The sequence below is a fragment of the Oryctolagus cuniculus genome, chromosome 17, assembly GCF_051225735.1.
Source record: "Oryctolagus cuniculus isolate XC-2025 breed Fujian yellow rabbit chromosome 17, ASM5122573v1, whole genome shotgun sequence".
Classification (NCBI taxonomy): Eukaryota; Metazoa; Chordata; class Mammalia; order Lagomorpha; family Leporidae; genus Oryctolagus; species Oryctolagus cuniculus.
The window spans coordinates 59,111,651-59,183,361 of NC_142883.1; the positions used below are offsets into that span (position 1 = coordinate 59,111,651).

At 45.9% G+C, this 71,711-nt stretch overlaps 1 protein-coding gene across 3 annotated transcripts; it reads right to left on the reverse strand.

The window, feature by feature from the left end:
* Positions 1–8,783: 8,783 nt before the first annotated feature.
* TEKT3 (tektin 3) lies at positions 8,784–52,372 on the reverse strand. 3 transcript variants are annotated; one of them, XM_051825164.3, is made up of 8 exons: positions 52,240–52,372; positions 39,407–40,014; positions 36,256–36,339; positions 28,097–28,167; positions 24,740–24,883; positions 22,916–23,138; positions 19,232–19,386; positions 8,784–9,928 (listed from the first exon to the last, which is right to left on the reverse strand). In XM_051825164.3, exons 2-8 carry the CDS (start codon positions 39,983–39,985, stop codon positions 9,712–9,714), a joined length of 1,473 nt encoding a protein of 490 aa, XP_051681124.3. In that variant the 5' UTR covers positions 39,986–40,014; positions 52,240–52,372; the 3' UTR covers positions 8,784–9,711. The 3 variants fall into 3 exon arrangements, with proteins under 3 accessions (XP_051681124.3, XP_089173978.1, XP_089173979.1); XM_089317852.1 differs by lacking the exon at positions 39,407–40,014 and having other exon boundaries at positions 8,785–9,928; positions 52,240–52,351; XM_089317853.1 differs by lacking the exons at positions 36,256–36,339; positions 39,407–40,014; positions 52,240–52,372 and adding an exon at positions 32,090–33,411 and having other exon boundaries at positions 8,785–9,928.
* Positions 52,373–71,711: the final 19,339 nt, after the last annotated feature.

A 71,711-nucleotide genomic window follows, 5' to 3' on the forward strand; every position in this document is an offset into this window, starting at 1 on the left:
TATGGGTGCAAGTTTGAATCCCGGTTGATCCACTCCCAGTCCGGCTCCATGCTAGTGGCCTGAGAAAGCAGTGGGAGATGGCCCAAATGCTTGGGCCCCTGCACCCACATGGGAGACCTGGAAGGAGCTCCTGGCTCCTTGCTTCGGATTGGCCCAGCTCTGGCCGTTGCGGCCATTTGGGGTCTGAATCAGCAGATGGAAGACTTCTCCCTCTGTAACTCTGCCTCTCAAATAAATAAATCTTAAAAAAAAGGAAAGGAATAAAAAAGATTTATTTATGTATTTATTTGAAAGGCAATGTTGCATAGAGAGAGAGGGTGAGACACAAAAAAAAAGAACAAGACCTTCCATCTGCTTGTTCATTCCCCAAATGACCATAACAGCCAGGGCTGGGCCAGGCTGAAGCCAGGAGCCTAGAATTCCATCTGGGTCTCCCACATGGGTGCAGGGATCCAAGCACTTGGGCCATCCTCCACTGCTTTCCCAGGCGCAGCAGCAGGGAGCTGGATCAGAAGTGGAGAAGCTGAAACGCAAATTGGTGCCCATGTATCTACTCCATTGTGCCACACCAGCCCCACAGTTCTGTACATATCATATCTGGAGAGAATCGCCCTGTACAAACAGGAGAAAGCTGACTGTCAAGAAGAGCAAAGCACAGTTCCAAGTCCAATTCAGTTCCCAGCAGAGCTTCGCTCAGTACCTCTCACCTGGAGAGTGAGCCAGCCACGGAGCTAGAAGACAGAGTACAGACAAGATTCGGATCACTCATTCTTGAACCATCCTGCCTTTTCTGTTGGGGTCCCACGAGTTCTTCCCTCTTGCCACAGGGCTTAGCTGGTTTATATTTTGTTCAGGGAGTTTTTACTGATTTCATAGACTACTTAATTAGCATATTCCTCAAAGTCCTATGGGTTTTTAGCCTCTTCTTTGAAGGGCACAGCCCCAGCTTCTGAAAGGCCAAACAAAGCCGTCCCCACAACCACAAAGATGACAATGCCTCACCCAGCTGGTGACAGTATTTATCCCGAGGACACAGAGACTGGGACCAAGGGTGGAGGTCAAGGGTCAATTCAGCTTCATGTGCAACATTTCCTCATTTTTATAGGATGATAAATTTCTGTCATATTATATAATTTTAAATAAGATTAAAATGTAAAACACAAGTTGTGTGCATCATTGTCTTGGCTATAAAAAATTAAAACTCAAATCATTAAAAGACTAAGATCTTCAGGCCAAAGACAATTTTTTAAAAACACCAAATGGAACATCAAAAAGAAACAGCTGCCTTAATTCTATCCATCACATAACTGCCTTTACTGTCCATCGCTGATGGATTTGCTGACAAGTTTAATTCTCTAGTTGTTTCTGTTAACACAAATCTGGTGTTCAGATCTCTGTTTGATGATTCTTCTACAAATCACACTCTAAACACGCAGCCTGCTGTGGCAACATGCAAAGGGTAAGAGTACCAGGAACGTGTACCACACCAATTTGTACAAACACCTCAACCACCCTGGGTAGCCTTCACCTTCCACTCCCTCGCCTCCTCTCCCTCCAGCTGCCCAAGGCATCTCAAATTTCACATTGGCATATTCCAAGCATCTTTGATTATTTATAAATAGAATCAAACTGCACGATAACACTGGGTGTGTAGACATGGATAGCTGGGTCAGGCCCTCTCCCTTGATTTCTCACAACCATGTACATCTACATTTTCAGATCTCAGTTCACGCTGGAAATAATCCATTTTCCCATTTCCTATTGGACTGCAGAGAAGTGTGGTAAATTAAAACTACATCATGCTACCTGCCCTAACTGACACATTCCTCTTTGTTTTAAAGGGTTTATTTATTGGGGGCAGGCGTTGTGGTGTAGTGGGTAAAGCTGCCACTTGCAATGCCTGCATCCATGTAGGCACCAGTTTAAGTCTCAGCTGCTCCACTTCTGATCCAGCTCTCTGCTATGGCCTGGGAAAGCAGTAGAAGATGGCCCAAGTGCTTGGGTCCCTGCACCCACATGGGAGACCTGGAAGAAGCTCCTGGCTCCTGGCTTCGGATCAGTGTAGCTCCAGCCATTATAGCCACTTGGGGAGTGAACCAGCGGATAGAAGACCTCTCTCTCTCTCTCTCTCTCTGCCTCTCCTTCCCTCTGTGTGTAACTCTTTCAAATAAATAAATAAATCTTTAAAAAAAAATGGTGGCCAGGAGCTCCCATCCTAGTGTCAGGTAAAGGAGCTGAACTCTCAGTCCACCACCGTTCTGTCTGAGTAGCTGCTCCTCCTCGCTGGGGTGCATTCACCACCCCCCAAACTTCCGTTTCCCTGTGCACCACATGACAGGACTAACCATCTCATCAGACCACCGCAGTTTTGAAGGGGAACACAGCAAGCACCTGACAAATGTGAGATGCCCTCCGTCTTTGGGTATCTGATGTTTGAGGAGCCAGGCAAGACTTGCACCAGTTGTCTTCTGTTGTGGCCTAAGACAACTCCCTATTATTTTTTAGGTCAATGTGGTTTTGTGGGTAGTTTGTTCCAATGGTGGCAGCCGGCGCAGTGGGAGGGTGGAGAGATCCCAGATGATCTCACTCACACAGCTACCAGCTGGTGCTGGGCTAGCCAGGGAGCTCATGCAGAGATATGGGCTGTAGACTTAGTTCTTCACGTGAGACTTCCCAGGTGGCTCTCTGGGCTTCCGTGCAGCCTGGGGGCGGAGTGGAGGGGTGTCTGAGGGTCGCCCACTGTTTCTCAGGGCAGCCAGTATCCCAAAGCATCAAAGTAGAAGCTTCCAGTTCTTCTTATGTTGTAGGCCTGGGCTTGGCAACAGCCTTACCTCCGTCACATCCTGTTCCTCCAAGCAGTGACGGATGATCCTCTAGACTAGACCAAAGGGAGTTGTGAGAAGGAAGTGACTATTTAGAGACATGCTCATTTTCCCTCAAGGGGTTAACTGGCATCTACTGAAAGCAACAGGGCACATTGGTGGCCCCATCCAGCTGCTCTGCAAGACGATAATGTCTCAGTCTTTCAGACGGTGGGGTGTGTGGTACCCTTGGGTTTTGTCTGTGGTGCTAGCTCATTGTTTTGCCTGGTCTGCTGTCCTGGGGAGCCTCTGTCTTTGCTGCACCCATGGAAAGAGCTGAAATAAGAAGATGAAGGTAGCCAGCTTGCTGCAAATGCATGGATATTCCCCCCAAACATCTACTGATTTTTGTTGTCTGAAAATGCACGGATTTCTCTAAAATACAGGTTCTCGGGCAAGCGGGCTACCATTTTTTGTGAAGATAGGGAAGCTGTCCTTGTGTGTGATTAGCTGGAGAGCTTAAATGCCAAACGATGAGAAATGACATCGCGCCACTTGGAAGACAATCTTGACCTTCGAAAAAGATGTAAGAAATTAATTGGAAACGAAGAATAACTTTATGGCTTCCACAGTCCTAGTCCCATACAGGGGGATGTGACTTGGAATGCTAGTGAAAATCTTTCCATCACGAGGCCATCTGAGTAGTTCTTTGGGCCACGGTGATGGTCTGAGAGATTTTTTTTTTGCAAAAAGAGGAAAAGCAGACAGCAGCAGGGCCTCTCATTAGTTCCCAGCAACAGGAGCACACGGCTGGGTCCCAGAATCCCGCTGATGTCAAAAGATAAGGTTCTGAGCCGAGAAAGAGCCCGAGCTGTTGCGGCAGCAGGTGTAACAGTGCTGCCTGCCACCTCTCCCTCCTGGACCCCTGCAGATAGTACTATGGATCGGACTGCTGGATTCTTGACTGTCTGAGTGCATGCATGGCCTCAAGAGCCTTCTCTCAACACTCCCAGTAAGGATTCCCAAGGATCCAGCTCTGGTGCCCAAGGTGAAGTTGATGTCCCCTCCCTGGTGAAGAGACTAAATCGTGTTTCTCTGCCCCATCAGTGTGTGAACAGTCGGACCATGCATGCTAACACTAGGTTCAGGAAACACCATGGGAGCACTGTGCACAGAAGACTGGTTGGTCTTGGCAGTGGTTGGTCTTGGGATGGTGCATGTGGATGAAGGTCAGGTTGGACGAAGGGAGACTCACAGGGAAGACGTGGTGCACAGGGTGAGCCTCAGCTGCACCTTCCCCTGTGTGCTCTGGGGTCAGCCCCACATGCAAAGGGGGGAGGAATCCATCCTTGTTTTCAGCACAAAACAAAAATTATAACCTAAAACCAGACCCCACACTCCAGCTATTTACGGCATGAACTCAAGACACAAAAGTGCCAGGTGAGAGGAGTTTATGACAACACTCTCCAGAGACAGAAATGGAAATTACTAAAATTATAGGCGACTCGGCTATTTAGGGCCAATTACACACGTTTCTAAATCTGATCGACGCTTGGGTAAGCGGAAGCCTGTAGCATTCCAGAAGCCCTTGTGAAAGCCACGTAGTCGTGAAGAGGGTTTGGGACTAAACAGATAAAGCCAGAGCGTGCGATGATATTTGTAACCCTGAGGTTCTCAACCAGGGTCTCCCTCTCGCTTTTGGCTCTCACGGCTTAGCTGCAACATGTTGGAAGAGAAACCAAATGTTCATTTGTGGAATTTAATCTTGCACAGTTTTACCAAAATCACAGGAAAATTAGCCTCTTTCTGTGTCTGAACTACATTTTCTTCCCATCACAGTCTTGTGTCTTGTAAGGCTGGGGATATACGCCTAAGGAAAACTAATGTGTAAGTATATATTCCCCCCAAAAAATTACAATTCTTGGAAAAAGATTTCTCCCCAAACACATGGCTATTAAGAGTGATGGAGAATTTACATTTATTCTTGCTGTTGGCAAAAATTATGACTGCCAACCTTTGATTGCTCTAATTGTTAAATGTTCTCATGGCATTCCTATATTGTTGCTGCCACTAGAAGCCAAAGGAGAATGACAAAATCTGCAATTGATTTCTTTTTTTTTTTTTTTTTTTTTTTTTTTTTTTGACAGGCAGAGTAGACAGTGAGAGAGAGAGACAGAGAGAAAGGTCTTCCTTTGCCGTTGGTTCACCCTCCAATGGCCGCCACAGCCGGCGTGCTGCGGCTGGCGCATCGTGCTGATCCGATGGCAGGAGCCAGGTACTTATCCTGGTCTCCCATGGGGTGCAGGGCCCAAGGACTTGGGCCATCCTCCACTGCACTCCCTGGCCACAGCAGAGAGCTGGCCTGGAAGAGGGGCAACCGGGACAGAATCCGGCGCCCCGACCGGGACTAGAACTAGGATTAGCCTAGTGAGCCGCGGCACCGGCCAAAATCTGCAATTGATTTCTAAAATGATATCCTGAGCCCACAGACTCACACGCTTAGCAGCTGTACGTCAAGCCTGCTGGCGTTTTGAGGGGTTTTGTGAGATGGACTTAGCAAAGTCTCAAAACACTTGGGAGCAACAGAGAGAAAGGTGAGGAGGCAGTGCAAGGTGGGAGCGGTGTTTGGGGCTGAAGGACCAGTGGGTAAGGCAGGGCCAGGAGAACACGGGGAAAAGACTCACAGAGCAAGGGTACAAGTAGGGACAGCTATGAGAGGAAAGAGAGAAAATATTTCCTCCTGTAATCTCACCACCTTATTTCAGATTCAAGACCAGCAGACTGTGCCCAGCATCTCACAATGACTTCCATAGAGTTTATGCACTTTAAAAAATTGTAAACAAGGAGCCGGTGCTGTGGCGTAATAGGCTAAGCCTCTTCCTGTGGCACCAGCATCCCATATGGGCACTGTTTTGAGTCCTGGTTGCTGCTCTTCTGATCCAGCTCTCTGCTATGGCCTGGGAAAACAGTAGAAGATGGCCCAAGTCTTTGGGCCCCTGCACACACATGGGAGACCCGGAAAAAGCTCCTGACTCCTGGCTTTGAATTAGCACAGCTCTGGTCATTACGGCCATTTGGGGAGTGAACCAGCAGATGGAAGACCTTTGTCTCTGTCTCTCCCTCTCTCTTTCTGTAACTTTACCTCTCAAATAAATAAATAAAATATTTTTTAAAAAAAGTTCAAATAAGAAAATGTGAAAGAATTAGAAGGCTTCCTAAGTGAAATCTTTAAAAAAAAAAAAAGATTTTAAATGTCATAGAACTTGTCTAGAATCTATCCAAATCCTGTTGTATACTTCAAATCATGTCTAGATGACACATAATACCCAAGAGCTGTATTTTTAAAAAATTATTTATTTATTTAAAAAGTAGAGTTATATAGAGGCAGAGAGAGGGGTCTTCCATCCACTGGTTCACTCCCCAAATGGCTACAACACCTGGAGCTGGGCCAGTCTGAAGCTGGGAGCCAGGACCTCCTTCTAGGTCTCCCATGTGGGTGCAGGAGCCGCTACCTGCAGAGTCAGCATCCCTTATGGGCGCAGGTTCAAGTCCCAGATGATCCACTTCCCATCCAGCTCTCCATTATGGCCTGGAAGACAGTGGAAGATGGCCCAGGTCCTTGGGCCCGTGCACCCACTTGAGAGACTAGGAGGAAGTTCCTGGCTCCCAGTTTTGGATCGGCGCAGCTCCGGCCGTTGCGTCCATTTGGGGAGTGAACCAGCAGATGGAAGACCTCTCTCTCTCTCCCCCCGTCTGCCTCTGTAACTCTGCCTTTCAAAAAAAATATCTTTTTTAAAAAGAAATCTTGCTAACTTAGTAAAATACAGAAGATTTTTATTTTCTTTTGTCTATATTTTTAGAAATTTCCACAATATATGCAATGATCAGCAGTATAATCCCAAATATGTTATTTATGTATGTAAACATAAATATTATATGCTATCTTTGCAAATAAACATTAAAATTGCACATTACTATATAGGGCAATCAATGTTCTACACATAAATATTGTAGTCACAGAAAATGGGCAGGAAGAATATGTAGCAAAATGTTGACAAACCTCAGTGATTATTTTTGGGTGTTGTAGCACCAAATAATTTTCAGAAACATTTTTCCACAGCATTTTTGTGTGTTTTTGTGTGCTTTCTCTATTTTCCAAGCTATGTGTCATGCAAATGTTTTTCACTCACAAGAAAGAAAAACAGTTGTCGTAGGCAGTTTTCTGTGGCTGGAACTGGGTGATTTATCAGGAACAGAGAAGTTAATTTCGCTCACCTTTCTGGAGACCAGGAAATCCAAGAGCACAGCCCCACAGCTGCTCCACATCTGGTGAGCGCCTTCCCGCTGGGTCCTGGAGTGGCAGAGGCTTCCCCAGGCAGGCGGGGTGGAGCAAGTGTGGCAGAGGAGCTGATTGCTACAGCAACCCAAGGATCCACTGATAGGTGAATGGATTCGTCCACTCATGAGGACACAGCCTTCCGGACCCACTCACCTCCCAAAGCCCTCACCTCCAAACCACGGTAACAGATGATACTGGGGATGGAGCTGCCAACACACAAACTCCGGGGCCAACACTCAAGCCACAGCAATTGTGATTGTTTTTAAAATAACATGCGAGACACCATAGGACCTCCTAGGATTTAAGCAGTGCCCTCTTATCAGCTGTCAGAGTTTGAACAAGATTTGGTTCCCCAATTCATGCAGATACTTAATCCTCAAAATCATTTAGTCAATGGTACCTTAAAAGGGTGGAAAGGTCACCCACTTACAGCGTGTAGGAGCTGGGCCAATTGGGACGTCCTTAAGTCATTCGGGGTGGGGGGAGGGGAGTGTGGTGATCTAGGAAGATGGCTCTAGTGAGAGAGTGGGTTATGAAAGCCACACACCAGGGTCCGGTGCTGTGGCCTAGAGGGTAAAGCTGCCACCTGCAGTGCCAGCATCCCATATGGATGCCGGTTCAAGTCCCGGTGGCTCCATTTCCAATCCAGCTCTCTGCTATGGTCTGGGAAAGCAGTGGAAGATGGCCCAACTCTTTGGGCCCCTGCACCACGTGGGAGACCCAGAAGAAGCTCCTGGCTCCTGGCTTCAGATCAGTGCAGCTCCAGCTATTGCGGCCAATGAGAGAGTGAACCAGAGGATGGAAGACCTCTTTCTCTTCTCTATCTCTCTCTCTCTCCCTGCCTTTCCTTCTGTCTCTGTAATAATAAATCTTAAAATAAATAAATAAAAGCCACACACCAGGCCCAGTCGCTCTCCTTGCTTCCTGGTTGGGTGGGTGATCACACATGTTGCCATTCCTCAGCTTCCTTTGATGTCAAGCTGATGGAGCCACCTACTCCTACACTGGGAACCTCTTTGTCTCATCAGCAGCTTCTCTCGGGTATTTTGTTACAATGGCACAAAGCTGATTAAGGCACCCGTCCATCCAGTGTCAAGGCCTCTAAGTCAACCCTGGATCCCTCAGCACCCTGCAGGGGGACAGTTCCTGAGCCCTGTTGGGTTATTATCACAACATGACCACCACGCCTCCTTTCTCTGCCGCCACTGCCGTCTCTGCGGCTCACAATTCGACTGCTCGAGCATTGCGTTCAGAAAGACATGTCCCGGCCGGCGCCGCGGCTCACTAGGCTAATCCTCCACCTTGTGGCGCCGGCACACCAGGTTCTAGTCCCGGTTGGGGCACCGGATTCTGTCCTGGTTACCCCTCTTCCAGGCCAGCTCTCTGCTGTGGCCAGGGAGTGCAGTGGAGGATGGCCCAGGTGTTTGGGCCCTGCACCCCATAGGAGACCAGGAAAAGCACCTGGCTCCTGGCTCCTGCCTTCGGATCAGCGCGGTGCGCTGGCCGCAGCGTGCCGGCCACGGCGGCCATTGGAGGGTGAACCAACGGCAAAGGAAGACCTTTCTCTCTGTCTCTCTCTCTCACTGTCCACTCTGCCTGTAAAAAAAAAAAAAAAAGACATGTCCCTGGTCCCTGCTCAGGGACAGCCACTGGGTCCCCTTACCCCTAAACATGGAGTGGAAAGCCCACCCCACCCCAGTACTTTTCCAGGTGTCTCCTGCATCACTTTCCATCCAGGGAGAGTGAATTTCATTCAAACTGATCTACTTCCTGCTGTCCGAAATGCACTCTGTATTTTGCAACTTTTGTTTCTGCACAAACTATCTCAACTGCCCCACACCCTTCCCCTTCTGGTCCAAGTATTGTTAAAGGCAAAGCTCAAACTTCACACTGCTTGTGACTCCCGCCCCAACTGCCTCGGAGCTGGTACAGCTCTCCTTTTTAGCCCTTTCACATCACATGCAGAATGTGCAGAGCCATACAAGTCATCTTGTCCACTTTCTCTACTAGATTGGGCATAGATTTTTCAAAATATTTATTCATTTATTGAAAGGCAGAGTTACACAGAGAGAGAAGGACAGGCGGAGAGAGAGAAAGATTTTCCATCTGCTGGTTCACTGCCCAGATGACTGTAAACAGTTGGAGCTGCACCAATCTGAAGCCAGGAGCCAGAAGCTTCTTCCAGGTCTCCCACGCGGGTGCAGGGGCCCAAGGACTTGGGCCATCTTCTATTGCTTTCCCAGGCCACAGCAGAGAGCTGGACCGGAAGTGGGAGCAGCCAGGTCTCGAACCGGCGCCCATATGGGATGCCTACACTGCAGGCGGTGGCTTTACCCCCTAAGCCACAGCACCGGCCCCAAGGGTATGTCCTACTCAGAACCCAGAAGTTCTAGAAAGTCGTAGACAATGAAGCTGTGGAAGCAACAAAAGACCTCCCCAAGAGAAGTAATCGGGACATTGCTATCAATTCTTTAATACATGAATATGTTAGCACTCAGACCCTGGCGAGGTTCTGCCTTTAGCAGGGAGCCCCAGAGCCACACTCGGGGGTGGGGGTGGTGGGGGGTCCCCCTAGCAGAAGCCAACCAGCCGCAGCGTGTTGGGGAAGCTGCGGCGCATGCTCATGCATTTCTCCTGGTCGATGTACAGGGAGTTGGCTTTGACCGCCAGGTCGTGCTCCAGAGTGGCCTTGGTGTGGACCAGCGACTGCAGGGTGTCCTCCGCTTCCCTCAGGCGCTGCTGCAGGGTCTGGATGGTGTCGTCCACCTCGTACACTTCATTCACGAGGCTGCGCGAGGGAACAGGCAAGGTGAGGTCAGCAGGGGTTCATGCCTGTGGCTAGAGATGAGCTGAATGAAGCTCACGGGTAGTTCCGGAGTTCCCGTGGGGGACGTGGCTGCTGTGCTGGGTGTCGCATGTGGGGCCCCATCAGCACGAGGGTTATACCAGTGTCAGAACCGCTTCACGTCATAAAGAAAGCAGTACTTTGTTATCAACTACACCCCATAATCCCAAAGAAAAACTAAGCATATTCTAAGGATACCAGCACATTTTCATTCACACACACATATACAGGTATACATATTTATAATTAGGTACACATACATGTAGTAAATATTATATTTCGAAGAAAGAAGGGGAAAAACCATTTGACACTTTTAAATAGTGAAACTAGGAAAAATCAAACCTCAGTTGGACAGATTTTACACTTATTTTTCACTGAAAAGTGTTTTTATAGTTGAAAAGAGAGGAACATGCAACTATTTTCAGGGGCTAAAATTCAGCCACGTCTGTTAACTTATGCTGGATAAGGGACAGTTCCTGGGACACACCCCAAATTCTATAGTCCTCCCCAAGCCAGGTCCCAAGCTAAGTCCCTTCAGGTCCCTGAGTAAGCATTATTGTAATTGTCACAAACTTAACAGGACATAAAACTGATAATGCGTGAAACCAGTGACACAGACAGGATGTGCCAACAAGCTGCAATTCCAATTGTGCTATAATGATGAGAAACATTGTACATTTTTCATTAAGACAAAAAGGGAAACAAGGTAACATTTAACAGCAACATCTGGCATCTGCTTCTGAAAATATTTTAATCACTCTTGCAGTAATTTTTCATTTATTTATGAGTGGCACTTTCAGAAGTGTCCGTTGATCGTTTTGCATTGTTTTCTATGAATTGTCTCTCCCTGTGTTTTGTTTATTTTTCTACCACGGCATTGTCATTGCTTTTGGTTCTTGGCACAGTGCTTTTTAAATACTAGGCATATGGATTTTATTTATTTATTTATTTAATTATTTATTTATTTATTTTTGCCTCTTACACTTGGGATAAATGTTTTCCCTAATTTTAGTTTGTTTTAATGTAGTTTAAGATTTTCAAATTTTAGCAAGTCAAATTTTCTCTTTTCCTTTGTGATTTCTGCTATTGTGTTTATACTGACTTATGGCAGTTCAATTTTTTCTGTCTGTACTATAATGCAAAAGTGATGCACAACTCAGTGGGAAGTGTGCTTCAGAGTGCGAATGTGGATCTTTGCTTGGATAGTGACACACTGTCCGATTGTCTCTTAGGATGCTGGGCACAGCCCTCATCAGCCCCTTGGGCACAGGAGGAACAATGGATTCTCTACAGTGTGCCCTGTTGCCAACATTTCAGATATTGTGATTTGTGTGTTTGCACCCCATCAAGTGTGCAAAATGCCCATCTGCGTGTGTACATGACATAGCCAACAACTGATTGTAAAACATGCTGTGTGTTAGATGATCTTGCCCAACTGTGGGGCCAGTGTTGTGGTGTAGTGGGCTAAGCCTCTGCCTGCAGTGCCAGCATCTCATAGGGGCACCAGTTCAAGTCCCGGCTGCTCCACTTCCGATCCAGCTCTCTGCTATGGCCTGGGAATGCAGTAGAAGATGGCCCAAGTCCTTGGGCCCTTGCACCCGCGTGGGAGACCCAGAGGAAGCTCCTGGCTCCTGGCTTTGGATTGGCGCAGCTCCAGCCGTCACAGCCAACTGGAGAGTGAACCAATGGATGGAAGACCTCTACCTCTCTCTCTCTCTCTCTCTCTATCTCTATCTCTATCTCTCTCTCTCTCCGCCTGTCCTTCTCTCTGTGTGTAACTTTGACCTTCAAATAAATAAATAAATCTTTAAAAAAAAAAAAAAGAAGGAAATACAGAGCCTCGGTGGCCATATTGAGGAACTGGGTGCCACTTCCTGCCCCCTCCCTCTTGGCTCCTTGTGACCAAAGGGCAGAAGCAGAGACCCAGGAAGTCAGCCTCAGCACACTGGGGTCCTCCAGGTGGGACCCATCCCACCATCTGTCTGTTTGCAGGGTTGCCAGACAACCTTTGGGAGGCTCTAGTTTAAATCTGAATTTCAGAGAAATAAGTAACTTCTTTAGCATGGTTTTAAAAGTGGGGAAAAACACACAAAATGTAAAATTTACCACTTTAATCATGCATGTGTGTGGTTTGATGGCATTAAGTAATCTGCGAGGATACTTTGAAAAGTTTGTGGAGGTAGCAGGACACTTGGTGTATCAGTGCCTATGTTCAAGTCCCAGCTCCTCCACTTCCAATCCAGCTTCCTGCTAATGCACACCTTAGGAGGCAACAGATGACGGCTCAAGCACTTGGGTCCCTGACACCGACATGGGAGACTTGAATTGATTTCCAGACTTCTGGCTTTGGTTGGACCCAGCCCCAGCTGTCACATGCATTTGGGGAATGAACTAGTAGAGACAGACCTCTCTCTCTCTCTCTCTCTCTCTCTCTCTCTCTCTCTCAAAGTGAAAATTAATTTTTTTCTAATTTTAAAGCTCATAGAAAAGCAGAATTAAAAATTGGGTTGAATGGCAGGTACTTTGCACAGCTGGAAAGATGGTGCTTAGGACACTTGCAGCCCACATTGGAGGTCCTGGGTTCAAGTTCTGGTTCCAATTCAAGCTTCCTACTATTGCTTACTCTGGGAGGCAGCAGGCACTGACTCAAGCACATGGGTCCCTGTCACCTACCTGGGAGTCCCAGATGGTGTTCCTCGCTCCTGTTTTTGGTAATAATCAATACAGGCATAAATATTTTACTTAGCATAAGTACTCTCAGACCACGATGACGTCATCTCAGCGATGCAATCTCAGACAATGATGGCGTCATCTCAGATAATGGTGACGCCATCTTAGGTGACGATGTCATCTCGGGCAATGGTGATGTCATCTCAGACAACAATGCTATTTCATATAATGATGACGTCATCTCAGACAATGGTGCAATCTCAGACAATGATGATGTCATTAAATAGCCCATGTAATAGTTGGGATACACTTATATGCAAACAAATTTATTTGCAATGAATGGAGATTCAAATTTAACAGACTTCCCAGTGTTATTCTTTGCAACGTTTAGCAACCCTACCACAGAGGCCAGTTTAACAACAGCGCAAGGTAGGTATAGTAAGAGACCTACAGAGCAGAAATTATTCCATTCAAAAGCCCTCATACTGCCCTAAGGGACAAGCTGTTAACCTTTTAAAGTGGAGGTTCAAACCATCAGCAGTTGCTTAAGTTGGGTGGGGGAAGAAGAGGGAATATCATTTTGAACTTTGTATAGATTTGTCTTGTTATATTTTTAAATTGTAATGTATCCCTATCTTACCTATGAATTTTTGTTAAAGATTTATTTCATTTATTTGAGAGGCAGAGTGATACAGAGAGTGGGAGAAACAGAGAGAGATTTTCCACCTGCTGGTTCACTCCCCAAATGCTATCAATGTCCAGGGCTGGGTCAGGCCAAAGCCAGGAGCCTGGAACTCCATCTAGGTCTCCCACAGGAGTGCAGGGGCACAAGCACTTGGGCCATCTTCCACTGCTTTCCCAGGCACAGTAGCAGGGAGCTGGATCAGAAGCACTCAACCGGCACTCTGAGATGAGATGCTGGCATCGCCAAGTGGTTATGCTACAACACCAGCCCCATCTTTCCTAGGAGAATAAGTAACAGAAACAGCAACAACAACAACAAAATTTTTGGAAGAAAGCAACATGGAAAAACTAGTGTAAATATTTAAAGGGAAAATGTCTTTACCTTGTATTGAATAGTGTCATGAGAAAAAAAGAGGAAATACAATTAATGTCTAATAATAATAGCTGCTATATCCAGACAACGGGCTCCTATGCAAGCAATATTTTTTTTAAAAAAATGTATGTTAGACATGGGAAAATAAATTCAGACTATCAGTTGGAAGGTTGGCACGGGCACATTTTTTTTTAATGTGCCTGTTGGCAAGAACAGTAAAATGCTCACTTGGCTCACCTCTAGAGAGCCTGGAGAACTCACGCTTTGATTTTTATTTTTTAATTTCATTTCTGGATTTTCACTTCATCTATCTCATTTTCTGGATTTTTCTACCATGAACAGACACTCCTCTTAAAACCAGAGAGAAGATAAACATATTTCAGAAAGCACACAGTAATTTTCAGAGACGAGACACTCTTTGACCTTTCAGAGGGGCCTGGCAGACCCACGCCACGCTGGGGCCAACATCTCCAGGAGCACAGCAAGCGGAGGAAGGTGGACTGGGAATTCCTCCCGTCCACTCCACGGTGCCCACCTTCTGGTAGACCGACCCAGCAGTGGCCAACCCAGGGCTCTGATGCAGGTATGGGGTGCAGAGGCAGGGGTAGAAAGCAAATGTGGCCTGGCACCTGCTTGGGCAATGATGACATCATCTCAGGCAATGATGCAACCTCAGCCAGTGATGACATCATCTCTGGCAAGGATGCAATCTCAGGCCACGATGACGTCATCTCAGACAGTGCTGCAATCTTACAATGATGGTGTCATTTCAGATAATGGTGACGGTGACGCCGTCTTAGGCGATGATGTCATCTCGGGCAATGGTGTCATCTCAGACAACAATGCTATTTCAGATAATGATGATGTCATCTCAGACAACGATGCAGTCTCAGACAATGATGATGTCATCCTTACAGATGCCAGGACCAGAAACCTGCCCTGCACCTACCTTCTTCTTTCCCCAAGTCCTCACATCCCTCAGTGGTAAAGTCCTGATAGTCTTGTCTCCTGCACCACTGCACCTTCCCCTCAGCCCTGCAGTCATCCTCAAACGTCCCCTTCGCCGAGGTCACTCTCAACCTACTCTTCGTCCCACTGAGGGACACCAACCTCCAATCCCAGGTGGATTGACACTTCTTCAGGACATCCCTCCCTCAACCATGGGCCTAGGCTGCAGCCCAGTGTGGGACATTCCAAGAACACCAACCCTCTCGTAGCCCTCAGGCATTTGTGACTCCCCGCTGCCTACATCTGTGTTGTGCACTGCCTGCTGCGCCAAGGAAGCCATGTCCGCCTGCGGCTGCCTCGCTGTATCCATAGCCTCCCCTGCTATGGACAGCCATGCCACAAATAGGTGTTGCATGAAGATCGATCCCCTGGACCAGGTAATACTGGGAGCTGAAAGCGAGGAGGCAAAGGCAGCAAGGGGCCTGAATGGATCTGTTTGGCCACCTGCAGCCAGCACGGAAAGGGGAAGGCGTGATTAGAGGCCCCCATGCAGGCTCCTGGAAGAAATAACGGGCATGGGAAACAAATCTACTCGGTGCATCTCCTTTCGTCTCCCCGGCTTCAGAAGGAACCCTGAACCCAAACCCAGGAAACACAGCAGGTTCATAAATGCATCTTCACTTCTCACTGACAAACACCGGTCTAGTGGAAAATTTATCTAGGGGGTGGGGGGGATGCTTGACATCTCGTACTTTTAAAATATCATTTTTAAAATAGCATTCAAGATCCACAGAAGGCAGCAGTTAGGATCCCAGCTTTCCACTGCTGTGGAGACACAGGTAAGCCATTAGGAATACAATTTCCAGGGCAGGTTTTGTGGCTCAGCAGGCTAAGCCTGCACTTTGGTTGCCCACATCCTATAGCAAAGTGCCAGTTTGAGTTCCTGCTACTCTGCGTGCAATCCAGCTCCCTGCTAATATATCTTAGGAGACAACGGACGATGGCTCAAGTTGCACGGGTCCCTGCCACCTGCAATGGAGTTCCTGGCTCCTGGCTTTGGCCTGGCCCAGTCCTGGCTATTGCAGGCTTGTGGGGAGTGAACCAGCAGATGGGAGACCTCTCGCTCTGTCTCTCTGTCACTTTGCCTTATAAGTTAATAAAAATAAATTTATATGTTATACAAATACATTCTCCATCATCTTCAAGGACACATTTTATTCCCGGTTTTCTTGTTCTTGGCTGATCACAGAGCTCTGGTCTGCTGAAATCACTCCAAAAAAAATTTTTTTGAACTTCAGAGCTAAAAACATTTTGCATTCAAAAACAAATAAAGCCACCTTCCTTTTCAAAATAAAAGTATCACAATTATTTAAATAAAGCAGAGCCTAGACTGGCTCACAACCAAAAATGCCATGAAGGCTTAGGATCTCTTTTGAAAGAATCCATTTAGAACATTTTAAATGAAAATAAGTCTTGAAGTGAAACACCAGCTTTTCTCCACTCCCCACTTCCTTGAGTTTAGGATCTTTATTTTTTCTCAATCTAGACAGCCAAAAGAATGCTTTTAGAATGATCAGTTTAAGAAGGAAAATAACTCCTTCTCCCAGTAATAATGTTAACCATTTTTGGCAATGATTTTTTTTAAATGTATGTATTTATTTGAAAGGCAGAGTTACAGAGAGAGAAGGAGAGACAGAGAGAGAGATCTATCCACTAGTTCACTCCTCCAAATGGCCACAATGACTGGGGTTGGGCCAGGCCAAAGCCAGGAGCCAGGAGCTTCTTCCGGGTCTCCCACATGGGTGTAGTGGCCCAGGGACTTGGGCCATCCTCTACTGCTTTCCCAGTCACATTAGCAGGGAGCTGGGTCAGAAGCAGAGCAGCTGGGCTCAAACTGGCAGCCATATGGGATGCTGGCACTGCAGGCCATGGCTTCACCCACTGCACCACAGTGCCAGCCCCGGCAATAACATTTTCACAGGAAATCTTGACAGAAATAGAAGTGGGTTTTGTCCTACAGTCAAGTCAAGGTGCAGGAGAAGTAGACACACGAGGAAGTTGGCAGGAAGGAGATTGGAAAAGCCGGGAAAGATCACTCAGCTTCTCCGGAGAGACTGCAAATAACTCAGTGCCAGGTAACTCCAAAGTCTTCCTAGACCGCTCCTCAGAACTGTCTGAAAAAACAACCTTGGAGGCCAGCATCTTGCACAGCTGGTCAAGCCGCCACCTGCAATGCCAGCATCTCACACGAGCGCAGGTCGGAGTTTTAGCTGCTCCACTTCTGATCCAGCTCCCTGCTAATGTGCCTAGGAAAGCTATAGAAGATGGTCCAAATCCCTGGGCCCCTGCACCCATGTGGGGGATTCAGATGGAGCTCCAGGCTCCTGGTTTTACACAGGCCCAGCTCCAGCCATTGCATCCATTTTGTGCAGTGAACCAGCAGATGGAAGATCTCTCTCTCTCTCTCTCTCTCTCTCCCTCTCTCTCTCTTTCTCTCTCTCTCTCTCTCTCCCCCTCCCCTCATCTGTAACTCTGCATTTCAAATAAATAAATATTAAAAAAAGAAAAGAATGAGCAACCCTGTGTTTGTCTAAAGGCAGTCTGAAGAGTTTACTAGTTCCCAGCTTGGCTTTTGAAGACTCTGCAGAAATTTCTGAAGAATGAAACGTCAGCTTAGCTTCCCCTAGTACTCTCTGCATAAAGTCACAGCTCACCTAATCCTGATAGGCCAGCTGGGTACGCTCTCACTCCTGGGTTCTTGGGAAGCAGTGTGGCATTTTGAGCCGGCTGGGTAGGGGCCAGTTTGGAGGGATTAGGGAACGGCTTAGCTTAAAGCATGAGCTGTTCAGGATGAGGGGGTCTGGGAGTCCCGCTCTGAGGAACACAAGGCCTGGGTGAGCTCCCACATGTCTGTGACCTGGAAAACAGCTCTGCTAAGAGAAATGCAGCTCATCTAGGAAGCAAAGGCCATTCGGATGCACATGCAAACTGACCTACAGGGCTTATGTCCTGATAAATTCATCTTAAATTGAAAATACTATAGGACAGGGCTGGCGCTGTGGAGCAGTAGGTTATGTCTCTGCTGTGGCACCAGCATCCCATATGTATGGGCACCAGGTTCTTTCCCAGTTGCCCCTCTTCCAGGCCAGCTCTCTGCTGTGGCCAGGGAATGCAGTGGAGGATGGCCCAAGTGCTTGGGCCCTGCACCCATGGGAGACCAGGAGAAGCACCTGGCTCCTGGCTTCGGATCAGCGCAGTGCGCCGGCCACAGCGCGCCGGCGGCGGCGGCCATTGGAGGGTGAACCAACGGCAAAAGAAAGACCTTTCTCTCTCTCTCTCACTATCCACTCTGCCTGTGAGAAGAAGAAGGAGGAGGAGGAGGAGGAGGAGGAGGAGGAGGAGGAGGAGGAGGAGAAGGAGAAGGAGGAGAAGGCGAAGAAGAAGAAGAAGAAGAAGAAGAGGAAGAAGAGGAAGAAGAGGAAGAAGAGGAAGAAGAGGAAGAAGAGGAAGAAGAGGAAGAGGAAGAAGAAGAAGAAGAAGAAGAAGAAGAAGACGACAAGACTAGTGGTATCCCCCTGGCTGTACCAGAGAGGCTTCTGGAACGCCACGTGTTGCCCCCTTTGCCCCTCAAGTTGCTGTCAAGTGGATTCAGTGATGAAATCCAGAAAGAGAAGGCTGATGGGCAGGTATTGGGAAACTGGGGACAAAGCCAGAATGGGTGGTGGTGTAGGGGGCAGTGATATTGTGGCCAGTGCTATGCAGGTGCCTCCTTGAGGGAATCTGCAAAGTTAAAAGAATGATAAAACTCACTGAGCACAGGCGGTGTGTGCGTTCCTCCTGCCATGAGTAGGCGGGAGCTGTGCTTAAAGAAGAGCGGCTGTTTTCCATCTCTGAGTGCAGAAGACATGGAAATGAGCCTAAACCAGACCTTTGGGGAGGTGGAGGAGGGGGCTGGGGGAGGGTCTCAGGGCATCACGAGGATGGTCTTAATGACAAGAGCAGACAGGAAGCGCCCAACGAAGTCAGTGAGAGCAAATGAGTGCAGAGGAGCTAGAGGAACTGGTACCAAAAGTGCCTTTTCTGAGGAACTCCCCGGGCACCACGAAGTCCCTCACCTCCGCTCCTTATGAGACAGGTGTTCAGGAAACTTCACAGACTCCCGGGAAGCGCCAAGGGACTCAGACACCTCCAGCATGCACTGAGTGAGCTAAATGTTTGACACTGTGTGTGTGTCTGTGTGTGCAGTGTTCATGTCATTTCCTGTTTTTTTTAAAACAATTACGGTAAATAATACTAAAATACATAGCATGAAATCTACCCCGGGAGCCGATGTTGCCTGCACAGTTCCATGACACTAAGCACTTTGACATTGTTGCACAACCCTCCCCGAAATCTCCGAAATTTCCCCATCAGCCCACACTGAGAGTCTTCTGCATTGAACACCTCTCCTTCCCCTGCTCACTCTATGTTGGCAGAAAGCACCTTTGTACCCTGAGCCACAGTGGGGTGGAAGGGTTGTGCCGAGGCGAGCCCCGAGCTCTCCCTCCTGCCCAGCCAGGCCTCCACCTTACCGGAGCTGTGCCATGTCTCGGCAGAGTTCTATGTTGGGTCTCCTCGTGCGCTCGTCCAGTCTGGTCTGGGCCACCTTCAGGAAGGCCGACTTGTCCTTGATGGCCTTCTTGATGGATTCGATGGTCATTTCAGTCTGGAAAATCTCCTGTAGGGTCTGTGGTGAGGAGAAGCCATTGCCTGAGGCGTGGTGCCACCCCCAGGGAACCCTCAGCTTCCCGGCTCCTGGCTGCTCGGCCCATTTGGCGCCTCCTACTCTGGAGTGAGGAAGTCGATTCACTGAGACCCCCCTGGGACTGGCTCTCGTGGCTCCGGAGTGTGGATCTTGAACCCCTCTTCTGAGCTCTGGGTTCACAACCTCGTGTCAGTAGGGGCCAGGGTGGGACTATTTACATCACAGAAATGAGCAAAGGCAACAAATTGGGGGGGACTGTCCCAGACACCCCAGATTGCCAGATTTCAGTTATTTACCAGTGTGTAACTCTGATGACAGCGAGGCCGGGAGCTTTGGGGTGTGGCCCTAACCTCCCTCTTCACATCCATGTGTTTTTGCTTCTCTATCCCTATTCCCTCTCCCTACCGACTTATACATGTGCGGAAGAGCTGCGTGCATTTGGAAAGCTCCTGGGCAGCTAACAGCAGAGGAAACCACAAGTTACGACTGCTGGAGTGGAGGGAGACACGAATGTGCCAGGCAGGGCCACTGCTTGAACAAAGACTTGCAGGCAGCAAGCAGATCCGAGGTTGACATGGGGGTCTGCAAAGAGACCACCACGGCGGTTGGTATGGGTGGTTCATGTGCCTGGAGAGAACCTGAGAAAGGAGGTTGGAGCCAGGCTGGAGAAGACATTGACCAGGAGGTACACAGGGCCAGGGGCCACCTGTGTTTGGACAGTAAGAAGCCTTTCTAAACCTGAGCTGAGGGTTCTCCCGGAAGCTGAACAGGTTTAAGCTGCAGCACGCCTCCCTTGCTAGGGCTCAGCACCGGCAGTTTTGTATTAATGATTTCTGTCTTGACAAGCGTCTTCCAAATTGCCTATTCTGGATTCCTCCTTGGCTCCTCCCCCTGCCCTCCATTGAGCCTGATCTCTGCTCCCCGAGCTCCACAACCTCCCCACGATCGACCCTCAGCCCCTGCTCCTTTCCTGGGTCCTGGAGACACGCCCAAGTTTTCCCCAAATTGCTTTAAAGCCTCATGTGTTTACCACAACTCTTCCTCCTGGGTCTTCTCCATTCCCTCTCCTGGTGTCCACCGCCGAGTATTATTCAACCTTGGCCCCGGGCCTGCTCCCTCCTCTTCCAACCCAGCCAGTCTCCCAGTGTGCCCTATCTGTGGCCTCAGCCTCCCTTAGGAAACGAAAGCCAACCTCAAGGCCAAGGTCAAGGTCTCCCTGATGCCTCCCCCTCCTTGAAACTTGCACCCTACTTGCTTTCTGCAGTCAGCTGCCATCCGAGACCCTGGCCTGTCTCTCTGACACTCTCCTCATTCACCTCTAGGGAAAGGTGCTGTCCTTGGGGAGTTTGCCGCGGCAGCACTCCCCCCACCCACTGCCGCCGCCCCGCCCAACTCCCCCCTACACAGATGTCATGCCATAGCACTGATTTGGCACTGGTGGATTCCAGGAACTCCTAAATCTGTCACTTGGGCTTTGATCTCTCGCCCAAGTTTTCAACAGCTGACTTACAATCTCCAGGGCTGCCTTCAAATGCTCCCAGCTCCCTGAAGCCACGCCCTGCCTCTTACCAGAGGAAACCACTTGCCCCTCCTGCTGAACAACCTAAGTGTTTTCTCTGCGGCTGTTTTCTCTGTGTGTGTGTGTGTGTGTTGTCTCACTGTAACGCGGTGATGCTCCCATGTGAATGTGCCGACAGGCCCAGCACAGCACCCTGAATGAATCTGTTATGGCGTCCACTGTGTCTCCTCCCTCCAAGATCCCTACGTTGAAGCCCTCACCCGCCCAGGACCTCCGACTGTGACCATATTTGGAATCAGGGTTCTGCAGAGGTGATGAAAGCTAAAAAGTAAAATCACAAAGGCGGGCCTGACTCCAACAGGACCAAGTGTCATTATACTTAGAGGACATCTGGACACAAGTGGAAGACAGGGGAGGACCTGGGGACAAGATCCCACCTGACAACCGAGGAGACAGAAGCTCAGGAGCCACCAGGCCTGCCGACATCCAGTCTCAGACCTTGTCCTCCAGAATGGGGGAGAAATCCATGTCCATGGTTTGAGCCACCTGTCTGTGGTGTATGCTGTTCTAAGCAGCCCTAGCAAGCTAACAGTTGTAAATAAAACCCGTTGACCATAGCAACTCCATCAAAGCAGCTTTCTAAAGCAGAAGTGAGAAATGTCCAGCCTGCAAACCATAGGAAGCCCAGGGAGCCTTGGTGTAGCCCTGCCAAGGCAACCACAGGTGAGACTCCATGTTCAATGAATCCCCAGTGGGCTCATTCTCAAGTTGATAACTTTGTGTGGCCTGCGAATGATGCTATCAATATACAAATGGCCCTTGGAGGAAAACAGCTTCCCCACCCCTGCAGGCGCTTTTGAACTGTGTTTTAATGCCCAGTGGGTAACCCCTGACCATCCCCATCAAGGTCTTCCATATCTTGGCTACAACCCACTTTGCCAAGTTTCTGTCCCAAGACACAAACTACCCCTCACCCGGCACCACAGTCTCTCTGGAGACCTGATCAACCTCTGATTTGCTACCCCCAAGTTTAAGAAGTTGCCCCCCTCCCCAGGATATTTGGGTCTCCCTCCATAGCTCAAATACACTTTCGTAACTCGGGACTCTCTGTTGCTACTAATCATGAGCTTTCCACATGCCTGCCTCTCTTCTGCACACACACAAGCTTCCTGCAAGCAAACCCTGCATTTCTGGCTTTTCTCTCTGCCTTTCACAGCAAGAAGCACGTTGTCCGGTTGAACCGATGTTTGTTGCCTAAAGAAGGCACCATGAAAAGGGAAGCTACATGTGCTGCATCCTGGGGGAAACGGGGAGCCCTCCATTGAGTAGTAGCACCTTGAGCCACAAGGCTGACAGTGCAAGGAACTCAGAAAATAGAAATGACAACACCACTACATCCAGCAGAAGCCACAGCCACAGGACTGATGCTAGAGCAAGGAAGAGCTCCTTGTTTATCTGGAAATAAACCCCTTCTGCTCAAATCCTCCACTCAAATCCTCATTGTAAAAGTCTGATTGCTTAGGACACTTGCAGAATTTCAATATCAGAAACACTTGGGCCTACCTAATAGTTGCCTATTTGGTTCCGACTTCTAGAAAGAAGGTCTGAAATAACTGAAAAACGCCTCCCATACGTCCTAATAAAAAAGTCACTTCCTAGTTATATATAAGGATCCATTACATTTGAATAATATTTTTATTTCCAAGAAACACTAAGACCCTTTCACTACACACTGCCTTCTTTGTGTTCCAAATACCAGCGGCTTCTAGTTTCATTTTGACACCTGGCTACCTGGTGGAAATCAATGGTACCCATTGTGCCGTTTTTAATGTTTCTTACTCTGGATGGCCGGGAAGTCGTGTGCCTGCTGCTGTCTTTCTGGGTGTGGTGAGAGATTTGTGGTCCCAGAGGACCCTGCCCTGTCCGGGTTAGCTGGGAGTTGGTGGGAGTGGGAGGTGGGGGTGGGTGGTTTCCCACAAGGGGGTTGCCTACCTTCGCTAAGTGAATCTGAATCTTATTCTTGGCATCCGCAGTCTCAGCGATGCGATTCGTGAAAGCCAAGTTCACTCTGTTGAACTGATTCCACATCTCGTTGGCAGTCACCACCAAGAGGTTCTCAATGTCATCTCTGAGCTTCGCCGAGGCTGTCCGCTCACTCTGGGAGCGCAGGATGTTGTCATCCGTAAATTTCGCCCAGGTTTCAGGCACGGAGATGCTGAGAAAGGCAAACCAGGCAAGGGCCACATGGTCGAATCAGCCTGGACAGTCGGCAGGCGACTGTTTCTCCTGGGACAAAGAAACTCCCCCCAAATCGTGGATACTGCTTTCATCTCAGAAAATGAACACAATAGAGTAAAGCTTATTTTAAAAAAAGAAAACACTTCTCTTGGGGTGGTTGAAGGTGCCTGTATCCCACTTTGGAGGCACTGGGTTTGAGTCCTAACTCTACCTCTGAATTCCAGCTCCCTAACAACAGAGACCCTGGGCAGCAGCAGGTGCTGGCTCAAGTAGTTGGGTCCCTGCCACCCATATGAAGGAGACCTGGATTGAGTTCCTGGCTTCTGGCTCCTGGCTCCAGGTCTCAGATCCAACCCCAGCCCACCCAGCTATTACATGCATTTGGAGAATGAACCAGCAGATGGGAGGTCTCCCTCTGGCTCTCTTTTTCTGTATCTCTCTAGTTCTCTAGTAGATTTTTTAATCACATTTTTTTCTCTTATTTGTGGAACTTAATATATAGACAGTACAAAAATTATGTGGCTATCATATCTCTTGTTATTTAGTTGTAAATGCTGATTTACCGAATCATACCATGGAAAGGACAATGTTCTTTTCTTTTCCCATGCTACAATCATTGTCAGGAATCTCTGAGTCTGTAATATTAGTACCCCTGTTTTCAAGAAAAAATATAGAGGCCAGCATGTTGGAATAGTAGGTTAGGTCCCATATAGGAGCTGGTTGGAGTCCTGACTGCTCCACTTCCCATCCAGCTCCCTGCTAGTTCACCTGGGAAAGCAGTAGAAGATGGCCCAAGTGCTTGGGCCCTTGCATCCACATGGGAGACCCGGATGGAGTTCCTGGATCTGGCTTCTATCTGGCCCAACCCTGGCCTGGTAATTGCAGCCATCTGGGGAGTGAGCCACGGGATGGAAACTCTCTCTCTCTCTCTCTAACTCTGCCTTTCAAATAAATAAATTATTTTTTAAGAAAAAAAGAAAGAGAAATAGTGTTTTTTTAAAGAAGGAAGGGAGGGAGGGAGGGAGGGAAAGATGTGACACAGCCCTTTACAAAGGAATACAGATGGCGACTGTGAAAGTCCGGACCCAGAACACACACACCCGTGAGCACGTGTCCAGAGCTCCACGGGCGTGTCACGCTTGGGCATCCTCCCTCCCTTCCACTTTTTAACCTCTGCCACGGTTTGTTACCCTCCACACACGCAGCTGGACTGCCGTGGAGGCAAGTGTTGGGAGCTGGGTCTCTAAGAGATGGTAGTGAAGAGGGTTGACGGTCTGTGGTTCAGAGTGGGTTACATCCCGAGGGAGTAGTGAGTCAAAGCAAGAGCAAGTGGGTGCAAAAGTCAGTGCACCCCATTTCCTTCCCACCGTGTTAGGACACAGGACAGAAGCTCCCACCGGAAGCCGCCGCCACGCCCTTGGCCAAGAGCCAAATCCACCTCTGCCCTCTCTCAGCACCATGTCCAGGTCCAGCATCAGAAAAGAGATCGGGTCGGTGCTTAAGCTGCACCAGCTCCAAAGGCCAGAGAAGGAACCGAAGGCCAGGGAGTCCACAGGAGAGCGCCCATGCCCGACTCACGTGGCGTCCACCCTCTCCACGCCCCGGAAGTAGCTGACGCCATCGGAGGTGTTGCGCAGGTGGTGGCATTTGTCGTCGATGCGCTGAGCCGCCTGTTTGTCGTTCAGGTCCTTCTCCAGCTCGTGCTGGGCCGCTCTGTCAGAGCTAGGACAGAGCAGGGAGGCGGAGCTTCAGGCTCAGATGGTCATGGTTTTCTGCAAGAGGGTAGGGCGGCCCTTCCCTGGTGGGACCCTCTTGTTCTCGCTCTCCCCATCCCTCCTTCTCCATCCAAAGGAGCCTTCTCTGCACCTGCCTTCATGCACCTGCCGGTCCACACTTCCCCACCCATGGCGTTGGGGTAGAAGTAGGGAGAGGAAATGCAAACAGACGTGGGTTTCTTCCTAACACCCACAAACCATCCCAGACAGGATATTGCTTTAAAGGAATCCATCCATATGTGTGCCTTCCTTCCCCTCTTCCATGTCCTCACCGTTTCTCCTGCAATCCCCGACAAATTATAACAGAGCCTCCCTCACAATTCATGGGTGACCTTGGTTTGTGGCCATGCTGCTGCTAAGAATTTTGCCAGGAGTTGAAAACCAAGGGTCATAATTAACCTCCAGGGTTTAGAGGCTGCTGGAAGAGATGAGGAATTGGCCCACTCAACTCAAGTGCTCCAGCAACCCCCCATGCTGGGAAGGGAGAGAGAGAGGTCTTGGTGACTGTGAGATGCATCGCCCTCCCTGGTGGCCTGGGCAGAGAGGGGACCCACAGCTCTCTCCCAAGGAGACAGACCCAGGGGCAGGGGCATAGGGAACAGGGGAGCCACATCTCTTTATTCTGAAATAGTTCAGTGAAAAAATAATTATTGAGCACCAACTATGTGCCAGGCACTGTTCTACAAGCCTAGCAAGCATCAATGGGCAAAATAAATGTCACTTCTCTAAGAAGCCTATGTTCTGCTGGGAGGAGACAGGCAACTTATCTATAATGAATAGGCCATCGATACAACTAGAAGAACAAAGCAGGGAAAAGGTGGCCAGGAGCAAGAGTTATGACTTTAAATGGGATGGTCGGGGCCGGCGCTGTGGTGTAGCAGGTAAAGCTGCCACCTGCAGTGCCGGCATCCCATATGGGCACCGGTTTGAGTCCTGACTGCTCCACTTCTGATCCGGCTCTCTGCTATGGCCTGGGAAAGCAGTGAAAGATGGTCCAAGCCCTTGGGCCCCTTTATCCACGTGGGAGATCTGGAGGAAGCTCCAGGTTCCTGGATCATCTCAGCTCTGGCCATTGTGGCCATCTGGGGGGTGAACCAGTGGATGGAAGACCTGTCTCTCTCTCTCTTTCTCTCTCTCTCTCTCTCTCGTTCTCTCTGCCTCTGCCTCTCTGTAACTCTGTCTTTCAAATAAATAAATCTTTAAAACAAAAAATGGGATGGTCAAGCTAGGTCTCGCCAGGAGACATTGAGCAAAGACTTGGAAAAGGGGGACTCAGATCCTGCAGGCCCCTGTTGGACACTGGAGTCAGGTTTTTCTCTGGGAGAAACTGGAGACCGTTGAATTGCAAGTCCAGGGCTGAAAACAGACTGTGGGAGACCCACAGAGCTATGACTACAGTGACTCAGGTGCAAGATGATGGTGGCTTGGACCAAGGAGGTCACAATGAAGGAAGTAAGAATTGTTCAGATTCAGGATATGTTTTCAAGACAGGACCAAGATAATCCCTTCTCTATCAAGACAGAGGAGCAACAATAGAATAGAATTCCATCAACCGAGGTGGGGGAGGCTGTAGTTGGGAGGTTAGGGAGAAGAAGGAAATTTAAATGACACACTAAGCTTGAATGTTCATTACACCCTGTAAGTGGTGATACCACACAGGTTGTTGGGATGTAGGAGAGAGGTCTTGGCTAGCAGTAAAAAGTTCAGAGTCATTCACATATAAGATAGCATTTGAAAAAGTGGGACGACTGGATGATCTTAATCAAGTGGTCTTGGCATACAGAAGCTACGTGGTAACAGATTTTTTAATTGAATCAACTAGTTCTGACTGCAGGTTGCCTGAAATTTAGCCTATACCTATGGGCAAGAGCTAATTTTGTTTTATTTGTAGAGATGAGGCAGTAATGTGCCGCTGCTCTGTGTTTTGTGAGTTCTAAAACCTGTACAAAGTTTTTCCTTGCTACTTGTGTGTGAAGTCTCTTGCTTTGGGTTATGATGCTAAAACTCTGGGTAGCACAACTTAACCAAACTCTCCGGGTGTGGCCTGTGGTGCAGATGGGAGTGGAATGGGGACAGATGAGATGTAGCTGTGCCAGGGTGCAACAGTGAAAGCCAGGGAGAGGCAAGGAGACATAAAAGATGGGCAGGACGTTGTAGACTGTGGACAAAGATGAGGATTAGGAACTGGGCCAGAGGAAAACAGAGCAGAAACAGTTCTGCAAGTCCCGCAAATCCTAGAGGGCAGGACCACGACATGAGTATCAGGAGTGCACTGCTTATACTCCCAGTTTACCCATCGAGTTAAAAGCCACCTGTATAGGAAACCAAACCGTACACTGTCAGTCATCCTCAGCCAGTCTTTTGCCTGTCACAGCTCAAAAGACTCAGCATATAACATTCACCACCCTTCCCAGTGCTGGTCCCGGGTGCACAGTGCGTTCACTAAGCAAGCAGCACTGACACTTTTCATTGTCTTAGCCCCTTAGGGGTATCACCCATGACCTCTGACCATGTTCAAGGACATATAGCCATCATTTCTGTTCAGTGGCATGTGCTCAATTGGTATTTGGTAACTGTTGTTATTATCACTAAAGATCTTCCTTTGATTATTATTCTTCCTTCTTCCCACCCTGCTCTCCCATTCTCAGCCTAAATACTAAGCTCCTTTTACTGCCAAGAGAAGAGAGCCAGGCCCTTGAGGAATGTGTGAGCTGGTGAGATGCAGGATGGGTGTAAGAAGTCCCAGTGTAATGCAGGGTTAGCGAATGCAGCAATGGTTTGAGCAGGGAGGGCTGCGTCTTTAAAGAGAGATGGAACATGAGGCTAAGTGAGCCACAGTTTTTTGCTTATCCAGCTGTGAGGGCTGAACACACACAAGCCAATCTCTCAACAAAAATCAGCCTTTTGAGTTCAAAGACTCTTCAGCCCTACTCCAAGGAAGGACAGAAATACCTTCTACAATATCTAAGGGTTATTTAAGTAACAATTTTAAGGTGAGAACTCCACAAAACCTCCTAGTAACCTTTGAATAAAAATGTGTGCACAATATGTGTGTGCGTATGTGTCTATGTGTCCATCCTTCTAAGAAGTTAGGAGGCTAAGAGGAATCTGACCAGGTCAAGGACAGATTCTAAATTGTACCAAGAGGTAAAACTCTTACGCGAGTTGGGCAACAGCCTTATCCAAATGCAGCTTCATTCTTTCTTGACAACACAGAATAACATCAACTTCCTACTCAAGTCAAAAGAAAAAAAAAGGCACATTAATGTTTTCATTATTGGATATAACATCCTCAGTCAGCAACATAGCAAACCACCAACACAAGAAAACTTCATGTCTCAAAAAATTGTGAAGTTATATAATAAAGGATTATCCATTAACTTATGTAAATTGACCAATATGCTCCCCCACCCCAACACTGCAAACTAAATATTAAACCAAGATGCGTTCTTCATAGGGCTATAGCAAAGTTATATTATGGTACCTGATAGAACCCAGTTAAAAAATGTAGGTTTTTTTCCTCTCTTTTCTCTTTTTGTTCTTCATTAAAACCATAAAAAGCGGGAAGACAATAGGCCAACATTCTGGTAATATGCAGGGTTGAATTTAAGTGCATGGCTTCTTCTATAACAGCTGTTCTTGCAAGACAAATTAAGTCAGGGAGGGGGGAGACCTGTTCTCTGTCAGTGCCTTTCACCTGAACAGACCAACTTCCACCCTGTGAGGTCAGCCCTCCATGGCTCCTGTCTGTGCATGGTAGCCCAGCTCCCAACACTTGTACAAACACCAGTGTCAGCCAGGCACTCTACCTGGTTGCCCAGGTGACACTTTGCTACTGCTTAGATGCAAGCACTACTACACAGCATGTGCTGGATCCAAGATTTTTAGAACAAATATTCATTCCTCCTCTAAAATTCAGGCCCATCTTAGAAAGTTTACCCATTCAAAATAGTCCCAAGACCTTAAGGTCTTAATCATGTTCTCCCTTTCTCAAGAAAAAAAAAAAAGATTATCAGGCACTGTCTTTGGTAATTATCTTGAATGTTTTTCCATAAGGTTAAACAGCAGTGCAGGGGCCAGCTTTGTGACGCAGTGGATTATGCCACTGGCACCCCAGTGCTCCGCTTCCTATCCAGTTCCCTGTTGATGCTCCTGGGAAGCAGCCAAAGATGGTCCACGTGCTTGGGCCCCTGCCACTCACATGGGAGACCTGGATGCAGTCCCAGGCTCCTGGCTTCAGCCTGGCCCAGCCCCAGCCAGGCGTTGCTGCCATTTAATGAACTAACAAATGGAAGATTTCCTTCTCTCTGTGTCTCCCTCCCTCCCTCTCTGTCACTCTGCACCACAATGAACTCTTTAATTTGAGAGGGAGAAGGAGAGGGAGAGAGAGAGCCTTCATCAGCAGGTTCACTCCTCAAATGATCACAATGGTTTTGGTGCTCTGAGGCCAAAATCAGAAGCTTGGAACTCAATCCAAGTCTCCCAAGTAGATGACAGGAACCCAATTTCTTGAGCCATCACTGCTGCCTCCCAGGGTCTGCATTAGCAGGAACCTAGATTTGGGAGCCAGAACTGAGTATGAAATCCAGGCACTCCGATTCTGGGACAAGAGCATTGTAACCGGTAGACCAAACACGTGCTCCATACACTTACCTTTTAATTCCATTTCTCCACAAACTTTCATTTCTTTATTAAAACTTTTATTTATTATCTATTAATTTTATTAGTATTTAATACCCTTGTACTGTAAATACGGATTTGTTCATCTCTTGACTTTATTCTTTTGTGAACTGTCTGTTCACATGTATGCCTACATTTTTTGTGGTTCATGTTTTCTTACTAATTTATATAAGATTCTTAACAGATTTAAAATTCAAGCTTTTCCCATCATATTTCTTTCTGTCAGTTTGACTCTTGCCTTTTTATTTGGTGCATGGTGATTTTGATATAGACATTTGTGATGTCATTGATGGCAAGCCTATCCAATACTCCTTTTTGGTTTCCTCCATTGCCATCTTGATTAGAAAGGGCTCCTTCCATGCTAACTGTCACTCACGTATAGAGTCTTCTCTATTCTTTATTCTATTCTCTATTCTTCTCTCTTTTCTATTCTATTCTTTCAGTTTAGCATAAAAATATTGAACAAGTCTAGAGTGATAACCCTAGTCTTTCTTTCTTCCAAACTCTGAATTAACAGAGTAAATGAAGAACTCAACTCCCTCACCTGCAAAGAGCAAAGCTTTGTCACACAGTCCCCAGTGGGTTAGGCACCATTCTCAGCTTTTTGTGCCATTCAGCTTTCATCCACCTCAATGACTCAGGATGCATCTATAGTACATGGGTGTATGCATGTTTCATGTTGGTGAGATGTTGGCAAAGGGTTTAGAATTCCTGCTTAGAAAGCACTCTGTAAACTCCAAATCTTAGTGTGTTTTATATTATGTGCAGGGTGTTTTTACACATACTGCACATAGTGGAAAAATTCCTGGGTCTTTCAGTGGAGAAAAAAATGCATTTAATGAGATTTGGTATGAAAAAGTCTTTGAAGGAGATTTTTAGGTGTGGATTTAAATGTCAGGGGGTGAATGGCAGATAGTTTGGAGCAGAAGGGCTCACGGGAGTATGAAAAGACCAAAGCCATCCATAAAATTCACTCACCTATCAATCCACACTCATACCTGGAGGTGGCCTTGAAACACAGCAGTGGAAGTAAACGCAGGGCAAAGCATTGCCCCAGCCACCCATGAACAGAGAGCCTACAAGAAGGCAGAGGACACATACAGAATGCAGAAGTGTGAGTGGAGCCTGGACCCAACGAGACTTCAGCTGCTACCTTGTACCTGGAGAAACCAGGGTTATGTCCAGAGCATCTGAGAGCTGTGTGTTTAGGAGCCCAGACAGGGGATCCAATACTTGTGAATCCTGGACTTGGGAAGGAAAAAAAAATCCAGACTCCATGAATTATATGATCATGGTGACTTCTCCGAGATTCTCAGAGTCTCAGTGACCAAAGGGATTAAAACAGTCTCGTTTGTGGGGCTTCAGATGGAAATGTCCTATCCAGTTGTCTGAAGGGCCTTGCATTCAGCCCACTCTTTTCACAAGAGTTTACCCCTTAGGAACTGGGGTAGGAGGTGGGGAGGTACAAGGGCGATTTCATGGCCAATGGCTTTCCTTTATCTCTAGGAAGAACCCTTCGTTGTCATACTCCCAAGGTTTTGGGTGGCCAAGTGGTTAAAGACATCTGCACAGCATCAGACAGCCCTGGTTCAAACGCCAATTCTGCCGGTGCCGCGGCTCACTAGGCTAATCCTCTGCCTGCGGCGCTGGCACACCGGGTTCTAGTCCCAGTCGGGGCATCAGAGTCTATCCCGGTTGCCCCTCTTCCAGGCCAGCTCTCTGCTGTGGCCAGGGAGTGCAGTGGAGGATGGCCCAAGTGCTTGGGCCCTGCACCCTCATGGGAGACCAGGAGGAAGCACCTGGCTCCTGGCTTTGGATTGGCACAGCGTGCCAGCCGTAGTGGTCATTTTGGGGGTGAACCAACGGAAGGAAGACCTTTCTCTCTGTCTCTCTCTCTCTCTCTCTCTCACTGTCTAACTCTGCCTGTTAAAAAATAAATAAATAAATAAATAAATAAAGAATTGGCAAGAACCAAACCATGCCCCCTCAATTCATTAACCATTACTCTAACAGCATATGGTTTCTTTTATTTATTTTTGTTTAAAAGGCAAAGAAAGAGATAGAGAGACAGAAAGAGGGAGAGAGCGCAAGCTTCCTTCTATGGGTTCACTCCCTATTGTCTGCAATAGCTAGGGCTGGGCCAGGGCCAAAGCTGGGAGCCCAGAACTCATTCCAGGTGACCCTCATGGGTGGCAGGGACCCATCTACCTGAGTTATCTCTTCTATTTTCCAGAATGCATGTTAGCAGGAAGCCAGAATTGGGAGAAAGAGGTGGGCGTAGAAGTCAGGCCCTCTGGTGTGGGACATGGGCATCTAACCCACTAAGCTAAACTCCTGCTTCCAAACCCACTTTTTTGTTTCTATTTTGTTTGTTTTGAGGTAAGTCCATCTCTGCTATTGATCTCAAAAGCATAAGCCCCTGGAGCGGTGGTTCTTGTTTTTTAAGAAACAGGTTTATTGAGGTATAACTCACCTATTCAAAGAGAACCATGTAGTTGTCTTTTGTATATTCACCAAGCTGTGTAACCATCACTGGAACCAAATTTACAACATTTTCATTACCTCCCCAAGGAAGCATACACTCTTCAACAGTCACTCTCAACTTCTAATCTCCCAGGCCTCCCTCTCTCGGCCAGCCACTCATCTACTAGATTTCCCTACTTTGGAAATTCCATACAAGTGGAATCATACATGGGGCAGTCTTCTGTGACTGGCTGCTTTCACTCTTCACACTGTCCTCAAGCTTCATCCATGTTCAGCTCTCACTGTGGCTGGATAAAGCCTTCTGTTGTGTGGCTACACCACATCTTATCCATTCATCAGTTTGGGTTGTGTCCACCTTTTGGCTGTAATGAATAATATTTCTATAAATATTTCTGTGCAAGTTTTTGTTTGGACACATGTTTTCTCTTGAGTTTGCCTATTTGCCAAAGTGGCTGTATCAGTTTACATTCCCATCAGCAGTGCATGGGGGTTTAGATTCTTCCAAATTCTCACCAACACTTGTCATTTTTGCATTGTTTATTATAGTCATCCAAGCATGGATGAAGGCTGTTTCATTGTGATGTGATCTGCATTTCCCGGGTGATAACTGATGCTGAGCGTCTTTTCATATGCTTGCTGGCCATTGTATACCCACTCCGGAGAACCATCTATCTATTCAGATCATAAGAGTGATTTAGAAATTGTTGATGCAAAGCTCTTATCAGACATCTGATTTGCAAAGATTTTCTTGTCACTTTGTTAATACTGTTCTTTGACATACCAAGTTTTACATTTTCACTGTGTCTAGTCTGTCTAGTTTTTCTTTTGTTGTTGGTGCCTTTGGTGTCATATCTAAGAAGCAGTGCCAACTCCAATGTCACAAATATTTATGCTTGCTTTTATTAAGAGTTTTTACAGCTCTGGCGCTTACAGTTAGGCTTTGATCCATTTTGGCATAATTTTTTATACATTGTGGTGTAAGGATCCAACTTGATTCCTTTGCATGCGCATATTAAATCACTCAAGCACCATTTGTGGAAATTATTCTTTTCCCATTGAGTTATCTTAGAATCCTTCTTGAAAATCAAGTAATGATCAACATGAGGGTTTATTCCTCAAGTCTCAAATTCTGTTCCGTTGATCTATAATCTTCATGCAAGTGCTACACTGTCTTATGTATTGCAACTTCATAGTACATTTTAAAATCAGAAAGTATGAATCTTCCAACTTTATTCTTTCCCAATATGATTTTGATCATTCCATCTCTTGAATTCCCATATGAATTTTAGGATCCACTTGTCAGTTTCTATAAGAAATCACCTGAGATTTTCCTTAGGACTGTTTTAAACCTGTGGATCAAGTTGGGAAATATTTCTATCTTAATACAAATAGATCTCCCAGATATGGGCTTTGTGGGGCAGGGGGTTAAGTGCTACTTGGGACACACACATTTCATGTCAGGATGCCTGGGACCAAGTCCTATCTTCACTTCAACCCAGCTTCCTGTTATTGCATATCTTTGGAGGCAACTGGTAATGGCTCAAATACTTGGGTTCCTGTGACCCACATGAGATTTGGATGGAGTTCCTGGCTCCTGATTTCAACCTGGCCTACCTGGTTGTTGTGGGAATTTAGGGAATGAACCAGAAGATTAAAAAATCTCCCTCTTTCAATCATTCTTCCTTTGAAATAAATAAAATTTAAAACAATCAAATAGCAACTATTTATGAACATGGTATGTCTCTTTATATTTAGATCATCTTTAATTTCTCTCAACAATATTTTATAGTTTTGAGGCACTTATTCTTACCTCTTCCTGTTCATTAAGATTACCTGGGGAATATTTTTTTTAACACAGCAATGCTAATTCCAGATTTAAACGAGAAGTTCTGGAGGTGTGATCCAATCATACTTCTAAAACCTTCACCATGTGACCTGTGTACAGCCAGATGTGAATGCACCTCATTAAATAATAGGAACACAAATAGAAGACATGTTTCAAAAATATTTCTTGGAAATATCACAATGTGCCTGTGAGAAAACTGATGAAGGTAAGCTGGTAGAACAGTCTTATTTATTTCATACCAAATGTCTCAGAATCAGGAAGAAGACGCAACCCCAGGGCAGATGCTGGTAAGTTCCTACCCATTTAGGTTGACAAAGTATATGATGCATTGTTTTTAAGACTTGAGAGAGTACGCAGATGCTGGAAAAGATGAAACAGGAGAGCAGGGACCCATCCTTGTAAAACTGTTTCATTCAGGCTGTCCCATTCTTCATCATTCAAGGATGACAGGAGGGTCAGGGGCTTTTACTTTATATAAAAAAAAAAAGTTATCTGAAAGGCACAGTGACAGGCTCATCAGCAGGGGACTGGATCAGAAGTGGAGCAGCCAGGACTCGAACCAGTGCTCATATGGGGTGCTGGCATTGTAGGTGGCAGCTTAACCCACTAAGCCACAACACCAGCTCTGGGATAGTGGTTTTTACGGAGTAGATTTCATGGCCTTCTGATAGTAGCCACAGCTTTCTTGAATATATTATTTCAACTCAGATTTCTCTCAGAGAGCCAGGAAGCAGAAGAGAACACACAAGGAAAATAAAAAATCTGCTTATTATCCTCAATGTAATGAGTCACTGGAAAATTAAGACAGTGTTTAAAAAATAGTATTTATGACAGTGATGACAATGATGATGTTAATGATAGAGGGACTCTAATGACCAGGTTGCAAGCTCTTTATACTTTCTGAGCAAGGACTCACCTCTCAAATCAAGCAAAAGAAAAGAGGTGGGACCCTGCAGAGATGGAGAAGGTGGATTCCCTGCAGCAGAAATTCTGTGATTCCAAGAGGGAAGTGAGGCTGGGAAACCAGGTGGGAGTCAGACAAGGGCCGGCCTCAGTGAAGCTTCTCCTGGAGGAGTTAGGCAATCAGAGAAGAGTCCACAGTGAAAGGAAGAAGCTGGGGACAGGGTGCAGTAGAGACTCAGTGGAAAGTTATTTAGGAATTTCACATGAACCAGCTATAAAGAGGAGCTGGGAGCTGATTACAGAGGGCCAGGGGACTGGCCAGCAAGCCACGCCGTGGCAGTGGTACCATCAGCAGGATGTGGCACAGAACAGGGGTAGCAGGAATCAAAGGGGTAAAAAAATGTTCATTTCTGGGTTTCATGAATGTGAATCAAAACCAAAAAAAATGAGTTATCAAGTTACTGAAATAGAAAATGTTTGGTAGGCACTTAAGGACACAGAACTATTGCTTAATAAGGTGTCCGGGCTGAAGGAAACCATTGGGAAGGGCCAGCCCCAGGCACCAGATGGCTGGGATTTTAAGAAATGGCAGAGATCTTGTGGTTACCAGTCTAGGAAATGAAGGCTGGAACATTTAGAACTAAATAGAATCTAATTGGTGAAAAACAGAGACTAGTGAGTGAATCAGCGAGTGAGGCGGACCCAACTGTAAGGTTGTCAGTGGCCATTTGGCTCATGTTCAAATATTTCCAAATGCATGTGCCCTTGGCCACACCCATCACATCTCCTGAAATGGAGTCAAAGGAAATAGTCAGATGTACACACAGCTATGAGTAGCTTTTTATGCTATAGTGTTATTAAAAGAAGGGGGGGAAGGTAGTAAGGTAGGAAGACAACCTAACTTTTCAACAAGAGAAGGCTGATTTTAGAAATAAGTATGATAGCATCTTTGCATTGTGAAACTTTGTCCAAACATTTTTTAAATGTCCTTAAAGAACATCTAATAATATGTAAAAATTCCCCCAGTATAATTTTTAATGAATACAGCACCATTCAAATTCATCGATATACTATGATTCTAATCTTGAAGTCAGTCTCTGTGTCACCATGTGGATTAGGCATTGTTTATTCAATCATGATTAGGAAAAGGACGGAAAGACCCCCAAGTTAATGGTAATTTCTTTCTAATAGTTTCACGTGATTTTTGTCTTTCTTGTTTTCTGTATTTTTGATTTTCTCAATGAACATGTATTGCTTTTCTAACCAAGCAAAAGAGCAATATAGAGCTACCTGCTATGAACATCTGATATGATTACCTTTTATTAATAAATCGTTTTTATAAATATATAGTAAACAGACATGCACAATTAAGTGTCTCATTATTGAATACATGTCCCCCTGTTTACCGTCAGAAGCTGTGTTTCGACTTCATCATGAACTAGATCGATTCCCATTCTCTTCTCTCGATGAAACAGGCATTCTCTGGCCACCTACAAATAAATAAATAACAGAATTCCTGCTACAAACTGACTACAACCAATGACCAGCAGTTCTAACAACTGATCTCAAAAAATGAATCAGTAGCGATTCCCAAACTAAATTTTCAAACGATTTTGTGGAGATCTAGCATGAAAAAGACTGTGACAGCTAGATAATTCTTTTGGGTAAGTGGCAAAGAGGTAGCTATTCAAAAGAGTTTGAAAATCTTCCTTAATCTGGAAAGTTGATAAAATGAAACAATGGCATTTACTTTTACTTCATACATTAGCAGCTGAGAACTTGGCATCAGTTTCTTTGAGAGAAATAATGAAATATAATCCTAAAAGTATTATTTTCAACTGAGAAATGTGAGGAATACATAAATGATTTTCTTCTTTAAATACATCAAAATGTTTTGTGCAGTCAAAACCCAAGTAATTATTTTTAGCACTATTTATTGTTTTCTTAATTATAAAAATAATGAGTTTATCCATCATAGTAAAAACATGGAAGAGTAGAAAATATAATTTAACGATTTTCCTATCACTGATTTCTTTGTGTTAACAAAGTGGAGGTTATAATGGCCTAAGAATTTTATATTTTGCTTTTTAGGGTTGACATTAGATGGTAGACTTGAGATAAAGTAGGCTAATGACTCCAATGGAAAGCAGGTCAGATTACTAACAAGAAATTATTTATGAAATAACATTATGTAGCTGTTGAAATGTTTTTTTTTTCAAGGACTATTTCATGGCTTAGGCTCCTATATAATGCTAAATTTTTTAAAAGCACAAAGTAAATACCACGTACACTGCAATCCAGATGCATCTCACCGAACACAGTGTCTGAGTGAACCTCTTTTTTTAAGTGGTAAATTTGCATTTACTAATGAAGAATTAGTGGGTCAAAGGTAACCGTGATCATTTTACCATATATTACTAAATTCCATTCCAGGATATTGCTACCTGTTCCACAGTACCAGCAGTAACATATGAAAGTGGTTATTTTCTGCTCTTTTGCCAACCTCAGATATTCTGTTTTTATAATTTGCAAATTTTAAATGTCAGAGTGTTACCTCATGGACTTTTTTTTTCTTGGACAGGCAGAGTGGACAGTGAGAGACAGAGACAGAAAGAAAGGTCTTCCTTTGCCGTTGGTTCACCCTCCAATGGCCACCACGGCCGGCGCACTGCGGCCGGCGCACCGCGCTGATCCGATGGCAGGAGCCAGGTGCTTCTCCTGGTCTCCCATGGGGTACAGGGCCCACACACTTGGCCATCCTCCACTGCACTCCCTGGCTATAGCAGAGAGCTGGCTTGGAAGAGGGGCAACCGGGACAGAATCCGGCGCCCCGACCGGGACTAGAACCCGGTGTGCCGGCGCCGCAAGGCGGAAGATTAGCCTAGTGAGCCGCGGCACCGGCCTCTATTTGTATTTTAAGCTTTCACATTCACTCTTAGATTATTGAGCATCTTGATTTTCTCTTTTTGAGATGTATCTGTTTGTGTGACTAACTCTAATGTTGGTAGTACATACTCAAACACACAAGAACATACAGACAAAAAAGTTGCAGAAAAATTTCAAATTAGAACCATCTCAATGCAAGTGGCCATCCCCAAAGGAATACCAGGAGAAGAAGCAGACTTCTTTTTGAGAATTAAATAAGAGGGGCATGGCCATCGTATGAAGGATACTCCCAACCCTTGAAGGCAGGGTGGGCTGTGGAGCAAACCCCTAACCCTCAGAATGAGCCAGGGCTCACGGAAGACATGGAGGTCTCTGTTGCTAAGCAATAATGCCCTCAGAATTAATTTCAAAAGGCACCATGAGTGTCCTATCAGCCTTTCTCAGGATTTCTCCAGCTGTGCGTATTTGTGTGTCTAATGGAGAAGGGATGTGACACCAAGTGCCAAGGTCACCAATAAACACAAACCGATCGTTTAGGTCTTCTGGGATCTCTTTAATCCCTTCCTGCACAGATGCTGGGGTAAGGACCCACTGCAAATGCTTTCACCCAGGAACATAAATCACGCAAACGTGAAGCAAATGGGATTGGCTGTAACTGAAATAAACACCTCTAAAATCATGTCTACAATTTGCATGTCTTCAAATATGGAATATTTTCCTCCAGTGGTGGAGAACAGAAAGGACTAGAGAATCCATCACATGGCCCAAGGGTTAGGGGCAACTTGAGCCCACTCCAAAGCCTGGTCAGAATCCAGAAACCAACAGAAGATGCTGCCTCCATTACCATGGCAACCGGCCTAATCAATCCATAGCTCTCTTCAGGTCAAATTCAGTCATCCCTTAATATGGCCTCATCTGATAATTTCACTGTGCCTCGGATGGAATCACAGAATATACAAATTGAGCAAACATTCTTGGTCCAAAAAAATCCAACACCTAAAATGCTAAAAATCCAAAATGTTTGGAGCACTGCCATGACACCACAAGTGAAAAGTTCCATACCCAACCTCATGTGACGGGGTCACAGCCAAAACACCGGCTCATCAAAAATGCTGCACCAAATGACCTTCACTCTATTTGTATCAGGTGCTCATGAAATAGAAATAAATTTTGTGTTTATACCTGAGTCCCCAGTGCATCTCATTATGTATATTCAGGAATTCTAAAGTAAAATATTATATCTCCTAACGCCTGTTGCCCAAGCATTTCAGATTAGGGATACTCAACCTGTATACAGGAGGCATCTCTTGTCACAGAGCGTAACTTTTCCCTCAAATATGGCTATGGTCTATCTTAACTTAGGGACAGCAGTCATCAAATAGCCTATTAAAGAGATAAGAAGAAGGCAATTTTTCCCTTAAAGCATAGTGTACCCCAATGATCTCTCTTTAATTTTCTTTGCTTTACACTCAGAATCCTTTCTAAAAGAGGTGGTTCTGTATCATGTGTAAGAATTTTACCATTACTGAAACCAATTACAGATTTATTGATAGGGGCTTGGCTGCGACAGGTGAAGTGAGACATAATCCAATGTAAGAATAACCTTAGAAATTCAGTCACTGGGTTCTAATAACATAAGGCAATGTCATTATCATAGAGTCTTATCTCTACCTGAAGAGGAGCTTCAGTCTCCATCAGGGCCCTCTCCAGTCTTTTCTTAACATCAGTAAGCGCATTTGTCTCGCCAATCATCTCATCCAACTCATGAGTGATTTCGGATTTCCAAAACCCTATGTCATTGACACGTTCTCCCAGATTTTGGGTGGAGTCTTCCTGGGTTTTTCTTGTCTGCTGGTATTTGTCTTGAATCAAGCGAGACGTATCCACCCTTAGTCTCTCTGAGTTATGTCGAGATGTGTTGGACTCTTGGTAGTTGGTTAAATTAGACCTGTACCAGTCATCGGGGGTGTATCTCGTGAACAGCGTGGTTCTGTTGGAGATGAAGGGCAGCATTGTGCTCTCAGCCACCCTCTGAGATCTGGTGCAGTACGGGGCCAAGGTCGGCGAGTCGGAGGCTACTCTGTAGTATGTACTCGGTCTCCATGGAAGGCTCATGCTATGGGTCAGATTGTAATGGGGGAAGCGGTCCCTATAGCTTGAGGCCATGGTGCTGATGGTGGGTAGAAAGTTGGTTGGGGTTGGTCTGGGGTGAGCATAAGTTGCCGTTAGTGTAGAACCTAAACGCTCCATGATGCTCAAACACAATTTATAAATCTCTCCTGTTTGAAAATAAAGGAAAAAGTAAAAATATGCAATCACATAAGTTACTCCTGCTGAAACATGCAAATAAGAAACTACACCTTAGTATCCCCAACACATTAGATATTTGTTAACCGTGTTTACCAATGAATAACACATTCAAAAAATATTTTTAATTTCTGTATCCCTAGAATAAATTTATGTATTAATATCCTATAAATGTGTACATATATATATATATTTTTTTTTACATTGGCCTTTGGGTTTTGATTCCATTACAAGAGTTGTGTTATTTCTAACAAATTCAAATCAAGACAAGGAACTGGGCATTTTTTCAGACAGGGCTTCAAATCTTGGCCCTGCTGTTTATTGGCTATGTGGCCCCGGGCAAAGGACTTCACCTCTTCTGTCCCTCAGTGGCTTCATCTAACAAGAACCGGGAACACTAACAGCACTGCCTTCTTTGGATTGTTATGGCAATGGAGCAGCAAGGGCTTCTTTGGCAACCCCTCTACTCTCCACCAAGTCCTACTACAGAGAAATACAACCTGGCTAACAATGAGTGGTGCAGTAGCAGGCAAACGCAGCTCAGGGAAACTATGAGCAACTTGTCACCGCTAAGCACCTTCAAAACGCAAGTCTTTGGGCATGCAGAGTTATAAGGATGAAGGCGATGCTAACAACTTGGAGTTCTTGGCACAGTGTCAGGGCTCAATAAAGGGTAACTTTTCAACTTCCTAGTCCAGAGGAGTCTATAAAAGACACACACCCCTTGCAAACTGATGAAGTCCTTACTTAATATATACTTTACTTAATATATACTAAATATATATATACTAATATATACTAAATCTTCTGTATATGAAGATAATTGAAAATGAATCTTGATGTGAATGGAATGGGAGAGGGAGCGGGAGATGGGAGGGGTACGAGTGGGAGGGAAGTTATGGGGTGGGGGGAGCCATTGTAATCCATAAACTGTACTTTGGAAATTTATATTTACTAAATAAAAGTTTAAAAAAATTTAAAAAAAGACACATACCTTTTCTCTCTCTAAAAGTGAATTCCTTCACAAAAGAAGCCACTGGGAATACTTCATTAGTAATTGTTATCTTGCCAGATTTTTCCTATTATATACCAAGATATGTATTTTCATATGAGGGTACTTGAAAAAGTTTCATGGAAAATGGATTTAAAAGATACGATTATTGCTTTGGGAAAAATTGAAATCCACATATATGAGGAAACTTCCAAATGTTCATGAAAAGCTCATATTATGAAAAAACTATGCATGGATTTCAAACCTTTTTTTTAAGATTTATTTTATTTATTTGAAAGGTAGAGTTACAGAGAGAGGGAGAGACAGAGAGAACTACTATCTGATAGCTCACTCCCCCAAATGGCCACATGGGCTAGGCAGGAGGCAGGAGCTCCTTCTGGGTGTCCCACATGGGTGCAGGGGCCCAAGCACTCGGGCCATCCTCCACTGCTTTCTCAGACACATTAGCAGTGGAGCAACTGGGTCTCAAACTGGCTCCCATACGTGAAGCAGCACTGCAGGCAGTGGCTTAACCTGCTACACCACAAAACTTTTTCACATCAAAATAAACTCTTTTTTAATTCCATTGTTCCAGAACTTTTTGAAGTGCCCTTGTAATATATACAAGGATATACAATTTCTATGCATGCAAAACTTTTTAATACGAAAACTGAATAACCGTCCCAGTCATTATAATATGATCCTAGAATAAGTTTTTTGTATTTTTTTTTTATAACTGAAATATATGTTTTGGACCGTTGTCCCTGTAGAATATACCGATCCACGTCATTCTTTCACTGGTTCCTCTGTCTGGAATTTTTAGTCATTTTTATGCCAGAAAACCAAGGATGCCAGACATTTTTAAATATCTATGAACCTGTTTACTAAAAAGGGAAAATTAAGTCAGATCCAATTCTATGCACTATTCAGAAAAAAAAATAAAATTCTTCAATGATTATTTAAACAGCTTTCTCTTGAGGACTTCGGTTCTCAAACCAAAAAATAATCTATTTGTAGAATTGTGTAAAATCCTCAGATGGTGGAGTGAAATAGCTACCCATGGCCAGTGGCAATGACCCACATGGACCCAACTCCCTGATTTTTTCCTAAATTCTTCCCTCTTATAGTCCCCAAACATCTTATGCTGGCCAAGCTTAGAAAATGATGGTGATCACACTGCTAATGCACCTGGGAAAGCAGCAGAAGATGATCCAAGTGTTTGAGACCCTATACCCACATGGGAGACCTGGAAAAGGCTCCTGGCTCCTGGCTCCTGGCTCCAGCCTGGCACAGCCCTGGCTATTGCAGCTATTTGGCAAGTGAACTAGAGAATGGAAGATTTCTCTCTCTCTGCCTCTGTCTCTCCTTCTCTGTAACTCCACTTTTCAAATAAATGAGAAAGAAAGAAAGAAAGAAAGAAAGAAAGAAAGAAAGAAAGAAAGAAAGAAAGAAAGAAAGAAAGAAAGAAAGAAAGGAGGGAGGGAGGGAGGGAGGGAAGGGAAAGAGAAAAAAAGAAAGAAAGGAAATAAATAGAGAGAAAAAGAAAATGACTGCAAATAAGAAAATCTTACTAACCACTCAAAGTTCTTCACTTCAGTTTTGAAACTTGAATATTGCCTTTTGAAAAAGTAAATACAAAGAAACTTGAGGCCTTAATACCCTTATGTCTGTTTTCTCTAATCCCTTCCCCATGTCAAAACTTGACTTAATCTAATATTCTTCATTAAGCTCCAAGTGGGGATGGACCACTCTCAGTGGTGTTGATTCTTGAGAAGAAAGGATCAACTTGGTCTGCAACCATGGGATCCCAAGTGTAGAACACCATGGGAGATTCTGCACCACCTACTGAGTTGGCATGTTGAGACATCTCAACTCCTCTTATCAAATGCTAAACCATGAGTCATCGGCTCCAAAGGGTGATAGGGGAACACGCCAAAGTTCATAAGCCAGGTAAGACACAGGGACCGAAAAAAAATATATATTGAAAGCACCTAATGACTTGCTTTTTAAATAGGGATGAGACATAGTTTAGAATCTGTAATCTGAAACCTGTAGCTCCAGCTGTTTAGAACTCACCAAAGTGGAGCTCCTTGTCCACGTCAGTGAATTTCACACAGAGGCACTATTTTATGATAGCCAGCTGTGAGAATCTAACTCTATCTTCTTGTAAGTCAGTTCAGGCCAACTGAGTAAAAGATAGCACATGGTGATAGCACACCAAAAAGTACCCCACTGTCTTGTTTGGGGTCATTCTCGGTCAAGACAACTGATAGTGTCATGGCCTAAGAAATACGTAAACACTCAAAATAGCTCCTGCTATGATCAATTCATAAAAACCAGACTTAGCCTCACACATACAAAAATCTAGACGAACTATATGAAACAATCATTTTTAGACATCGGAAAACAAATAGCACAGGACCCTGATCCTTGTGAGCAGATAGACAAGGAGGTGAGCCTTTTGATTGTCATGGTAACGTGCCTGGTGGCAATTTCCAGATCACAGGAAAATAAAGAAAAAAGCAGATGGAGACTGACAGAGCCTGGCAGCCTTTGTGGGTTGAAAAAGTGATAAGAACCTGAGGAGGCTGAGACAGCCAGAAGCTCCGCGAAGCAGGACTCTGCAGAAAAGACCTCCAAAAATCTACAAAAGGGATCCATGTGAGTCTTTGCCCACACATCAAAAGACACACCCCAAACCTTGGAAAGAGAGATGGCAGCGATTTCAGCTGAGCTGAACAGAGTCCAGAGTCCACAGAAGGTGGAGACACATCTTGAACTCGGGTTAACTAGATGGGGGAGTCATTGGTGATCATGATGAGCATTCACTGGAGACTCCAGAGCTGTGACACATTAGAAGTAGGACCGGCCTGTCTCTGGAGTAGAGGTACTGAAGAAAAGATATCTCACAAAAGTCAAACAGATCAGCACGTAGCTTAACTGTCTGATACCCAAATATCACAATGTCCAGCAACCAATCAAAAACTACTAGACACAGGAAGAAGCAGGAAAATGTGCCCTGTAATTAAGAAAAAAAAAATAGTCAATAGAAGCAAGCCTAAAAATGACAAAGTTAATGTAACTAGAAACTATGGACAAGTATTTAATAGATTGGAAAACATAATAGATACATGGAAGATTTTTAAAAAGAGTCAAATGGAACTTTAAGGATAAAACACACAGTATACATGTATATGATATATATTTGCACAATTTCACTAAATGGGAATAAAGACAGATCAGATATTGGAGAAGTAATGGTTCTTGAGCTTGAGTATAACTAAATTTTTTAACAGCACCTCAGTAAAAATAGCAGAGGTCTAACATCACTTAATTGGAGTGTCGCAAAGAAAGGGGAGAATGACAAACATGTTTGGAAAATAATGAATAAATATTTCCCAAATTTGTTGAAGAGTATAAACCCCCAGGTCTGAGAGGTTCCACAGCATCTGAGAGGATAAACACACAGACCCATACACAGGTACATACAAACACAACACATGCAAACATACAGATATACACTCCCACTGTCACCAATCACCATCCGAAGGTTCATCACAATTGAACCAGTGATAAACAGAAAAATCTAAAATCATAGGGAAAAGAAGACATGTGATCAGCGATTAGAATTAGTGCAAAACTGTTGTCCAAAACAATCCAAGCCAAAAAGCAACCCAACGAGACCTCTGAAGAACTGGAAGACCCCCTTCATGCCGCTCTGACTGGAGGCCTTTGCTTCTAATAAATACTTTTATATCTCTTTAAAAAAATGAATTGGAAGAAACTGTAAGTCTAGAGTTCGATGGGGGCATCTAATGGCAATCACCCTCCAAAAGGAAGGGAAAATCAGTTCTGTGAGTATCATTAATGGGAACAATCCCCCAAAAGGAAGGAGAGAGAAATTCTATGAGCATATCTATGAGAACAACCCACAAATTGAACAGGAAAGAAATTCTTTTCATATGACCAAAAGTCAAAAGAATTTATCAGCAGCAGACCTGCAGTAAAAGAGCTGTTAAAGGAAATTCTTCAGGCAAAAGGAAATCGTACCAGATGGAAACTTGGATCCACACAAAGCAAGGAAGAATGCTAGAAATGGTAGGCACGTGAGCTAATATTCTTTGCAAAAAGACTGATTTACCTTCCAAAGTCTTTAAAAGATAATTGCTTGAAGATAGTAAAAATTTATGGTGGAGTTTACAAAATACAAGCAAATAATGCGGTAATAATAGCACAAATAATGGAAGGGCTAACATGGAACTGTGGGTCTTGTAACCAAGATGGAATAATGTTCTTTAAATATTCTGTGATGTTAAAAATGCATCTTTCAAGTTCCAGAGTAGCGATTCTCCATATCTGATCTAAGGACTCAGGGGAAGACCTACGACCTTTTCAGGAGTGAAAAATCATCACTTTCTTGCTAACCACTCAGATGCTATTTGCATTTTTCACCTTCATTCTCTCAAAATTCACTGGCAGCGTTCACCATGGACTGAATGAAGAAGACATGAGAACTCAGCTACTAAACTAGAAAGATAGAAACCTTGCCAAAATGTAAAGTGCCACCTCCTTTCTCACTAATTTATTTTTGTTCCAGAAAATGTGTTTTTTTTTTATAAAACTGGGTTTTGGTTAATATATAATGGATTATTATGTTTATTTTTCAAAGAAATCATATTCTTAATTCTAAATTTTATTTTCTAATATAATAAGGATATATGGAAATAGTTTACATGCAGCGAAGTTCTTTCAGGTCCTCGATATTTGGTAAGCTTAAAGTCACACTGTGAACACATTTTTTTAAATTGGTGGCCTAGAGCAATCTCTAAGAAAAAGTTTTAACTAATGAGCCAATAGTCAAGAAAAAGTTGGAGGTTAAAATAAAGGCACAAAATTAATCCCAGAGGAAAGAGGGACAAAAATAAGACAAGAAAAAAAAATCAAATAGCAGCCTGATAGATATGAACCCAGCTATACTGCAAGTTACATTTACAGTAAATGGTCTAAATAATACAATTAAAAGGCACAGATTGTTGTGTAGTCGTTTTTAGAAAGAAATACTAAACTATATGCCATCTAGAAATAAAGTCTCATTTTAACTATATAACATAGATAAGTTAGAATCGAAGTATGGGGGAAAATGCACCATGAAATGTTAATCAAAAGAACACTGGAGTGGCTATATTAATAATCAAACCAAGCAGACTTCAGAACAGGATGTATTATCAGAGCTTGAGAGATAAAGAAATCAATTAAGGAGACATAATCATCTTAGCTATTTCTGTAACCATTAACACAATTGTAAACACATAAAACAAAAACTGACAAAACTGAGGAAGAGATGAGTCCACAATCATAGCTGGATATGGAACACTTCAACCCTCTTCCTGCCAGTAATTAATAAAAAAAGGAAGACACAAAACTGGCCAATTCATAGAACACTAGCTGATCTAACTCACATCTCCAGAACACTCCACCCAAAGCAAAGATTAAATATTATTCCCAACTGTGCAGAGAACATTCACCATGTAGGCCAAAATATGAACCATAAAACAATTCTCAACAAACTTAAAATATTGAAATCATACCTCTCTGAGCATACGAGATTTAACTTAGAAATCAATAACAGAGGCCGGCGCTGCGGCTCACTAGGCTAATCCTCCGCCTAGCGGCACCGGCACACCGGGTTCTAGTCCCAGTCGGGGCGCCGGATTCTGTCCCGGTTGCCCCTCTTCCAGGCCAGCCCTCTGCTGTGGCCAGGGAGTGCAGTGGAGGATGGCCCAGGTGCTTGGGCCGCGGCGGCCATTGGAGGGTGAACCAACGGCAAAAGGAAGACCTTTCTCTCTGTCTCTCTCTCACTGTCCACTCTGCCTGTCAAAAAAAAAAAAAAAAAAGAAAGAAATCAATAACAGAGGGCCAGCATATATGGCATCGTGGGTTAAGCCACACTGGCATCCCCTGTCAGAGTGCCCATTGGAGACTCAACTTCTCCACTTCCAATCCAGCTTCCTGCTGATGTGCCTGTGAAGGCAGTGGAAAATGGTCCAACTGCTTGGGTCCTACCACCCATGGGGAGACTAGGAAGAAGCTCCCAGCTCCTGGGTCTGGCCTGGCCCAAACCTGGCTGTTGTACCTACCTGGGGAGTGAACCAATAGAAGGGAAATCTTTCGATCTCTCTCTTTCTCTCTCTCACATTCTGCTTTTCAAATAAATAAATACATATTTTTAAAAGAAGTCAATAATCAGGGCCAGCGTTGTGGTGCAGCAGCTTAACACCCTGGCCTGAAACGCCAGCATCCCATATGGGCGCCGGTTCAAGTCCCAGCTGCTCCACTTCCAATCCAGCTCTCTGCTATGGTCTGGGAAAGCAGTAGAAGATGGCCCAAGTCCTTGGCCCCTGCACCCATGGGGGAGACCAGGAGGAAGTTCTTGGCTCCTGGCTTCAGATCAGCACAGCTCCAGCCGTTGCAGCCAATTAGGGAGTGAACTAACGGATGGAAGACCTCTCTCCCTCTCCCTCTCTCCCTCTCTCTCTTTCTCTCTCTCTCCTCCTCTCCTCTCTCTGTGTAACTTTTTCAAATAAAATAAATAAACCTTAAAAAAAATAAGTCAATAATAGAAACATATTTGAATAATCCCCAAACAGTAAGAAATTAAACAATACACTTCTAAATAATTCATGAGTCAATGGAATCAATCATATGGCAAGTTAGAAAATATTTTGAACTGGGGGCCAGCATTGTGGTGCAGCAGACTAAAGCCCTGGCCTGCAGCGCCAGCATCCCACAAGGACGCTAGTTCGAGTCCCAGCTGTTCCACTTCTGATCCAGCTCCCTGCTAACGCACCTGGGAAAGCAGTAGAAGATGGCCCAAGTGCTTGGGCCCCTACACCCACATGATAGACCAGAAGAAGATCCTGGCTCCTGGCTTCAGATTGTCCCAGCTGTGGCCATTGTGGCCATTTAGTGAGTGAACCAGCAGAGGGAAGACCTCTCTTTCTGTCTCTACCTCTCTCTGTAACCCTCCCTTTCAAATAAATAAAATAAGTCCTCCAAAAAAAAAAAAAAAAAGAAAGAAAGAAAGAAAGAAAGAAAAGAAAAAGAAAATATTTTTAACTGAGAACAAAACTGAGAAATATTATATTTTTTTTAAGATTTTTATTTATTTATTTGACAGGTAGAGTTACAGACAGTGAGAGGGAGAGACAGAGAGAAAGGTCTTCCTTCCGTTGGTTCGCTCCCCAAATGGCCACAATGGCCAGAGCTGTGCCGATCCGAAGCCAGGAGCCAGGTGCTTCTTCCTGGTCTCCCATGCGGGTGTAGGCACCCAAGGACTTGGGCCATCCTCCACTGCACTCCCGGGCCACAGCAGAGAGCTGGACTGGAAGAGGAGCAAATGGGACAGAATCTGGCACCCCGACCAGGAATAGAACCCAGTATGCCAGCGCCACAGGCGCAGCATTAGCCAAGTGAGCCACGGCACCGGCCTAAATTGCAAGACTCTTAAGGAAGAAATAATACCTGAGTTTGCAGAAGCCCAAGGATTACTTTGGTGATGTGTGCTTTTAACAATGTCTAAATTATTCTTTCAATTCTAACTCAGCCATTTCCTAAGAGGCCATATGCAGCACATACTAAGATCATTATCTGATGCTATAAATATTTTATATTTGCAAGGAGATTGAAGAAAATCTTTGGAGAAAAATGACTGAAAATAGCTATGGGAAAAAATTTTTTTAAGATTTATTTATTTGAGAAGCAGAGTTACAGAGTGAGAAAGACAGACACAGAGAACTTCTAACAGCTGGTTCACTCCCCAAATGGCCACAATGGCTGGAGCTGGGCCCATCTGAAGTTAGGAGCCAGGAGCTTCTTCAGTCTCCTACGTGGGTGCAGGGGCCCAAGCACTTGGGTCATCTTCCACTGCCTTCCCAGGGAGCTGGATTGGAAGAGAAGCAGCTGGGACAAGAACCAGCACTCATATGGGATAACAGCGCCACAGGTGGAGGCTTAACCTACTATATACCACAGTGCTGGCCCCCAAACTATGTAAAAATTCATCCCTTAATCATGCAATTGTTATTTTTATTATATTTTTAGTCCTAACAATAAAGCATTTCAAGCAATGAGACACATACCACAAAGTCAAATAGAATATTTTACAATGTTGATTTAGTGTGTGGTCAATATTTGTTTACATACTAAAAAAAAATCTTATAATGGTCTTCCATAAATATTAACATACTAAATAGAGAATCAATCAAGCAGATATTAAATGCTGGAAAGCTCCATTTACAATCCAAAAGGTAGCCTCAGATTGGATAAACACCCCCCCCCTTTTTTTTTAGTATATTTAGGCAAGACTTTAAGATCAGAAATATTTTGAAGTCTATAGAAGCTAGAGAGAGAAAGGCACTTTGTACAGCAGTTAACAGGCCATGTGGGATGCCTGTATCCCATATCACAGTGCCTGGTTCAAGTCCCGGCTCCTCCTCTTCCAAATCCAGCTTCATACTAAAGTGCACCCTGGAGGGCAGTATATGTTGGCTCTGGTATCCAGGACCCCGTCACCATATGGGAGACCCGGAGTGAGTTCCAGGCTCCTGGATTTGGCCTGGCCCAGCCCTGGGTGTTGCAGGCATTTGGGGAGGGAACCAGTGGATGAAAGCTCTCTGTGTGGGGTAGGGAAGAGAAGGGGAAGGGAGGGGAGGGATGGGGAGGGGAGGGGAGGGAGACAGAGAAAGAAGAAAGAGAGGAAGGAAGAAAATGTACTTAAAAAAACAATCAGGGGGGCCGGCGCTATGGCACAGCAGTTCTAGTCCCGGCTGCTCCTCTTCCAATCCAGCTCTCTGCTGTGGCCTGGGAAAGCAGTAGAAGATGGTCCAACTCCTTGGGCCCCTGCACCCATGTGGGAGACCCAGAAGAAGCTCCTGGCTTCGGATTGGCTCAGCTCCAGCCATTGTGGCCAATTGGGGAGTGAACCAGCAGATGAAGACCTCTCTCTCTCTCTCTCTCTCTCTCTCTCTCTGCTTCTCCTTCTCTGTGTAACTTCTGACTTTCAAATAAATAAATAAATCTTTAAAAAAGAAATACCCAGAGTAAAAAAAAAAAAGAAAAAAGAAACTAAGTTTATGAAAAAATACAAGAGAGGTGCTCCAAGCCTCCAATCATAAAGTAATATCAAATCAGGGGAAGTGTGGACTCTCGTTCTCATCAGTACACATAGGCTCCACGTGTTGAAATGTCACACTGTAGCCCACAAATACATGCATGTACTCTTAATATATATTTTTAAAACCTACAGATCATTCTGCACAGGAGACACGGCGTGTTTGCACGACCTGCCCACACCTTGTCTCAGGGCAGGGGCAAGCACAGCCTGGGAACATTCCCGGAACCCCCGTGTGAGCCGCTGTTGTGGTGCAGCAGAGCAAGTCGCCACTCACAGCGCTAGTATCCTGCTTCAGATCGTAGGTTCGAATCCTGGTGGCTCTGCTTCCAATCCAGCATCCCTACAAGTGCACTTGAGAGAGCATGCGGGAGGGAGTTCCTGGCTCCTGGCTTCCGCCTGGCCTAGCCTGGAAAATTGTGGCCATTTGGGGAGTTCTCTCTCTCTCTCTCATTCCCCGTCACTCTGCCTTTCAAATAATTCCACCAACTTTTTATAAGAACAATCCCCTTGAGTTCCTTTGGGTGCATCCACTCCCAGTTTTATAAATTGGAAGAGAAATAAAACATTGCCCCCAATGTGTTCATAAATACCAGAATTGGAAAAATAATATATATTTCAGTGTTGAAGTCTTTTCTTTCTTTCTCTCTCTCTCTCTCTTTTTTTTTTTTTTAAGATTTATGTATTTGAAAGGCAGAGAGAGAGAGAGAGAAGTCTTCCATCCACTGGTTCACTCCCCAAATGGCCACAACAGCTGGAGCTAGGCCAATCTGAAGCCAGGAGCCAGGAGCTTCTTCCAGGTCCCCGACATGGGTGCAGGGGCCCAAGCACCTGGGCCATCTTCTACTGCTTTCCCAGGCCACAGCAGAGAGCTGGATCGGAAGTGGAGCAGCTGGGACTAGAACTAGCACTCATATGGGATGCCAGCATCCCAGGAGGTGGCTTTACTCACTACACACAGTACCAGGCCCGAAGTAATTTCTTTTTAAGTCCCCCCCCCCCCAAAAAAAAAAAAAGAAACAAAATGTTTGGCAAGGATCTCTATTCATTGGCGGGGTATGAATGGTGAAAACAGCCAGTGGTTTTACTAATAGGCAAAGTGTTTTGCTGTATCTTTCACACCCCGGGGAGCTCCAGGGCATACTCCCTGTGACTCATCAACTACCCTTCTTGACCTAGGCCTAGAGAAGCAGATACGTGTGCAATGGGAATGTGCCAAAAACACCTACCATTTGTAAAGGGGAACAGCCGAAAAGTCCCTGAGTAGGAGGGTGAGTTGCGTCACTTGTGATAAAGCCATAGGAGAATTACCACGTCAGTTACAATGAGTGACCCAGAGCATAGACAGCATTGTCCCATCACATACACTGGAAACGTAACACTATCTATTGGCTTTTGGATAGATACATAAATATAAAAACAATCACTGTATCCTTGTAGCCAAGTACTGGAAGGAAAGTGAGAGGAGTGAAATACCTCACACCTGCATCTTGTGCCTGGAGAAGTGTTTGGTTTTGCTCTGAATTTAGGACTGGGTCCACAGATACTTACTATATTTACAGTGTTAAGTATTTCATTAAAAAAAAATTTTTTTAAGATACAGCAAAAACACTTTGCCTATTAGTAAAACCACTGGCTGTTTTCACCATTGACCAAGCAAATAGTTTTATGCATTTTTTTTAAAGTGTTGATTTATGTGCAAGATCTTTAGCAACCAGGAGGAAACATATGAGGGCTTGGTGCAATCTGCTAAAATATAAGTGACAACGTCACGGGCACAGCCAAGGAGCGCTGGCCCCGGGCCCCGGGAGAACACCTGGATTCCAGCGACTCTGCCTCTGAATGACATCTGCCCCTTGGACCCGGCTAACGATTGCAGAAGCAGCGGGAGGACAAGGGGCAAAAGTGGGGAGGAATCCCGGGTCCCCGCGACCCCCACGCTGGAATCCGAGACCAGGCGTTGTCACGCTGACTGGCCAACGCGGCGACCCTCTAGGGGTCTTGCAGCGGCAGAGAGGCGTTGACAAGACCACTCACCTGTCCGCGGGTGCAAGGGAGCGGCGGGGGGCCAGGGTCGCAGCCCCACCGCCTACCTACCACCGCTCACTGAGACTCGGACCCGACCGCCGAGACGGAGCCCCGCCTTCCCCGCCTGTGACGTCAGCGCCCGCGGACCACTCAGCGGCCGCCGCGGGCCGGCTCGCTGAGATCCGATTGGTCAGTCGGAGGAGGGGCGGGAGGCGGGGGGCGGCTGCGGTCGCGGTTGCCAGGGACGCTTTGGCGCGTGGTAACCAGGGCTCCCTGGTCTGGGAGGCGGAAGGCGAGAGGGGCAACCGCAGGCGGAGGCCGCGGTGATTCGCCTGAGGCGCCAGACTCAGCGCTCTGGCAGCTAAGAGCGCGGCGGCCCATTCTAAGGCGCACCTGAGCTGTGGGCAGCGCGAACACCTGCCCTGGGATGTTGGCCAGCTGCTACCTCTGCACCTGTCCTCCAACAGCGCTTCACCCAGACCCAGTGATTCCTGCCTCCTCCCTCCGTCTAAGGAACCGGTGGAGGACTGCCCCCCCATCCCCGTTTATTCAATGTTTCTGTGAACCTTAGCCTACACTGTAATTTCATCCAGGCACTCATACACTCTTTTTACATCATTATTCATCCATGCTAGCCGCCTCCTTCCAATAGTGTAATAGGACTGCGCTTAACCGAGGAGGAAACTGGGGCTTGGAGAAGTGGATTGACCTAGGCAAGGTCACCCAGGGATAGAGTGAGCCCTAAAACTCAGATCCATGCCACTTCAATGCTGCACAGCCGCCAGGCTGTGTGAGGGGCAGAATTCACCAAGTTATGTGGGGGAATGATTAATGATAAAGACAATAAAGCCCTCTTGGTTTTTTTTTTTTTTAAGTTGGGGGGTGGTGCTGTGTGAAACACCACTGAAAGTTGAGGCTGGGGGACCTCCCAGGATAAGACAGCCCCTTCCTCAGAGGCTTTTGTGTAGTAACTGCTGGTTGGAGGCCTGGCTCCCAGCTTTGCCAATTCAGAAACTTGGTTCTGCTCATGCTCCAGGTTTATCAGAGGCTAACTCACGCCAACAAAACTCAGAGTAGACAAGTTAGAATGCCACCATTAAGGTTTCCATTAAGCAATCTGGTCCCTCTAACAAGGCAGATCAGCCCAGAATATTTCCCCCCAGCTCGGAAGCTGCTCACTGGCCTGGATGCAGAACTGGGTAAGCCGAGCCTGGGCCATCTGAGTCCACATCAGGGCACCCCCAGTCCTGTCCTGCCTTCCTGTGTTCTTCATCAGCAACTCTTCCTAATGCTGGCCTAAGAAATATTTCACTGTGAGCTGTCTTCTTAAAATGTTTTTTAGTATTTTTAAAAATTAATTTATTTGAAAGTCAGTTACAGAGAGAGATGAAGAAACACAGAGAGAGAGAGAGAGAGAGAGAGAGAGAGAGAGAGAGATCTTCCATCTGCTGGCTCACTCCCCAGGTAACTCCCCAACAGCCAGGGCTGGACCAGACCAGAACCAGGAGCCGGGAAATTCATCCAGGCCTCCCACATGGATGGCAGGGACCCAAGTACTTGAGTCATTTTGCACTACTTTTTGCAAGTCATTAGCAGGGAGCTGGATTGGAAGTGGAGCAACTGGAACTCAAACCAGTGCCCATATGGGATGTCAGTATTGCAGGCCATGGCTTTACCTGCTATGCCACACCACTATGTATGTGTGTGAGTGTGTGTGTGTGTGTGTGTGTGTGTGTGTGTGTGTATGCTGCATTCTCGAAATTCAGGAGGGACCTTGCCAATGCCTATAGACTACGGACAATGCAGTAAGTGCTACCACGTTGACTCTCTGGGCTGCAAGACTGGCCACTGCTCTAAAACAGATTTTTTTTTTTGACAGGCAGAGTGGACAGTGAGAGAGAGAGAGACAGAGAGAAAGATCTTCCTTTTTGCTGTTGGTTCACCCTCCAATGGCCGCCGCGCTGATCCGAAGCCAGGAGCCAGGTGCTTCTCCTGGTCTCCCATGGGGTGCAGGGCCCAAGGACTTGGGTCATCCTCCACTGCACTCCCTGGCCACAGCAGAGAGCTGGCCTGGAAGAGGGGCAACCGGGACAGAATCCGGCGCCCCGACCGGGACTAGAACCCGGTGTGCCGGCGCTGCTAGGTGGAGGATTAGCCTGTTGAGCCACGGCACCGGCTCTAAAACAGATTTAATCACCTGCAAGCTCCTTGAAGGTAATGTACAGTCTTTGAGTTCTGCACACATCAGCGTGCCCACCATCACTGCCAATTGAATAGCAAATGCATTCAGTGTCTGACTTAAAACTACGGGAGCGAATAGAACAGAATTGGATCTTTTGAATGACACAGTCTGTGGGTTTTATAAACCGCATTAAAATTTCAGGTTGAGAGCATGCATTTAGCCTAGAAGTGAAGATGCCAGTGAGGACCCACATCGGAATTATTTTCAGCTTCTACTCAACAAAAGCTCAGCGGACAGGGGAAGAGATACCAGATAAGAGAAGAATTCATAGCCGGCGCCGTGGCTCAATAGGCTAATCCTCCACCTTGCGGCGCCGGCACACCGGGTTCTAGTCCCGGTCGGGGCGCCGGATTCTGTCCCAGTTGCCCCTCTTCCAGGCCAGCTCTCTGCTATGGCCAGGGAGTGCAGTGGAGGATGGCCCAAGTGCTTGGGCCCTGCACCCCATGGGAGACCAGGAAAAGCACCTGGATCCTGGCTCCTGCCATTGATCAGCGCGGTGCGCCGGCTGCAGTGGCGGCCATTGGAGGGTGAACCAACGGCAAAGGAAGACCTTTCTCTCTGTCTCTCTCTCTCACTGTCCACTCTGCCTGTCAAAAATAAAAAAAAAAAAAAAAAAAAAAGAGAAGAATTCATGACCCATTACTTTCCACCCTCCTCCCTCATTTCATACCAATAAAGTCTCTGCTCCCCAAAAACCTGTGTAACCACCTTCCCCATCTCCTACTTTTCCCAATAAAATGCCCTGTAGTTAACTTGCAAGGGCAGAGGGGAAGTATATTGGCGAGCACAGAGTCTGCCTTAAATGTAGTATCCTACTACATCAACTCTCATCTCCGGTGGTGTATAGGCTGAACAGGATTGAGCAGTCTGGACCTAACTTTGTTGGGGTAACACTTGGGAAGCCAGTATCCCATATCTGAGTGCCAGTTCCAACCCTGGCTGCTCTGTTTCCAATCCAGCTCACTGCTAATGCACCTGGGAAGTAGCAGACAGCATCCCAAGGCCTTGGGCCCCTGCCACCCACATGGGAGATGAGGATGGAGTTCCTGGTTCCTGGCTTCCACCTGTCTCAGCCTGGCTGTTGCAGGCATTTGGAGAGTGAACAAGTGAATGGAAGCGCGCTCTCTCTCTCCCTCTTTCAAATAAATACATCTTTTTAAAAATTATACCTCTCAAAAAATTTGTTTTGGGGCCAGCACTGTGGCACAGCAGGTAAAGCCACCGCCTGTGGTGCCGGCATCCCATATGGGCACCAGTTCATGTCCCGGCCACTCCTCTTCCGATCCAGCTCTGTGCTATGGCCTGGGAAAGCAGCAGAAGATGGCCCAAGTCCTTGGGCCCCTGCACCCACTTGGGAGACCCAGAAGAAGCTCCTGGCTCCTGGATTCCAATCAGCTCAGCTCTGGCCATTGCAGCCATCTGGGAAGTGAACCAGCAGAGGGAAGACACTCTCTCTCTCTCTCTCTCTCTCTCTCTCTGTCTCTCTACCTCTTCTTGTCTCTCTCTCTCTCTGTAACTTTGATGTTAATCTTTAAAAAAATGTGTTTCATGACTATCAAGTCTTCGTCAGAATCAAGAGGTGGATTCTCTTTCCTCCACTTTTACAGTGGAGACTTCCTAGAGTGCTGATTTGTCTCTGATTACAATAGAAGGCAAAACAACCTGCGTGTAGCTATCCAGTCTTGCTCTCCTCATCAGTTCCGTAAGCCCAGGCATTTCCCTTCATTTCTTTATTCCAGTGTGTGGTATCCTAGCTGCTACAAGAGACATCCTCCACCCACACTTGTTGAATGAACACTTGCGTGCGTGATGCTCTGGGGGAGGGAGGTCATCAAAGGCGAGGAAGCAGGGAAGGCACAAAGCAGATGGTGCCCATCTTATCACTTTGCCTTGTGATAACTTCCTTATCTGCTACATTTTCACCCCCTCTGCCTTACAGTGGCCAACCTCCTCTCTAGCCCATCACTCAGCGTCAGGATGCCATCAGCCCGTCCTCAGCTCTACTTCCTCACTGGAAATCAAGTGTGCGCTGTGTGTCTTCACCCCTAGGATCCTCCCACGGTGTCCATCCTCATGGCTGCTCGTGCCCACATTCCTCCTACCTACATTCCTCCTTACAAACTACAGCTGTGCTACCAGGTCACACTTTGATGTTCCTCTTCATTAACATGCTCAGGTCTTGCTACACAAAGAGCCATCTGGCTCCAACCTCCTGTTTTACCGCTAAATTCCCAAGACTCACGGTGAACGCAAAACCTAACCTGTAAGGGTATGAAGACCAAGTCATTACCCGTGCTCACCTCTTCCCCTCTACACCTCAGCACCCCCCATCTCTTCTCTTACGTCTATGCCCCAGTCTCAGAAGAAGATTTTTCTCACTAGTGTTTACCCAGAACCACATCGTGCCCCACCACACAGATACCCACAGCATTTCCACGGCTCTCTTGCCACTTCCACTTCTCTTTCTCCCCAGAGAACATCCCCTCCACCATCAAACACACTCCAAGCATTGCTGTTATGGAATTAAGCCACTGGTGTTTCCTGCCTCTTCAGGTCATCAGCCTATGGCTCCCTGCCTTGCTCTGTCAGATGCCTAGGTAGTGATGTATGTTTGATATGGATTCCAGAGCTCAAGGACTCGAGTTCTGCATCTGCATTGTCAATCCCTGTGTCTCCATCTCTCACCTGGTGTCCAGCCTAGTACAACTCAATCCATGCAGGGCAGCCAGCTGCCCACACCCTCCAAGATGGCTTTCCCTCCTCCTCCAAGACGACTCCTGGAGCTAAATGAGCATCTCATCCATATAAATTATGTTCTATAATGTTCAACACAATCTCCTTAATGGTAGCAAGGAGCCAATATTTAAAGCAAAACATTGAAACCTTTTTTTTTTCCCTCTGCTTCCTAATTCCTCATTGAGATAACTCCATGGGCTAGAATTTCCTCGTTCATTCATCCCACCACCCTTTACTGAATGCTGGCTGCCACATATCAGGTTCCAGGGAGAAGAGAACAAATAGCACCCTGGTCCTTGCCCTGAAGAAACTGCTCACCTAGGAAAAGCAGACCAACGGCAAACTCTCAGGTGAGTCCAGCGGTTCCAGATGCTGTGCTGGACATCGTCCAGGCACGGTGAGGGCACCATGGTGGCAACTCTTCTTTGCAATTAGGAAATCAAAAATTGAGTGTGGAAATATTCCAGGCAGCAGCAGAAGCCCAGAGATAGGAGGTGGCTGGGAAGACAGACTGGCTTCTTTAATGTTCTCAGATCTGACCCTACCTGCTTGCCCTTCTCTCTGTAACATTGTCCATGTTCACATCCCACATCAGCAAACGTTTTCCCTCCTCATCACCTGCCCCAAACTTAGACTCCTTCCCCTTTCCAGAGCTCTCTTGGACTACCCCAATTCTCACTCATCGTTTTTTAATCTGACTCTCAATTATACTAAATACTCTCAAATTTGACATTCAGTTTCTTCCCCACCCCCCATCCTTTAAGAGCTAGAGAATTATAGAAAAACAGCCATATAGAGTATTCCCATCCTCTGGTTCACTCCCCAAATGTCTGCAAGGACCAAGGCTGAGCCACATGGAAGCCAGGAGATAGGAACTCAACCCAGGTCTACAGCATAGATGGCAGGGTCCCAGTCACTTGAGCCATACTGCTTTCTCCCAGGGTCTGCATTAGCAGGAAGCTAGAATCAGAAACAGAGCCAGCACCCAAACCCAGATACTCCAATATGGGACGTTGGTGTCTTAATCATTAGGCCAAACTCCCATCCCTCTTTTATTTTCAATTGACAAATAAAACCTGTATGTACTTGTGGTTCACAGCAGGTTTTGAATGGTGAAATCAAGCTAGTTAACATATGCATTACCCCATATACATCATCCTTTGTGGTGAGAATATTTCCATCTATTCTCCAAGTGATTTTCAAGAATCCAATGCACTAACCATAGTTCCCAGGAATGTACAATGGATCTTTTCAACTTCTTCCTCCTGCCTAACTGAAATTTAACCAATATCTCCCCAACCATGCCCTGAGCAGTCAAAAATATTACGTATAAAATTTCAGAAATGAACCATTCATAAGCTTTAAATGATGCTCATTACGAGCTACGTGTTGAAATCTCACATTGACCGACTCCATCCTACCTGGGATGGCTGCATCCCTGTGCCTAGCACCTCCCTAATGGATGCAACGCCGCTTGTTAGTCACTCAGTAGCCCTCCCAGATATCAGATCAAATATTGTAGATTCAGAGTTCTGTGTCCAGGTGACCCTTATTTTAAATTAAAATGGATCCCAAAGGGTAAGAGTGGTGAATCTGGCAAACCAGATATGCCAAAGGGCAACTGTACACTTCTTTAAGGGAAAAGGTAAATATTATTGAATTAATAAGAAAAAAAAGTATGCTTGGGTTGCAAGAGTCTATGGTGAGTCATTGTGAATCATCTCTTACTGTGCCTAATTTATAAATTTCAATTTATCATAGACATATTTAGGGAAAGCATGATATATGTAGGACTCAGAACTGTCCTTGGTTTTAGGCAGCCACTGGAGGTCTTTGAATGTAACTCTCATGCCGAAGGGGGGAATTATTACCTTCTGTGTGCTGTGAAATGTATTGATTGATGTTTTGTCTCACACATGAGCACTCTTTGCATATACATGTGAGCACACAAGCAGAAGGCTATTGTATTACCATAATGCAAGTCAGAGTTAACATTTTAAAATATTTTTTGGAAAGACAGAATTATGGGGTGGAGGAATAAAAGGAGAAAGAGAGAGAGAGAAGAGAGAGATCAATATTCCATGCACTGGTTCACTCCCCAAATGGCTGCAACAGCTAGAGCTGAACCAGGCTGAAGCCAGGAACCAAGAACTTCATCCAGGTCTCCTGCATAGACAGCAGGGGCCCAAGTACCTGGACCAACATCCACTACCTTCCCAGGCACCTTAGCAGGGAGCTGGACCAGAAGCAGAGCAGCCAGAATTTGAACTGACACTCAAATAGGATGTGCCGGCATCACAATCAGTGGCTTAACTCACTGCACCACAGCACCATCCCCCACAGTTACTATTCATTGAACTCTCTGTGCCATGAATCATATACTATGCTAGGGTTTTGCATATAGTATCTCCTGTATTGCTCCTCATAGCTATGCAGCTGACTAGCAATATTTCCATTTCGTAGATGAGGTTAGATGAGGCAATGACAGTTTGGAGGTCAGGTGGCTTGACCAGAGCCATGCAGACACCAAGAGGAAGCATCATGCTCTTGAATCCAGGACTGTCTGGCTTTGTTCTCCGTGGTTATCACCTCTAAACTACAAGCAAATAAATAAACTTGAAATAAATGATACATTGAAAACACAGTGCCGGCCATCAGGAAGTAGCTTTGCATGATGGGGCCATGTCAGACACTGCTCTTGACATTCATGGACCACTTTGGGAGAAGAAGGTACTACTGCATGGGCCCTTGGTGAGTCATGCTGACAGCCTGTTGCCTTATCTCTGAGACAGACAACAGCAGATAAGGCTGGCGCTGGGGCAAAGTCCGGGGGTGGGGGAGGGACAGGAGCGAAGGTTTTAAAGTCAACCTTTACCGATGTAAGCAACTTTAATAAAACCGTCTGAACAATGACACTCTCTAGATGGGCGAGCAAACAAATCAAAGTCGCCAATCTAAGGGAGTTTAAGCAGAACCTCTAAGTTCTAGGACTGGAGTTCTTCAGGGTGACATTTGTGGTTAGCACAAAATGCAACGGAACCACAAGAGCATCAACTTCAATTGGCTGCCTAAGATCCTCCAGAAGTCTACAAGAGAGTAACGGTGCGACGGACAAACGTCAGCTCACCCTGGATAACAAAGCAGGAGAAAAGGAAGGGAAGTTTGGTCAACATGCATGTGGACGGGCGAGTGAGCAGGGAGCCCAGCTGCCTCCTGCTTCCATCACCACAGGGACAGCCTTTGGAGACTGACAGGTTCTAGAAGCTTCCTTTGCTCACCTCTCTAACACGGGAAAAAGAGAAGTCTTCTTGCATTAGACTGATCTTTCCCAAAGTGTGTTCCTTGAATGGTGCAATCATTCCATGCATGACTCCTCTACAATGAAAAATATCGGTGTGTTTCTGGCACAAAAAGATGTTTGGTTTTGTGGGGCTTTTTTGAACAGGAGAATTTTAGAGACTTTGATGTGCCAATTTATACTTTCCTGTGGGATTCTAATCACTGTGGACATTTTAAAATTCAGGATAGTTGTTAACATCTCCAAGGACAATGGTGTTCCATAGAACACAATTTGTAAACCGGCTTTAGCATGAACGCTTAGAATTCAATGTGTCCTAGCCGGCGCCGCGGCTCACTAGGCTAATCCTCCGCCTTGCGGCGCCGGCACACCAGGTTCTAGTCCCGGTTGGGGCGCCGGCTTCTGTCCCGGTTGCCCCCCTTCCAGTCCAGCTCTCTGCTGTGTTCTGGGAGTGCAGTGGAGGGTGGCCCAAGTGCTTGGGCCCTGCACCCCATGGGAGACCAGGAGAAGCACCTGGCTCCTGCCATCGGATCAGCGTGGTGCGCCGGTCGCAGTGCGCTGGCTGCGGCGGCCATTGGAGGGTGAACCAATGGCAAAGGAAGACCTTTCTCTCTGTCTCTCTCTCTCACTGTCCACTCTGCCTGTCAAAAAAATAAATTAAAAAAAATAAAACTTAAAAAAAAAAGAATTCAATGTGTCCTAAAAATATGTTTTAGCGGGGCCAGCGCCGTGGCTCACTTGGCTAATCCTCCGCCTTCGGCACCAGAATCCCATATGGGTGCCGGTTCTAGTCCCGGTTGCCCCTCTTCCAGGCCAGCTCTCTGCTGTGGCCCGGGAGTGCAGTGGAGGATGGCCCAAGTGCTTGGGCCCTGCACCTGCGTGGAAGACCAGGAGGAAGTGCTTGGCTCCTGGCTTCGGATCGGCATAGCTCCGGCCATGGCAGCCATTTGGGGGGTGAACCAACGGAAGGAAGATCTTTCTCTCTGTCTCTCCCTCTCACTGTCTGTAACTCTACCTGTCAAATAAATAAATAAAAAAAATATGTTTTAGCCAGAAAAGTTAAATAATGGCGTCCCTGTTTAGCTAATTGCAGACTTCTTCAAAAGCAATACATAAATAATTGCTTTATCTGTGTATTCACTAAAGGATTCTAAATCACTGTGATTTAAGTCTAGAAGTGTGTGTGGGTGTGTTGGTGTGCATGTGTGTGTGTGTGTGTGTGCGTGTGTTAACGGGTAGTTCCTGGAAAGAGGAAAGAAGGGAAATAAGATTAAGAGAGGTGAAAGAGGTACATGGGGATGTGAATTTTGATGGAGAAGAGTAGTGTTTATGAAAAGGAAATAGAAAACACAGCCTTTATGGCCAACTCTCTCTAATCTGCTTATTCTTTCTAAATCCTTTTAAATCCGTAATTACATTTTTAGGGCTCTTTAGCCAAGGAAGTTGGAAATAGTTGCATTGTGGAAGATGTTATAGAGACGGTTACCATCCACGTTTTAGAATAGTATAGGTTCTGGAAATATACAGAGTATTTCCAAAAGTCCATGAAAGGGGCCGGCACAATGGCATAGCAGGTAAAGCCACCACCTGCAGTGCCGACACCCAACATGGGCACTGGTTCGAGTCCCGGCTGCTCCAAGTCCAATCCAGCTCTCTGCTATGGTCTGGGGAAGCAGTAGAAGATGGCCCAATTCCTTGGGCTCCTGCACCCATGTGGGAAACCCAGAGGAGGTCCCGGCTTTGGATTGGCACAGCTCTGGCCATTGCAGCCACCTGGGGAGTGAACCAGTGGATGGAAGACTTCTCTCTGTCTCTCCTTCTCTCTGTCTGTAACTCTACCTCTCAAATAAATAAATAAATATTTTAAAGTTCATTAAAATATAATTAAAAGATTAACTTGTGTGGGAACATTTTTTGAAACCCAAGTATATGAGGGGACTTCAAAAAGTTCACGGAAACTGTGTATCATGAGAAAAATGTGCCTGCATTTCGAAATACTTTACATCAAAATAAATTTATCATTGTCCTTGGAACTTAGAAACATACAAATGATGTTTTATTCAAATGTGTGTCACCAATATCAATGACATAATTTTCCCTTGAGTTCTATGTTGGGAATTGGTATTTGGTGGGGGGGGGGGGGGGATAGCAATGTCACTGAATATGGGATTCAAATACACTTAATGTACAGAAAAAGTCTCATGGAAGAGTGATTAGGAAACTTAACTGGGTGTGTGATGCATTCATTGAGAATTTCTACCGTTTACAACATCAGTAAGATGATAACTGTCATCACTGTTGTGTTTTGCTTATGTTACTAGGCTATTTCCAGGGGTGTGTAGCACAGTCAGCTTTTTCTATTGGGTAGACTCTTTCGTGGCAGAAATTGCAGGGCACACCTTGCTGGAAGCATTTTCAGAAGGCCAAGGTATGGAGACCCAGTCAAGGATGAGATATCATCATCTAGATCCCATGCTTAGCAGAGAGAAGAGCTGTGATTCAAGAGGGTAATTGATGGGCGCAAGGTCGCATTTTTGCTGCGGTGTGCAGACCACGTGGAAAGCAGTGGACTTCCGCCGTAGGTTCTGTTTCCATGAGACCATTATCTGATTGTCATGTCTTCACTTGCTGTCTCTCCCATTAGACTAGGAGTCCCGTGAGGATGGGGAAACCATGGCTAAAGCACCTGCTCTGGACCAGCTTCACACACGTCATCCATACCTCTCACAGTAACCCCACAAAACTGTTAAAAATTATTCTCCTTTTTCAGGGACTTGGAAGTTAAGTGACATGACTGAGTTCACATTAGCAGAAGGGGATACAATTGGAATCCAGTCTAAGACCGAAAGCCTGTGCATTGTTGTTATATAAAATATTTTTGTACACTGTAATTATACAAATGACTGTACATTGTTGTTATACATTCTTCTTCTTATCCTTAGCACCTGCCATCAGACTTGGGGTACGGTGCTCATCTAGTATATATTTATTGAATGAATGAATGAAGGAAGGAGTACCATATTGGGAGGGAGAGAGACCAGCTTCCCTTTGAACACTAACTGGTGATGTGATCCTGGGCAAATCTACAAATCACCCCCAGGTCAGTTGAATCAACCCACAAAATGAAGACTATGATGATGCTCCTCTAGTCTCAAAGAAGACAACCCAATACTCTATGAATTCCTTTCCAGAGAATGGGCTGGCATTTGGATGTTCACTTGTAAGTGCTCTGGAAATGCCCACCTACTTCTAAAGGAGCTGAAGGTGGCTGGCTTCTCTTTTCCCCGGGAAGAAATGTAACTCAAGGGAAAAGGATCCCAGATGGGCCAGATCAGGTGAAGTGTGCTATAGAATATTCCACAAGCACTAGCACATATGAGATAGCTGAGTGATGATTTGGTCTCTGTGTCCTAAATATTTTCTTATATGATCTAGGGCCTCCCTGAAATTTAATCTTTAAGTTCCATTTAGTGACAGTCCTATGTCATAAATTAGTCATCAATGACAACTCACGTTAACAGTGGTAGGAAGATCCTGACAATCTAAAGGAGATAAAGATATATAGAGAGGGAAAGAAACTATTTTATATGATCTTGTTTAGAGTCATAAAATGATAAATGCTGGGTTACAGATAGTGCGGAGTTATGGGTTGTATTTTGTTCTTAAAAAAAAAAGAACTGGGAGAATACAGCTTCAACTTTTTGTGTGTTTGTCAATTTAAAGGCTACAGGAATAAGACACTTTTAAGTTTAATGTGCATTATAGCATTTTATTCATTCACATTCTGCTGTCCAGACAAGCCACAAAACAATGAATCAAGGCTGCTTAAAATATCGACATTTTAAGGTCTGAAGCCATTTTGTAATATGCTTTGTAAGATTCCATAGAAACCATGCATTGTTCTTTTAAAAAGTAACTGTTACAGGGCTAGCACTGTGATGGAGCTGGTAAAGCCGCCACCTGCAGTGCCAGCATCCATATGGGCGCCAGTTCGAGTCCCGGCTCCTGCACTTCTGATTCAGCTCTCTGCTATGGCCTGGGAAAGCAGTGGAAGATGGCCCAAGTCCTTGGGCCCCTGCACCCACGTGGGAGACCTGGAAGAACTGCCTGGCTCCTGGCTTCAGATTGGCACAATTCCAGCCATTGTGGCCAACTGGGGAGTGAACCAGTGGATGGAAGACCTCTCTCTCTCTCTCTCTCTCTCTCTCTCTCTGTCTGTCTCTCCTTCTCTCTGGGTGTAACTCTGACTTTCAAATAAATAAATTAATCTTTAAAAAAAAGGAAAGAAACTGTTACAAGTAGAGAGACATTGACTGGTCCAAACAGATTGGTTTCTACCAGCATTTCATCCAAACATGCCAAAAGGACCTTTATTATATTACAAAAATTAGCTTGTGAGTTCAGCTGCCCGAGGGAAGACATCAAAATGTTGTCAGGATGAATCCAAAGTGTCAGAGAAAATCATAAACTGAACACTTTTAATTCATGGTCACTTAAGCGATCATTGAACACTGCACAGCCCTCGTTAGCCTGCAAGGCACGAGTCTCGGGAGGTGACAGACAGTGGTGTGCTGGAACCGGCTCATCCTGGGGTGCAAGGAGCCACTGTGAAATTCTCAGCAACTTTGCAACCTGGTTGTTAACTCAGCTGTTATTAAAAACTAAATTACAGAGACAGACATATGGTCTGGCAGTTAAGACAATGGTTGCACTTTGAAATGTTCAAGCCCTTGGCTCTGATTCCTGACTACAACTTCCTGCTAATGCACACCCTGGGAGGAAGCTTTGATGGCTTGAATAATTGGATTCCCACCACTTGCGCGGGAGATCTGTGTTGGGATCCTGACTCCCAGCTTCAGCGTGCCAGTCCACAAATATGGCCATCTGAGGCATGGGCCACTCTCTCTCCATCTGCCTATCAAATAAACAAATGAAATAAACACATTTAAAAGGGTAGTAGTAAATACTCAAAACCATTGCTTAGTAAACATTTTACATTTTACTGTTTGTTATCCTTGAGCTTATATTCATCTGTTGTATCCTCATGATGGGAACGCTGCATAAAGTGGTATACAGAAAATCTCATAAACATGAGTTTGTGGAAATGAAATTGAAGCTGGATGTAGCTAGATGAGCTGTATTTTTATAAAATATTTGGAATGGCATTTGTCCGTGATTTAATAAGAAAGTTAATTTAGCTGTGTTGACATTGTTGAAAATAGTTTATCTTTTGTTTATAAACTGGAAACAGCCGGAGTCTGGCTCTTGTTGGCTGGAGTCTGGTTTCTGTCTGTCTTGTCTGATTTATCATCTGAGGTCGCCAGCCTGCGGAGGCGCAGGTGGTAGACAGGGGACTGCACCTTCTCCAACCTGAGCCTGTGCCTCCGTGGCCTTGCTGCTGTCAGCTTCAGGGGCAGCATGGGCCACGCCCTGCTGAGGGTGGCCTCTCTGGCTAACCCTCTGAGTGGCTGTCACAGCCAGGCCATGTCCTCTGGCATCCTTTGACAGTGGGCTAGGGCTCAGGTTCCCAGTGCGTCCTCACTCCCAACAGTGGACTTCTGAATCTCCTTGAAGAAGAACTGCCCTTGCCAGGATCCACATGTGAAAACCTGCAAGTGCCTAGAACCCGGGGTGTAAGAACCCCAGCTCCCATGCCAACTAACGGGTGCCACTCTAAGATGTGATGTGCCTGTCTCCAGAGTTTTACCCTCCTGGGACTCTGCCTGCTACTCCACTCCCGCTTCTCTCACTTCCCTTCTGGATGCCATGGCCTCATTCCTCTACCAGCTTATCCTGGTAGGACACATCCTTAAAAATCATTCTCCCACTAATTCTCAGATCTGCTTGTAGGGAATCCAACCATGTTTCCTATGGCATGTTACCCATCCCCCTTTGGCAGTCCTGGTCACAGCCAATTGAACCACAGGTTGGGCACCCAGCTCCAAAGCAGCTCAGGGTTGGCAGACTGAGGTGGCCCAGCCACACAAAGTCAATCTCAATGAGTCCCTCTTCCAAGAGGCTCGATCTTGAGTCATGCAGAGATAGTGAGTCATCGAATGCAATGTTGCAAAACTTGAGTTGAGATTTCTAGTCTTGGTCTGCCACAGAATGAGGACACAACCCATAGGCCTATTGCATCCTAATGATTTTCTAGTCTCCAAGCAAGCTCTCCTTTCCGTGGGATCTCTTAATTCTGTGGGTCTCCCTCCCATCATGCTCCTTACTCAAGGTAATCAAATGTCTATAGTTGTCCAAAAGCCTAAAATACAAGCTAGGAATCAGCTTATTGTGGACCCAATATTCTGGCCACTCATGGCTAGATTCTCCAGGAAAATCACCCTGAAAATTGTCAGAGAGGCCATAATGATTGAAGTGGAAGCAACGTGGAGCCAAATTAGTCTTCAGATAAGTTGGAAGATGGAAGGAAATCTGTCTGTGATATTACACAGTCGGAAGGAAGCAGACTAGTCTTATTGCTTGAGGTAGAGAAAAAAGCTGAAATTCTGTCTTCCTGGAAGATGGCCCAAGTGCTGGGTCCCCTACCACCCATGTGGGAGACCCAGATGGAGTTTCTGGCCCTGAACATTAAGGCCATTTGGGAAGTAAACTTGCAGAAGGAAGATCTCTCTCTCTCCCTCTCTCTCTCTCTTCCCTTTCTCTTTCTCTCTCTCTCCCTCCCTCCCTCCCTTTCAAATAAATAAATAATTCTTTTTTTGAGTCTTTGATGCCTTTGGCTCAAGAAAACTCTGTAGTTCTATTGATGAAAGGACTGAGCTAGAGTGGAAACATAGGCACACTATCTTGGAGTTGCTTTCTAACTATATTAAAAAGAGCTTCCGGCCGGCACCGCAGCTCACTAGGCTAATCCTCCACCTTGCGGCGCCAGTACACCGGGTTCTAGTCCCGGTCGGGGCACCAGAATCTGTCCCAGTTGCCCCTCTTCCCAGCCAGCTCTCTGCTGTGACCAGGGAGTGCAGTGGAGGATGGCCCAGGTCCTTGGGCCCTGCACCCCATGGGAGACCAGGAGAAGCACCTGGCTCCTGCCTTCGGATCAGCGCAGTTCGCTGGCCGCAGCGCGCCAGCCGCAGCGGCCATTGGAGGGTGAACCAATGGCAAAGGAAGACCTTTGTCTCTGTCTCTCTCTCTCACTGTCCACTTTGCCTGTCAAAAAAAAAAAAAAAAAAGAGCTTCCAACAAGAGCTCAAGGAAGACATCCTTATCTAGAAATGCAGAATTGACCCATCTTCGGGGTATCAGGGGAGGCAGGATGTGAGCTGAGAGATAGCAGAACTACAACCCTCCATATTGAAAAGGCAAGGCCAACATTTTACAGATGCAGCAAATGCAAACAAATACAATTCATGCTTGTCTGGATCCAACACTATCTCCCCCACTGCCAGCCCACACTTCTCTAAAATGCTTGTAAAAATCCCAAGGACTCCTCAAAGGCCAATATTTAGCTCACCAGAGTCACAATCCATAGACACTTCTGCTCTGTTAGAACATTCCCAAGTGCAGAACATGACGCATCAGAATTTCCCAGAGCGCTTTAAACATGTCATGTTCAGGCTCTCATCCCAGGAGGAACAGACTTAGTGAGCCAGGATGGGGGCTGGGATTCATACATCCTTCACAACGAAGAATTTGACTGGATTTCACCAAATCTTGCATTTTACGCCGATGGTCCTTACTTAACATTAATCCCGATGATTTTTAAGGGCAAAGAAACCAATTTGTATTCAGAGTTCTTTTGTTGGATATTTGTATAGGTACAGAGGCTATAAACAATTTCTTTTTGGCCATTTTTTTTTGCCTATCAGATTTTTTAAATAGTTACTTACGGGTTTAATAAGTTTACATTTTTTTAAGTCTTCAGAGGAACCTTAAAACCTTACTCAGTTCTTCCTCATACACCCATTGCAGCACACACTGACTTGGAAAGGATCTTCTGCATACTGAATTGAAGGAGGTCGAATCAGAGCAGATGAGATCTGTAAGGCTCCTAATAGCTCCCCAGTCCAGCTGCCTTTACTGGATGAAGAAATTGAGGCCACCAAGTTTTGTTGACTTGCCCAAGTCACCCAGGTGGCTCGGTACAAGGGTCTTCTATATCCCACGGTCTCTTCCCTACACCTGGGAGGCCTGGAGTGAGTATTCTCACTGGAACTTCATTTCTGGCGCCATTCTGCCAAAAGCATTTCAGGCCAAATGGAGTAGAAACAGCCACACCACCTCAGAAGCCACCCAACTGAAGCAATGCTGGCTCCTCTCCACTTGATCAGGCCCATCTGCCACTGCCTGAGCCTTCCCTAAGGAAGGGTCTTCAAGATTAAAAGCAAAATAAACTAAACAAAAAGCCAAGTGGCATTTGGCCTAGCAGACAAAACATTGGTTAAGAAACCCACCTCCCCTATCAGGGTCTGCTTCCTCATATCTGGTGAGAAATATACAGCTATGTATCCTCTTCAAACATGTGATGAAAAAAATAGAATTAAAATATGACTTTAGTTAGGGCCAGCGTTGTGGTGCAGCTGGTTTAGATGCCACTTTAGATGATGACACTGGCATCCCATATTTGAGCACATATTTGAGTTTGGCTGCTCTGCTTCTGATCCAGCTCCCTATTAATGTGCCTGGGAAAGTAGTAAAAGATGGCTTGAACACTTGAGCCCCTACCACCCATGTGGGAGACCTGGAAGGAGTTCCAGATACCTGACTTTGGCCTGACCCAGCCCTGACTAATGTGGCCATTTGGGGGAGTGAATCAGCAGATGGAAGATATCTCTTTCTCTCTCTCACCCATCTATGCATATCCATAGATATACATAAATACACACATATATGCATATCTATATGTGTACCCACATACCTATATCTTCTCTACTCCTCTTGAAGTTCGTCATCTGAGTCCAAAGTGAGACTCATAAACTCTACACTATTCTTTCTTCTTATCTCCTTCAGCACAACCTTTGGATTATCATCCAATTAAAAAAAAATACAGGTCACAGTGAGCAATGCTGCGATCCACAGGCAATCTGTGGCCAAATCTCCACTCCCAGGAACAAGAGACATTGCTCACGGCTGCCCACAGATGAACCGTCTCTGCACCTGCTTCCACCCCTTCCTTCAAAGCCACCGTGCTCTTTGGGCTTAAGCATGTCATAGTTAGAGATTCTGAAAGGGAGAGTCTACTGCCTTTCCCCTGGGTGGGTCCAGTCCTGATGCAGCCCAGCTATAACAGTGGCTGTTCCTAGAAGGCACTGTCGGGTGGGCATGAATGCATCGTCTGAGTCCCACCATCTAACATCCACGCTTGGATGGGACACAAGTGTGCTGTTTGTAAATCTACACCCACCCAAGTTGGCCCCCTGCTGGTATAGGACATTGATCAGGTCCCGGATAATCCTTTTCCTTATCTATAAAACTGGGATAATAGGATTGGTTTTCAGATTGCTACACGAATTCAATAATACTATAGGTGACAGTATCTCCGTTCTCTCTGTTGTCCGTAGTATGTGACAAGACAGAGATGGTGGGGAAATGTCCGTGAGCCTACACAGCTGTACCCAGCAGCTATTTCTTCCTGGCCTCCCCCTCCCAGGGCACACAGCAGGAAGGGAAGCCCCATATTACCTTGCAGCAGAACCACAACAAGACAGACTTAATTATACGTGGCTGCAGGGTACCAGCGACAGTGGATGAGTTCATGGGTTCTTACAGAAAATGACCAAGGGCTTCGTGAAAGCTGATGACTATTTTAAAATACCTGGACTTGAAAAAAAAAAAAAAAAACAATGTTTTCTTCTCTGTCCTCTCAACTTCTCAACTTAAGGAAGATTGACCCAAGGTCTAATTTAGATCAGGGTCTAGTGTGAGTCCTGTAGCTGATCTTCCTTCCTGGCTCTATATTCCTGAAGTTCATGTGCTCTTCCAAGCACACTCAGAATTCAAGATAGAAACCTGCAACTCGATTCCTTCCAGGAAATGTAAGTGATTTATCTGTTAACGTGTTCTTTCTTTGGAGTATTCTAGAAGAGACTACGAAAGTCAGAGGCAGGACTGAGCCGACCTTGGTCGACCTTGGTGAGGTTGATGGGAGGAACCCAAGGGCAGTGAGAGGAGTGGGAAATGCTCTCTCAGTTGGGACGGGGGTGTCCCCTGAGACTCAGCTGCTTTCTCCAGCTCATGGAGACAACTGGGCTGCTGGGTGAGACCACTGGAGGTACCGGAACACACCCCAGGGGGTGCACGCACTCAGACGGCTGAGGGCATTGGTTTCTGGTCCTGGACTTCAGGTCCTGGAGTCTTCCTGGTTCTCTATCTCTATCCCTTTAACAAAACCATCCTGGGGTGCCGAACGCAGGGGTCATTCAAACTCTTGGTAGCAGATTCACAGAGAGCCTCCCTCTAGTGACCAGTTCCTGAACTCTTCTGCCAATCAAGTAATTTCTTTTTTTTTTTTTTAATTTATTTATTGGCTGGCACCACGGCTCAATAAGCTAATCCTCTGCCTGCAGCGCTGGCACACTGGGTTCTAGTCCCGGTTGGGGCACCGGATTCTGTCCCAGTTGCCCCTCTTCCAGGCCAGCCCTCTGCTGTGGCCCAGGAAGGCAGTGGAGGATGGCCCAAGTGCTTGGGCCCTGCACCCACATGGGAGACCAGGAGGAAGCACCTGGCTCCTGGCTTTGGATCAGCGCGGTGCACCAGCTGCAGCGCACCGGCCACAGCGGCCATCGGAGGCTGAACCAACTGTAAAGGAAGACCTTTCTCTGTCTCTCTCACTGTCCACTCTGCCTGTCAAAAAAAAAAAAAAGATTTATTTATTTATCTGAAAGTCAGAGTTACACACAGAGAGAAAAGGCAGAGATGGAGAGAGAGGTCTTCCATCCACTGGTTCACTCCCCAGATGGCCACAACAGTTGGAGCTGTGCCAACCGGAAGCCAGGAGACAGGAGCTTCTTCCGGGTCTCCCATGCGGGTGCAGAGGCCCAAGGACTTGGGCCATCTTCTACTGCTTTCCCAGGCCATAGCAGAGAGCTGGATTGGAAGTGGAGCATCCGGGACTTGAACCAGCACCCATATGGGATGCCGGCCCATAGGCAGAAGCATTACCCACTTCACCATAGTGCCAGCCTCAATCAAGTAGTTTCTAGTTTTCCCCCTACAAAGTGAAAGGGGCATCTAGATGGTTGTCCATTGGCCAAA

Coding starts and splice junctions, on each gene's coding strand:
- TEKT3 (XM_051825164.3), bottom strand. CDS start 39,985: ATGGAGCGTTTAGGTTCTACACTAACGGCAACTTATGCTCACCCCAGA. Junction 24,884..28,096: donor AAGGCTGTTGCCCAACTCGC/GTAAGAGTTTTA, acceptor GCTCTGTCCTAG/CTCTGACAGAGCGGCCCAGC. Junction 9,929..19,231: donor CGAGACATGGCACAGCTCCG/GTAAGGTGGAGG, acceptor TCCCTCGCGCAG/CCTCGTGAATGAAGTGTACG.